The sequence below is a fragment of the Pelophylax lessonae genome (genome assembly GCF_965119305.1).
Source record: "Pelophylax lessonae genome assembly, chromosome: 8".
Lineage (NCBI taxonomy): Eukaryota > Metazoa > Chordata > Amphibia > Anura > Ranidae > Pelophylax > Pelophylax lessonae.
Genome location: NC_138775.1, coordinates 93,966,918 through 94,039,006, shown reverse-complemented (window position 1 = coordinate 94,039,006; position 72,089 = coordinate 93,966,918). Strand labels below are relative to the sequence as shown.

Here is a 72,089-nt window from a genome sequence, read left to right as displayed (position 1 = left end):
TTACATAATCAAGCGTGAGGGGGACACACTCCTGATGACGCCAAAGAGACATTTGGACATTTTTCCTTTGGAGGACAGCACATAAATGGATTGTTCTGACACCCAGCGGGTGACAGGCAGTGACAGGCGGTCACTCAGACGTGTATGTACTTCAGTTGAATACTCGGAATGCCGAGAGTATTAAAGGGTCACTGTCACATAGGATGCAAGTGAACTGAGGACAAGTGGATTGAACCCTTGTAATCCACATTTAATACACTACATGTATCTGATTAACACTTTCAAATCTATAAACATATTTTCTGTTTAATTATTTATGTGTCCGTTGTATTTAGGTGTTAGGATGGCAAAGCACAAGCTCAACAGTAAATACAAATCCTGGTCATTATGGTTTGAAGTACTTTAACTTTTTCTTTTATGCATCTCTTTAGGTCATACTATCAATCATGAAAGCAATCATTGTAATGGTACTGACTAAAGTAGCTCTACCTGGAATAATTCTTCTTATTGCAGCAACAATCAGGCTATATATATATATATATATATATATATATATATATAGTACAGACCAAAAGTTTGGACACACCTTCTCATTCAAAGAGTTTTCTTTATTTTCATGACTATGAAAATTGTAGATTCACACTGAAGGCATCAAAACTATGAATTAACACGTGTGGAATTATATACATACAAAAAAGTGTGAAACAACTGAAAATATGTCATATTCTAGGCTCTTCAAAGTAGCCACCTTTTGCTTTGATTACTGCTTTGCACACTCTTGGCATTCTCTTGATGAGCTTCAAGAGGTAGTCACCTGAAATGGTCTTCCAACAGTCTTGAAGGAGTTCCCAGAGATGCTTAGCACTTGTTGGCCCTTTTGCCTTCACTCTGCGGTCCAGCTCACCCCAAACCATATCGATTGGGTTCAGGTCCGGTGACTGTGGAGGCCAGGTCATCTGGCGCAGCACCCCATCATTCTCCTTCTTGGTCAAATAGCCCTTACACAGCCTGGAGGTGTGTTTGGGGTCATTGTCCTGTTGAAAAATAAATGATGGTCCAACTAAACGCAAACCGGATGGAATAGCATGCCGCTGCAAGATGCTGTGGTAGCCATGCTGGTTCAGTATGCCTTCAATTTTGAATAAATCCCCAACAGTGTCACCAGCAAAGCTCCCCCACACCATCACACCTCCTCCTCCATGCTTCACTGTGGGAACCAGGCATGTAGAGTCCATCCGTTCACCTTTTCTGGTGGTTGGAACCAAAGATCTCAAATTTGGACTCATCAGACCAAAGCACAGATTTCCACTGGTCTAATGTCCATTCCTTGTGTTCTTTAGCCCAAACAAGTCTCTTCTGCTTGTTGCCTTTCTTTAGCAGTGGTTTCCTAGCAGATATTCTACCACGAAGGCCTGATTCACACAGTCTCCTCTTAACAGTTGTTCTAGAGATGTGTCTGCTGCTAGAACTCCGTGTGCCATTGACCTGGTCTTTAATCTGAGCTGCTGTTAACCTGCAATTTCTGAGGCTGGTGACTCAGATTAATTTATCCTCTGCAGCAGAGGTGACTCTTGGTCTTCCTTTCCTGGGGCGGTCCGCATGTGAGCCAGTTTCTTTTTAGCGCTTGATGGTTTTTGTGACTGCACTTGGGGACACTTTCAAAGTTTTCCCAATTTTTGACTGACCTTCATTTCTTAAAGTAATGATGGCCACTCGTTTTCCTGTACTTAGCTGCTTTTTTCTTGCCATAATGCAAATTCTAACAGTCTGTTCAGTAGGATTATCAGCTGTGTATCCACCTGACTTCTGCACAACACAACTGATGGTCCCAACCCCATTTATAAGGCAAGAAATCACACTTATTAAACCTGACAGGGCACACCTGTGAAGTGAAAACCATTTCAGGTGACTACCTCTTGAAGTGTGACTCTACAATTTTCATAGTCATGAAAATAAAGAAAACTCTTTGAATGAGAAGGTGTCCAAACTTTTGGTCTGTACTATATATATATATATATATATATATATATATCATAATTTAGTGAGTATTGATAAACAAAATAACAGTATAGGAATAAAAAAACATTTTGCATTTCTTGGATTTCAGAAAGATAAATTATAACTAGTGTATGAAATAATCAGAATAGAAAATCTAAATGCATAGAAAAAAATAAATAAATTGAGCTAAATAAATGTTGCACTCACAAGAGAAGCAAATAGCCTATCATGTATGGAATTCACAATGTCCACCTTGCTCATGATCTCCCTTACTCAGCAGTGGATTTCCAGACATGAGCCACAAAATGATAGGCCAGACTTTCTTGCAGACTTACAATATGCTCATTTAATTCTGCTTTTGTGAGGGCTATACTTCTATTTCACTCAATGTTTTTTCTTAAAACTTACTATATTATCCCTTTGTGCTTTTTTCTTTACTTTTGTTATTGCAGCACAACAGAATGGCCTTTGTGTTGTTTAAAGCAGAAAGGCATAGTTGTCCTATATAGAATTGCTGAACCTTAGCATCAGTAGCACCCCATATAAATTGATGATTGGCCGTTTAATTTTTCATAGTTGTACGCATGGTGTTGGCATTGTAATCACAGATTTTTATACTGCATTTATTTGCATTGTATGTTGGTTTAGTTTAGGACCTGCAATAAGAATTCCAGTAGAAGACTACGTATTTGTAAGGGTTTGAAACCCTAACCCCCCTCCCTTAACCACTAAAAAACAGGGCACTTATACCCCCTTCCCCTTCCATGGATTTTAAAATTGCAGGTAGTTATCCCAGGCTATATATATGAGGATTTTACATATTGATCATCATTGGATTTGGCGCCTAATAGTATGTGAGGTGTGTTCCTGTGGAATCTATTTGATCCTTTCCCATGATACAAGCAATCTGTGGTTTACCTATAAGCTCTGAAGACCTTAAGGGTCTGGTAAGCAGTTTACCATACATTCCTTCTCACGGGTGATGCACATGGATCTCTAAATTGGATTTTTATTGGGACTATTGTTTTTTCCTACTAGTTTTTCATAATTTCTATTGAGCACATTTTTTCACTCTTTTACCCACGGATGTTATATTGTTTAAGTTTATACCAGAGGACTTTTTTCATAATTCGTTCTGCTGGGACTGTTTGTTCTTCATTATTGTAATTTACACCTAGAGTGTTCATCATCATTTATTATTCAGAGTGTTTATTTTTCACTATTTTATTGATCATTTTATTCACCATTTATGTATTAGCGCTACACAATTTCTGTTATATATTATGTGGACTTTTTTCTATGGGTCTGTGTAAGCAGCTTTTTTTCACATCATAATTTTTATTCACAATTTGATATAGCGCAGAAATATTTTTGATTTAGATTATACCCCCTTCCTGCCCAGGCCAATTTTCAGCTTTCAGTGCTGTTGCATTTTAAATGAAAATTGCGCGGTCATGCAACACTGTACCCAAACAAAATCGTTATCATTTTTCCCACAATTAGAGCTTTCATTTGGTAGTATTTGATCACCAATGGGTTTTTATTTATTGCTAAACAAATTTTGAAAAAAAAAAAAAAAAAGGTTTTTCTTTGTTTCTGTTATAAAATTTTGTAAATACAGTCAGGTCCATTAATATTGGGACATCAACACAATTCTAATCTTTTTGGCTCTATACACTACCACACTGGATTTGAAATGAAACAAACAAGATGTGCTTAAACTGCAGACTTTAATTTGAGGGTATTTACATCCAAATCAGGTGAACGGTGTAGGAATTACAACAGTTTGTATATGTGCCTCCCACTTTTTAAGGGACCAAAAGTAATGGGACAGATTAACAATCATAAATCAAACTTTCACTTTTTAATACTTGGTTGCAAATCCTTTGCAGTCAATTACAGCCTGAAGTCTGGAACTCATAGACATCACCAGACGCTGGGTTTCATCCTTGGTGATGCTCTGCCAGGCCTCTACTGCAACTGTCTTCAGTTCCTGCATTTTCTTGGGGCATTTTCCCTTCAGTTTTGCCTTCAGCAAGTAAATGCATGCTCAAATCGGATTCAGGTCAGGTGATTGACTTGGCCATTGCCTAACATTCCACTTCTTTCCCTTAAAAAACTCTTTGGTTGCTTTCGCATTGTGCTTCGGGTCATTGTCCATCTGCACTGTGAAGAGCCGTCCAATGAGTTCTGAAGCATTTGGCTGAATATGAGCAGATAATATTGCCCCAAAACACTTCAGAATTCATCCTGCTGTTTTTGTCAGCAGTCACATCAATAAATACAAGAGAACCAGTTCCATTGGCAGCCATACATATCCACGCCATGACACTACCACCACCATGCTTCACTGATGAGGTGGTATGCTTTGGATCATGAGCAGTTCCTTTCCTTCTTCATACTCTTCCCATCACTCTGGTTCAAGTCGATCTTGGTCTCATCTGTCCATAGGATGTTGTTCCAGAACTGTGAAGGCTTTTTTAGATGTTGTTTGGCAAACTCTAATCTGGCCTTCCTGTTTTTGAGGCTCACTAATGGTTTACATCTTGTGGTGAACCCTCTGTATTCACTCTGGTGAAGTCTTCTCTTGATTGTTGACTTTGACACACATACACCTACCTCCTGGAGAGTGTTCTTGATCTGGCCAACTGTTGTGAAGGGTGTTTTCTTCACCAGGGAAAGAATTCTTCGGTCATCCACCACAGTTGTTTTCCATGGTCTTCCGGGTCTTTTGGTGTTGCTGAGCTCACCGGTGCGTTCTTTCTTTTTAAGGATGTTCCAAACAGTTAGTTTGGCCACACCTAATGTTTTTGCAATCTCTCTGATGGGTTTGTTTTGTTTTTTTCAGCCTAATGATGGCTTGCTTCACTGATAGTGACAGCTCTTTGGATCTCATATTCTCATATTGAGAGTTGACAGCAATAGATTCCAAATCCAAACAGCACACTTGAAATGAACTCTGGACCTTTTATCTGTTCCTTGGAAATGGGATAATGAGGGAATAACACACACCTGGCCATGGAACAGTTGAGCATCCAATTGTCCCATTACTTTTGGTCCCTTAAAAAGTGGGAGGCACATATGCAAAATGTTGTAATTCCTACACCTTTGCCCTTTGCATATAAATACCCTCAAATTAAAGCTGAAAGTCTGCAGTTAAAGCACATCTTGTTTGTTTCATTTGAAATCCATTGTGGTGGTGTATAGAGCCAAAAAAATTAGAATTGTGTCGATGTCCCAATATTTATGGACCTGACTGTTAGTTAGTTTTCTCCTTCACTGACGGGCACTGATGAGGCGGCACTGATATGCAGCACTAATAAGTGGCACTGATAGGCAGCACTGATAGATGGCACTGATTGGCACTGATAGGCCACACTGATGGGCACTGATTGGCATCCCTGTGGGCACAGGTGGGCATCCCTGGTATGTCTGCACTGATAATCAATGCTGTCAGGAGAGCAACTGATCGACTCTACACTACCCATGCCTTGTCAGCACGAATAGAGGAAAAGCCGATCAACGGCACTTTCTGGTTACGATGTGACACAGCTGATCACATGGTAATGAGCTTACGTTGTAGGTAAGTGCGGTGTGTCAGAGCAACACACTGCACCACCACATGCCCATGCGGCACATCCTGCTGGATGTCATTTGATGCCCAGTCAGGATAACTTAACCACTTTGCGGCCGTCAATTTGTTATATGGCGGGTAGGAAGTGGTTAACAAATCCTGAAAAGTCGATATTGGGTTGACACTGGTCAAAGCATAATTTGCTTACATTTCTAGGCAGGTACATTAAAATGAATAAATAACTAAATGTGTGACCTAAAGTGGAGATGGATTGTGCAGTCTAAATAGCAAGGCTTATTACATTAAGTGCCAGTTGCTGGCATCACGAAAACATGCCAACCTTTGGTGTCAATGAAATCAAGTGGTGCTGGGCTGCTATTATACTGTACTGTACAGTATATATATATATATATATATATATATATATATTCAAGAAAACTATTGTGAACAGAAATTCTTTGTGTGTCTTTATTCCCAACACAATAACAAATATGGCATATCAATATACAAGTATGAACATAAAAACCCTAAATTGTCAATACAGTGCACCCTGTGATTGTGCATATATCCTCACATGTTTCAAAAACTGTGAAATCCATGTTATTAATTAATTATCCAGTCTCTCAGGAAATTAATTTACAACATATGTTTATCTCCATGATGTGTCCCCCACCCCAATAAATCGTATCCCTCTGTGCTTCAACAAAACTCTTCTGGGTCATCACTGTACTCTCATTTCAGGTTGCTTGTAAGTAAGCATATAGACATACTGTATATCTGCCACAGGTTTCTTCAATTGCTGGCCCTCCAACTCTTCCTGCCCACTAGGGACTCACTAAATGTATTTTCTGGTGCTCCGGCGGTAATCAGGGTGGGGTGCCTTCAAGGTTCTCTCATATTCATGCTAGGAGATTTGCCTTACTCAGCGATGTTCGTGTATGATCTGTTGAATTTTAATTTTCCATTCAAAGCTTTTATAGATGGTGTTTATTGGTGGGAAACCAACTAAATGTTAATCATCAACAGAGGGGATTCAGCCAAGCATGACACTCCTTCAGACAGAGCTTTTTTTTTTTTCAGCCAAAACATGGCAGAACTCTGTTGCGCCACCTCCGTCAGCTATGTCCTCAACAACCTGTCACTTAACAGAGAAGGTCGTAGAGGAAGCTTGTTGCAGTACTTACTTCTTCTACTGGCTCCTGTGTGCTAGCTGGTGCCCTGGGTCCCAAAGATGCAACAGCCTGTAATGTTTTTAAATGTGGGGATTCAGGAGACAGCTTCTTTCCCTGTCTGCCAGACCTGTGTAGCACAGAAAAAAGTGAAGTTCTCCGAAACTCCTCCTTTCCAGTGATTTAGTTCTGATAGGCGGAGCTGCCCATATCTGGGTGGTGCTGTACATTTTTGAAAAGATGAGAGAAGATGGGGGGGATTGGTGAGGAGGAGAGAGGGTTGTGGGGGGAAAAGGAGGGAAGTTGTGCAGAGAGGCAGCTGTGGGAAGGTTGAGTGTTTGGTGCAAAAGTAAAAGTTGGGGCAGTAGGGATGTTCAGAGGTGAGCTGAGGATGGGGGGGGGAAGAGCTGAGCTGTGGACGGGGGTGCAGAAATGAGTTGTGGATGGGGAGACAGAGGTAAGCAAAGAGGTGTGCAGAGGTGAGCAATCGATGGGTACTTTTGGGGGGGGGGGGGATACTTTAAATTTAAACTAGCACAAGGGGTGGGAGCTGGCCGCAGAGGGGTAGGATGAGTTCTGGCACCTATTATGCCCTGATTTCAGATAAAATCTGCAGACAACTAAAAAGTTGTTTTTGTGATGGCGCCAATGTCCTATCAGCTGCTAAAAAGTGGCCAAACCAGCAATATGTGTGATAGTTTAAAAAAAAAAAAAAAAGTAAAAAAAAATATTTATATACACACACAAAAATAGTGAACGGTAGGCATCATCAAGGTATTTAAAATCACTTTTACAGCAGCTTTTTAGGTTGCATATAATTTTTATTTAAGTTTTCAGGTTTTAAGACAAAAACAAGGTAAAACAATCAGAGTCAACAGACAACGATATACCTTAATGAGTACCCATAATACCATCAATAGAAAGGAAATAGGAACACAAGGATATTATGGCGAGAATGTTAAGTCAATATCGCAGTACATGCAATAACCAAGTAAGAGACTGAGAATAAATCTAAAGTGTTAAGATATGGGGAAGAGAGAGGGAGCTGGGGGAAGAAGAAGAATAAAGGGAAGGGTACAGACATTCTGAGAAATGCTTAAAGCGGAACTTCACTCTCTCAATTAACATGGACTATTTTTAGTCCTTATGCTGCTAGCATTAGTAAATAGATAGGAAAGTATATCATATTTACTGATTTTAAACTTTTTTTTATATATTTCTTCAGTTACTTCCTGGTTTCTATGCCTAGGCAAATGATGGTACAACATCCCAGCAGTCTTCAGGAGAGGAGGGTGGATTCTAAGCTCAGCCTATCCCTAAGCTAAGGGCAAATGGATTCCAGGAAGTAAATGATACAGGAATCATCTGACCCTACTCAAGATGGCCACGGCCAGAAATGCCAGGGGGGGGTTTTCAAAATGATTTCTAAGCAAAACAAGCATGGAGACATGGATGGATGGGGGAGTTATCTTTAAATGTTAAAAATATTGATAATTAAATAGAATTTTTGGTTTTGGTGTAGTTCCACTTTAAAGATCCACAAAGATTTAAGGAACAAAAAAAAACTATTGAGAGATTAGGTCTTGGAAGGCAGAAGAGTTACAGGAGGCCCACCAACAGGTCCACGTGGTAAGAACTTTCTTGGGATCGAGACGGTCTTCCGCTGCGAAGGTCTCCATTACCATTATGCCATTGAGTTTCTGGGCCCATTCCAACAAATCAGAAGGAGGGGTGGTTTTCCAAAGACGGAGATAGAAGCTTAGGCTGCCAATAAACAGTGCCACAAGATGCCCTTTTTAGCCCTTGAAATGTACCCTGGTATCATCGACTGGAAGGCAACTGCTGGGGATGCCTGTATGTTTGTCATACACATCGAGTTATAGGATGTGAAGGTTATATGCCAAAATGGAGAGATTAGGCAGCAGTGCATCTCCAGCATTGGTTAGAAAAGGGATTTGATATAGGTCCACTGGGGTGCAGTACCATAGGGACAAAATCTTATAGCTCTTTTCTTGAAAATAGGAGGAGATTGACTTATGAGTGAGAATGAAACAATAGTTTTTTGTTCAATATAAATGGAGGTATTGTCTGGGAAGTCCTGTCTCAATATCTTCTACAATTGAGAGACAGTGTTCAGGTGTATTATCTTGGGGGAGGGACCAATCAAAGGGAGTGATGTCAGGGGCCAAGTGACCTTCTTTCTTGAGCCTATAGAGAAAGCCAGCCAGTTAGGCCAATGAAAACCAATGTCGGTTGTAAAGGCTGGACATGGGGAAGGAAGACAAGTCCTGCTAGACTGTGTAGTTGGGAGAGAAGTGATGCATTTGAGGCCAGTATTTCCAATAACTGGGAAAAGACACATTAACAGGGAAATGATAAGGATTGCATTAAAATTTTAAAAAGAGAGCAGGGGTGGATACCCATTTTTAACCTTTTACCCACTTAAGCCCCGGAAGATTTTACCCCCTTCCTGACCAGGGCCTATTTTGCGATTCGGCACTGGGTGACTTTAACGAATTTGACGTCCTTTTTTTCCCACAAACAGAGCTTTCTTTTGGTGGTATTTGATCACCTGTGCGACTTTTTGATCATGCGCTATAACCAAAAAAAGAGCGTCAATTTTGCAAAAATAACAATATTTTTAACATTTTTTTAATATGAAATTCCCAAAACAAAAAATGTAAAAATCTAATTTTTTTTTAACATTTTAGGCCAATTTGTTTTCTGCTACATATGTTTGGTAAAAAAAAATCGCAAAAAGTGTATTTTGATTGGTTTGCGCAAAAGTTATTGCGTTTACTAACTAAGATTTAGATTTTTGTAATTTTTGTTGTTTTTTTTTTAACGAGTAATGGCGGCGATCTGCGTTTTTTTTTGCGGGACTGTGACATTGCGGCGGACAGATTGGACCCTTGACTGACATTTTTGACACTTTTGGGGGTACCAGTGACATTACTACAGTAATCAGTGCTATACATGTGCACTGTTACTGTAAAAATGACACTGGCAGGGAATGGGTTAACTTTATTGGCGAAGGAGGGGTTAAGTGTGTCCCTAGGGGCGTGCTTCTAACTGTGAAGGGATGTGGCTAGTGGTGTAACAACAGAGAAATACGATCCTACATAGCAGGACCGTATGATCTCTGTTCTTACAAAGGGGAGAATGACAGGCGGCTTTGTTTACATTAGCCGCCTGCCTTTCTCCCTCTGCAACGGACGATCACGAGTGACCGGCGGACATCGGGTCCGCCGGTCACATGCGCGGGGGTGTCTGTGAGCGAGCGGGGCGTGCGCTCGCCCCCTAGAGCCTCACAGGCAAGCGACGTAGACGTACGTCGCTTTGCCTGTGAGGGGCTGACTGCCGCAGTAAATATACTGACGACAGTCGGCAAGTGGTTAATATGTCCAAACCACAAAAAGTGAACGAATCTTCGCCGCTTCAGAACCTTGGAGACTTTAGAAAGCAGTCTTTGATAGTTTAGTTGATATAATGGTCTGATACATTTCCAAATAAGAGATTGAATCATTCCAGAACTTAAAAAGAGTTACTAAAGGCTCGTATTTGTTTTAAATTAAATTAACAAACATGTCTATACTTACCTGCTCTGTGCAATGGTTTTGCACGGAGCAGCCCTATCCTCTTTTTCTGGGTCCCCCGTTGGTGCTTCAGGCCCCTCCTCCTTGGCAGGTGCCCCATGGAAAGCTGCTTTCTATTGGGGCACCCTGCTGATGCCTCCATTGACACAGACAGCAGGACTCGGCCCTGCCCCCCACTCCCATGTCACAGCTTTTGTTTGACAGCAGCGGGAGCCAATGCTATCCGCAGCTATAAATCTGTCCAATAAAGAAGACAATAGCGACTGGAGCCACCGCTATCGTGCACCTTACTAAATCGGATTGGACTAAGAAAAAGGGGGTCTGGGGGAGCTGCAGGTTTTTCACCTTATTGCATAGAGTGCAATAAAATGAAAACCCTTAAGGCTTTAGTACCACTTTTAAGGGATACTCTTGTTGAATTTGTGCCACCAAGATAGGGGGGGTGCCCTGCTCCCGACACCACAAATGCCCTTTTTTTTTTGTTGTTGTTCCTGTTGTGCTTCGGGAGGCCTGCTCCTGTCTCTACCCCTGCCTGTCTGACCTGTGTAGCGCAGAGCAGAGTGAAGTGTTATGGAACTCCTCACCATGGTGTTACAGTTCTGATGTGTTGGTGAAAAAAAAAAATGGCGCACATCTACCAGAACATTGCTGGCTGCACCCCTGTGAGGCTCTTTTGAAGCGTTCTGCAGACAGGCAGCTGTGGGAGGTTGGAGGTGTAGTGTAGAAGGGACAGCTGGTGGAAGGGGGAAATATGTGAAAAGGTAACAGCTGTGAGAAGGGGGGGGGGGCAATTTGAGAAGAGTGGATGGGGAAATTTGTGAAGGAGGGGGGGCTCTGTGCCTCTTGCGCCTTGTACAAGGTGCGGATTATTTGATGTTGCTTAACTCTTCTCCTCAAGAATTAGTGTGGTTGGGGTGGGAAGTTTGCTGGGGAGGGTGAGTTCCTGCACCTTTTCTCTGAGAAAAGGGAAAGGTGTCAAGAGAATGCCATTTGAACGTATTTTCACTGATGGTGGTATAGGGCCATAATCTTTTAGAATAAAGAATCCCCCAGACCAAATTGTCAAAGAAAGGTTTACGCCTACTATGCATCAATGGCCAGGCGGCATAGAGGGTATACAGCAGCTCTTTTATAGAGATGATGTCAGATAAAAAAACTAATTTTAAAAGCTTACATATTTAATCTACTGAGTTAATAAATGGCATTGCATGGGACACATGAACATTACGGTCACTCTCTCCTTATCCAATCATCCCAAGCCTTATATTATTTTAAAATAATACATTTCATGAATGGAAAAGCTGCAGATAGAGCAACTCACTGTGATTGCTGTGCTCCAGCCCTGACTGTCAGTTTCAGTGGTAGAAGTTCAGTACTTACTTCACTATTCAGACAGAAAAAACAAAGATTCAAATAGATATTGCCTTTTGGAGGGAAAAGAATAAATATGCAGAATGTATATTCTTGGATAAATAAATCCTTGCAGTGTGTCCAGTAAATGTGTGCATCAGGTGGGTAGGTGTTAGGGGGTTATTTACCAACACTGAAGAGTGCAAAATCGGGTGAAACTCTGCATACCAGCCAATCGGTTTCCAGGTTTCATTGCCAAAGCTTAACCCCTTGCTTAGCGCCTGCTGGACCTTTAAGGGTTTAGAACGCCGGGAGCTAGGGCGGGGCTTATGGTCATGTGACCATCGTTATTTGATCAGGAGCTTTCTGTTAGCCGCTGGTAATTGTGCCAGGAGCACACGGGCGCGCTCTTTAGACACAGCTCTATTGGCGCTATTGCATGCAAATATGTGCCCCCCCCCCCCGGTGCCAAGGCCCACCCACAGAGAAGCTACTTATTTGATTGCGCTCTGCCCCAAAAGGTTAATTGAAGAAGTTGAAGTTAGAAGCTAATTGGCTACAATGCACAGCGGCATCAGATTCTGAGTGCACCCATTTTGGTTTATCTCCCTCTAAGTGTTGCAGGTCCTCCTTAGGGAACATTGAGCAACTGACCAAAATTGACTCAGCTTGTTTAGGAAAAAGCAAAATGGCTAGGACTAAGGCCATTTAGTCTAAAACGTGTATGCATGATTGCAACTTGCGACCTTTTAAGATAATTTTGTGTGCTGGCTTCTATTTTATCTGGTCTCAGAGAATGTCTCATAAAGCATAGGATAGGACTGTATAATAAATAGGCAAATATTATAATCCTGTACAGTAATCCCCCGCTCCATCGCGGTTCAGTTTTTGCGGTCCCGGTAATTTGCGTTTTTTTTTGTAATGTTATTTTACTATATAAATCATTAAAAATTAAATATTTTTGTGTTTTTCATAGCTCTTGCTATGTCTCTTAGTATCTTTTATGTGTTTAAATGAGTTTCTATTGTTTTAAAAGTGTGTTTAAAGACCTTAAATTGCTTTTACACGTATAGTGACAATAAAAAAATCATGCCTACAATGCATTTTAATAGGGTTTTTCTATTTCGCGGAATTTCACTTTTCGCGGCTGGGTCCGGAACGTAACCCCCGCAATGGAGGGGGGTTTACTGTATTGCCTATTAAAAAAATGGGAGATCTGGAGGTGGGGCATATGGATGCTTTTGTGGTCCAATCTGGCACACATCATTTATAACTGAGGACATTTACTTTGTTATTTGCAGAGTCATAAGCCACCTGCATGGCAAGACTTCTTGTGGCACTGTAGCCATCAGCTGGTATGCCCTGTTGTCTTTTTGGACAGCTGTCCTGTCCCCTAAAGACCTTCTTGGTGATTACTCAACAAATCAAAGGAAAATAATCTTTAGATTGGTTAAATGATTTGGTTTATTTCTTTCACGCCATTTTGCTTTTCCTGTACTGTGCATCACTTTTCTCTACTCTGATCTTTTACAATATATTTTGCTGAGAGAAAAAAAAGTCATGTACTTGATATGATGGCTGTTGGGAACAAGGGTCTGTAATCTCTCGTATTCTAATGTCCAGTTTCTGATTATGTCCAGTTGCATGTCCGCACTCTCCAACTTACTGTAGCTATACATATACTGAAAATTTTGTGCAGCCCTTAGGTGACATCATGATCCACACTTAAGTCCCCTATATCAGGTAAATTAACAAACACTGCTTTAAAAGTTCAGAACTTTGGTAGCAAGGGTAGAAACAGCTTAAGGCTCCATGCACGGTAGCGTTTTTCATAAGCTCAAAAAAAGCTAGAAGAAATGCTGGAGGAAAAATTCTGATAATAGCATTTTTGTGCCAGCTTTTAGTAGCATTTAGGACCATTAGTATTTTATTAGCGTTTTTGCAATACATGAAGGAAAAAAAAAAAAAAAACTCAAAAAAGCAGTTAGTAGCAATTAGCTTTTTTTCTGCTGGAAAAACGCTCCAAGAAGCTCTCCAAAAACATTTTTTTATGCTCCTAGAAGCTGAAGCTCAAAAAATGCTAATAGCCTAAAGAAGTGTGCATGGACACATAGGATAACACTATTTAGCTTCTAGGAGAAGAAGAAAAATGCCAATAACAGCTTCTAGGAGCTTAAAAAAACACTAGTGTGCATGGAACCTAACAGACACAGACTAGATGAAATAAAAGCTACAGGAGTTCACCTAGGGTCCTAGGGAAAGCATAAAAGGTGTTTTTATACACATATTGCGCTACTTTGTTTAAAGCTGGACACCAGTCAATTTTTTTTTCTTTACATTTTTATAGAATATATAAAGGTTGTTATTTTTGCCCAATACCTCACTGGTGATATTTCCTTCAATTCCTGACCCTGCGACACCTGTAGAAAGAAATTTGGGCAGGTTAGCATGGACAGCAATACAACCAATGCCACACTGCCATAAACAGGCTTTAACCACTTAAGCCCCGGAAGGTTTTACCCCCTTCCTGACCAGGGACTATTATGCGATTCGGCACTGCGTGACTTTAACGGACAATTGCGCGGTCGTGCGACACTGTACCCAAATTAAATTGACCTTTTTTTCCCACAAACAGAGCTTTCTTTTGGTGGTGTTTGATCACCTGTGCGATGTTTACTTTTTGCGCTATAAACAAAAAAAGAGCGTAAATTTTTAAAAAATAACAATATTTTTCACTTTTTTTATATGAAATTCCCCCAAAAAAATGTAAAAATCTAAATTTTTTAACATTTTTGGCCAATTTGTTTTCTGCTACCTATGTTTGGTAAGAAAAATCACAATAAGCGTATTTTGACTGGTTTGCGCAAAAGTTATTGCGTTTACTAACTAAGGGGAAGATTTCTGTCATTTTTGGTGTTTTTTTTTAACGAGTAATGGTGGCGATCTGTGATTTTTTTTTGGGACTGCGACATTGCGGCGGACAGATCGGACCCTTGACTGACATTTTTGACACTTTTGGGGTACCAGTGACATTACCACAGTAATCAGTGCTATCCATTTGTACTGTTACTGTAAAAATGACACTGGCAGGGAAGGGGTTAACTTTATTGAAGATGCAGGGGTTAAGCGTGTCCCCAGGGGCGTGCTTCTAACTGTAAAGGGGTGTGGCTAGTGATGTAACCACAGACACATACGATCCTACATAGCAGGATTGTATAATTTCTGCAGTTAGATCAGGGAGAATGACAGGCGGCTTTGTTTACATTAGCCGTCTGCCTTTCTCCCTCTCCACGGGGAGATCGCGAGTGACCGGTGGACATCGGGTCGTCCGGTCACACACGCTGACTTGTTAGGGAACAAGCGCCCCCTAGAGGCTCACAGGCTAGCAACGTAGTCCTCCGACACTTTGCCTGTAAGGGGCTGACCGCCGCAGTAAATAGTCGTGCGTGGGTCGGAAAGCGGTTAAAGCAGAAGTCTACCCACCAAATATTTTCTGTTGCAGGGGACATCTTTTTTTTATTTTTTTTAATTTATACAAACTAGAAACCGTGTGTATTTAAAAAGTAACACACACATGTAGCTCAGAGCATCCAAACTGTGGGTTGGGACCCACTTGTAGGTCGCGAGCTGTGTTTGAGTGGGTCGCGCTGAGCAGGAAATCACGAGAGCGGGCCCGCTTAAATTGTGCTGTGCGAGCCCGTGCAAATTACAGAGAGCCAGAGCAGTCAAATGACGATGGATTCAGGACCCAGTCCATGCAGTTTACGGAGGCTGGTCTACATTCCCCGCGAGGAGGATACTTGTGTCAGTGAGTACGTATGTGGGCTATTATGTAGGATATGTGCATAGGGTGCAGAGCCAGATCCTCTGTCTTGCTGGCGGCAGGATTCTCTCAGCTATAGCGTGCAGAGACGGCAGCCTCTGTGTCATAGGAGGACCAGGTGGCCCGGCGGTGTCAGGAGTTCATGGCAGCTTCTTTGACCCCAGTAGAGGATCTGAAGGAGAAGAGCCAGGACACCAAGACCAGCGGAGAGCTCCTCATCATTAAGACTCTGGGTGAGGTGTGCTGGGCTCTGGAGAGGGCAAATAGGGGCTTCACCTTTACTGTTGACAGCCAGGAGAGGAAGGAGGGTTAGTGCCATATAGCCTGCTGATCACTGTCCTGAGGAGGTTGATTTCTGTCCACTGCCTGCCTTGTACTGTCTATGAGGGTGCTGATTACTTACAACTCCACTTATATGCCACACAAGCCACAGGTTTCTGACCCCCTCACTTAGAATATCTGGCAAGTTTATTAAATAATAAATTGAAAAGTAGTAAATTGATATTTTTAATTTAACACCCCCTTCCCTTTAAAATATGCATTATTATTATTTGCATTTATTTAGCGCAAATTCTATATTATAATATATTTAACAAATTCTGTAGCACTTTACAATATTCGATTACAAGCAAGTAGGTCCCAAAAATAACTGTATTCAGAAGTGGGTCTCGGCCTAAAAAAGTTTGGGAAGCCCTGGCTTAGAGTTTATCATGACAAATTCATTCCTAAGATGTAAGAATGCACATAAGCAATAATGCAAGTTGCTGTGCTACCTACTTATCAGGACATTTGGCAATCTAGTAGAACAAATGTGTTTAGTTCATAAATCAGTATAATTGTGCCCCAAAATTCAGGCATCCCTGTTATCCTTAGGGACAAGAGTACTGCAGTACATAATTCTGGAAATATTCATTCATTTGCATATAAAAGAAAAAGTAAAGCAATACATGCAGCCAATGAACTGCAAGCATCAGCTTTTAGTATATGAATTGCTAAAGAGACAAGAACATTTAAATGTCCTGAATGAGACTGCCAGTTCCACGCTTTTATTAAATAATATGTTAACCAGGCATTTCATATTCCTGATAATTGCCTGTAGTACCATGTACTTGTGTATCCTGTTCTGTTTGTATTGTTTCCTTTGTGTGAAATACCTGGTGATCCTGCCAGTCCCCCTGCTTTCCTATTTCAAACTGACCTTTGTAGGCATGTGAGCACATACATCCCAGCATGGTCAATTTTTGGGCTGTGCAAGTAGAACAGCCTCTCTTTCCTCCAATCAGTGTTGACATACCACCCCCTGCATGGCCATTCACTGAGAAGATCAGTGTACTGCTGTTTCTCCACCCCTAGCTTTCTAAGTTCCTTACGCAGCTGAGAACAGAGATTATGTGATCACCTATTTTCTTTTTTTTAAGTATTTATAACGATACATTATATTATACACACAAACAAATGTTTTGCTTTTTATTTCTATTTTAACTGCATCGCACCTGGCCAATGTACATAAACAGCTGTACGGGTGCTCTGTTATCCTGGGAGGACGTATAGGTACGTCCCTCCCACGGATCACACACCTGGGGCACACAGAGGCATGATCTTGTGACCACTGTCTCTGGCCAACCACAGTGGCCCTGTACCATGTGATAGCTGTAGCTAAACACAGCAATCACAATAGTAAGCAATGAGTCATGAATGGAAGCCATTCATAACAGTTAAAATAAATGGTATTACAGTGATCATCACTGTAAAACCAAAAGTGAACAAAAAAAATCCTGGTCACCTTCCCAGAGTAGTACAGTGTCACCATAGTGCACTACTCTGGTGACAGTATGTAAAAATAAATAGTAAAATACACTATACTTTTTTTTTTTTTAATACATGCTGTCACCTGTTAGTTTCCCTGATCACCGCCACACTAGCCATATTGTCCCTAATCCCCATCCCAGTTACAGGATGGCTAATCATCGTCATACCATGTCCCTGATCACCATCACAGCAGTCATTGTGTCACCATAAGGATTTCATACATTCAATGCTCTCAGAGACCATCCATGTTCGGATCGGAGAGAATTTTTAACAGGCAGTGAGAAGACATTGTATCGCCTACTCAGCACCTGCGTTGACCCCTGCACAAGCAACCTCATGCAGTCTTTTCTGCAGTTAAAGGGGGGGGGGGGGTAGTGGGTGGGAAAAGCAGAGCTCAACTGTAAAGGTCCCCCCCCTAACCTCACATATGAATGAGCCCCAAGAGTGTAGCCAGGCATAATTCTCTGATCACCACCACACCAGCTAGAGTCACCAGACCAGTGTAGCTAGAATCGATGTTTCCTGGTTTGCCTGTTTATTGACCATGTTTATGCCTGTTGTCTGGACTGATGTCTCTGCCTCCTCCTGAAATAACCCATCTGCACTGATGGTTTCTGCAAGCACCAGTCCCAACCATCCACTGTGGACATCTGCATTGCTGGAACTACAAGAACTCTTTTGTCCTTCCTTTCTTTAGCCTCCTGTACCCCCCACCCAATGAACATTGCATTCCTGAGGGCAGCCACATACTAATAGGATGGACTTGCTTGCCTTATAGGAATTAGGAGTGCTATAGGTGACGCTACACTAAGCTATATTCCCTGACTGCCAATATAGAGATGACCATTACAGTACACTGGCTTTTGATACAATTGATTAATTTGTGTGATACACAAGATACAGTGTGATACAATCATTCCAGGCACTGAAATAGTCTGACACATGTGGTATCAACATACTCAGAAGGCCGCATAGCAGAATGTGTTTTGGGTTGCAATTCTAAGTATGCCTATGCTATATGTGAGGAATATCTTATTAAATTGACAACTGAACTTTTCAAAAATGCGTGGCAAAAAAATAAAATAAAAATGAAGTCTTCAAAAGACTCACCATGCCTCTTGGCAAATACTGTGGGATGTTTCCACAGTTCTGGAGCTCAAGAGCCTCTATGAATGTAATAGGTAGTCAGGAATATAGATGTAATTTATGCCCCTAGAAAGCCTGAAAGTGCTCCTTGGATTCTGGGTCCCTCTGCATGGCTAAGCTGTGAAAAATTGTCACGTGTGATATTCCCATACCCTGGAGGAGTAGCAGATTGTGTTTTGGGGTGTATTTCAAAGTATGCCCACCATGTGTTAGATCTTCTTATTTTGGCAACTTTTCTGCATTTTCCAAAAACCGTCTCTTACCTTGGAGTGTTTGCTTTCCAAAATAGGGTCATTTTGTAGGCGTTTCCACTGTCCTGGTTCTTCAGAAATGTGGAAATTTCTCACACATGTGATATCCCCATACTCAGAAGGCATAGGAGAAAGTGTTTTGGGGTGTTATTTAGAAGTATGCCTATGCTGTGTGCAATGAAAACTTTATGGAAAAAACTAAATATTAATTTCTTCATTTTCCAAAAAAAAAAGTGACAAAAAATTACAACTTAAAAAAAACCTAGTACTGTCGAGTTTGCAAAAAAAAAAAAAAAAAGTGCCATTTGGAAGGGGGTATTTTTAATATCCTGGCATTTTAGGGCTCAAGAAATGAGATATACGGCTTCGTAATTGGACGTCTGCCCGGGACAGATGCCCAATGACGAAACATGCATAGGGTGGATGTTGGAGGTGTCGCCATCACGCTGGATCGGGTTCTGCTCGTGGTATCGGAGGAGTCGGAGCCGATCTCTATAGCAGGGTACTCAAATGTAAACTTGAAAAGGTCCACTAACCAATTTTCCATTCAGTCCAAGGTCCAGAAAAGTGACCGTCAAATTCCAAATACAGAACGCCAACAACAAAAAAAGGCATTCCCCAAAACTTGCCCCATCCAATGCAGAGTGACCAGTGTGCCCCCATTAATGCAGAGTGACCAGTGTGTGTGCCCCCTTATTAATGCAGAGTGACCAGTGTGTGTGCCCCCATTAATGCAGAGTGACCAGTGTGCCCCCATTAATGCAGAGTGACCAGTGCGGATAAGAGCGCCGCATGATTCCAAAAAATCAAGTCATCGGGGGGGGGGGGCAGATTGGAGAGGATCGGATTGGCTGTGTCCTACACTGGCAGTGCCGCATGATTACAAAAAGTCAAGTTCTTCTGCTTACATGGCGGAGAGGCTGTCATACAAAGTCCCGCCTACTGGACCGGCTCCTATGATAGACGTCACCAGTGTTCTGTCTATCATATGTAGGAGCCGGTCCAGGAGGCGGGACTTTGTATGACAGCCTCTCCGCCGGGTAAGTAGAAGAACTTGACTTTTTGTAATCATGCAGCGCTGCCAGTGTAAAGGTCCATAGACACAATAAGAAAATCTGTAGGGAAAATTCGTCCGACGACCGATCTGTCGATTTTCGGATTGTTAGTATGGTGCTTTCGACAGCCGACTCCGACTTTACGGCTGACAAAATCCTGATGTGCAGGCTATATAATTTTTGTCATCCGTCAAAACAATGTCCGATTTTCATCTCATTAGTACAGATTTAGATGGAAAAAAATCTTAAGAGCAAGACTAGGCATGCTCAGAGAGGAAAGAACACATACAAAACAATCCAGCACATGACATCACTTCTGAAGTAGAATTCTGTTGTACGGGAAAATTCGTATGAAAATAACCTCTTCACTTTCCACATCAGACTAGCATCCCACAAAAAATGGACGACAGATCATTCGATAATCTGATCGTGTGTACGGGGCTTTAGACACAGCCACTCCGATCCTCTCCATTCTGGCCCCCGCTGATGACAGAAGGAAGGAGACCGCTTCGGCGGTCCAGATTTAAGCGCGTGTGGGTCCGGACGTGGCCCGGAGTCCGCCTATTGAGGACCCCGGCTCTATAGGATTACATGTCATTTTAACTTGTGTCAGTGGAGACACTTGCAAATGTGAGTGGATTGTCTTTTTAATCAAGTGGAAAAGTTTTATGCTAAGCTGAGTTTTCTCTCTTATGCAAAGACTTTCCTCGTCCTTTTAATCTCAAACGATATTTCGAACATTGCACAGATGGTCTACTAGGAAGCTTGCAGATGATTACTCCCTGTAAGGGAAAAAGCCTGGTTTGTAATATTATCAGCCATTTGATCTGCTGAGTGATGAGGATCATAAGTAGTAACTCACTTAGTGTGGTGATAGTACGTAAAGATAAGAGGAATATACATTTTTTTTTTTTTGCATGCATTTTTTTGGATCACATATTGGAGTTGGATTTAATTTTGAACTTTTGATATATGACATATTGGATTGTGAAAAAAAAAAAAGTGTTTGTGGGAAGATTTTGGAGCACTTTTATGAAAGTAACTTTTATTTAGTATATCTGTTGGATCACATTTGTTTGATTTTTTTTTTTTTTTTTTTTTTTAAACGATACCAAATTTGTTTTCTTAGATCATTAGCACTTTACTATGATACAATTATGTTTTGTATTACAGCATTAGCACTATAACTATTTCATTGTTTCAGAAGGTTTTATTAGACACTATATTCAATTTAGCAAAGATTGTCTGAACACTTGTGGACAGCGCTGTCACTTTTATAGCATTAATTTATGATTAAGAATTCCTCAATAGGATAGCAGCAGTACTAGATTAATATTGATTATCACCTAGGCATAGTCACCCCCCATTGTTTTTTTTTTTGTTTTTTAAATCTTGCACCCAAAGGCTCAGCGGCATTAGATCTTTCCAAGAAAAACTCCTAAAGCTGCCACCTGAACTTTAAGACTATTGATTGCAAGCCCTTTTTCTGTGCCAGGCTGCAGAAATTCTAGAATTGAAGACAAGTCTTCCAAGGGTTGACCTTCCAAATGACACCAGGAATTGAAAACCTTCCAGGCTTTTGCATAAATAACCCTAGTGACCTTTTAAATGCTGAAAAGGAGGGTGGCTATCAAGGATTTTGAAAGCCCCCCCATTTCTTTGCAGCTGCTCCTCAGATACCAAGCGGTCAGTGTTAGCCTTGCTACATCCGGGAAATTCACTGGGCCCTGAGACAGAAGATCCTTCCGCAGAGGAAGATGCCAAAATGGTATGACTGATAAGCGAAGAATCATGAAGAACCAGGTCTGGCCCTTTTTGGCCAAAAGAGGGGAATTAGAATCACCTCAACTTTCTCTTTTACCTTCCTGAACACACTCAGAATTATCTGAAACAGGGGGAAGGCATACCCTAGTTGAAACTAGGGGATGTGGCAGGGCATCTGACCCAAGGGATCTGACAGGTAAGCGAAGAACATAGGAAGTTTCCTTTTTTTCTCTGGAAGCAAAAAAAGATCCACCTGGGGATTCCCCAATTTCTCTGTAAATAGGGCAAATAGCTCCAGATTTAGGGCTCAGTCTGCTCCCTGTATTACGCGGCAGGACAGGAAATCTGCTACCTCATTAAGCATGCTTTTGAGGTGGACTGCTGATATGGATAGTAAATGGAGCTCTGCCCATTCCAGAATTGCCATGGCTAGTAGCTGCAGGACTCTGCTTCTCGTTCAGCCCTGCTTGTTTGACAATGCCACAAGCGTGGCACTCTTAGACAAAACCTGGATATGGTGTCCCTGGCTGTCTCATGAGAAGGAATTCAGAGCCATTGCTACAGCCCTTAGTTAACTCCAGGTGGAAAACCTTACAGCCTCCTTCTGTGACCACGTTCCACGAGCCAGATTCTTTTCCCAAAGGGCACCCCCAACCCCAGGCACTGGCATCCGTCGTAATTACCCTTTTGACTTGAGATGACCACAGACAGCCCTATATAGATAGGACTGGCTGTTCTTCCACCACCAGAGTGTTTTTTTCACTTTGGTTGGAATCTTTACTACTTTGTCCAAATATTCCGTATTGTAAACTCAGGCTTGTAAGAGAAAAGTTTGAAGAGGGCAGAAATGCATCCTAACCCCCTGCATGGCTGGAATGGTAGATGTCCGGTTTCCCAGGGCCGACATAACATTTCTGATTGATACAGGTTGATTGGTCTGTACCGTAGTAATTACTGTTTTGACCTAATTTTTCATTTCTTCTGGTAAGTACCACTGAACAAATTCTGTAGTCCAAAAATTGTGCCACTTGAGCTGGCTCCAAGTTTGACTTCTGGATGTTTTTAGGATCCAACCTAAAAACTCCAAATGGCTGCAAGCCCCTGCCAGGTCCTTAAGCAGTTTCTCCCTCAAAGAAGCAAATAGAAGGAGGTTGGCTAAGTACAGGATCACTGCAATCCCTGGAAGACAAAGTGGAGCCAGAGCCACCATTATCATGAAAATCCGCGGCACGGAAGGCGGGCCTAAAAGAAGGGGCTCGAAATTGCAAAGGAAGAATCTGATTTTCCAGTTTCAAACTCTAGTCTCAGATATTTCTGAGACTGATTGCTGATGGATAAGTGAAGGTAAGCATCTCAGAGATCTTGTAAGTTATATCACTCGTGCCACTGGAGTAGATAGAGGAAATTTGTGTGCTAGGGTAAGCTGCTAGTTCAACAATGGATATGTAGTCATGAATGGGGAGAAAAAACTGCGCTAAACCCTATTTGTGGAGGGTGTTGGGATCCTACCACAAAATTTAATTGGTGACAATGAAATATACAAAATGAAACGCATCAAGTTGCAACGCAGACTGCCTCGTTCTGGGCCCTTGGTGAACCGCACACCACTTCTGGGTAAGGCGGACACGGCGCGGCTCTCACTAGCAGACATCTAACATAGCCACGAGGCTTGGAGTCTACAAAGGACATTCTAATAAGGGCACCAGTATATTTTGCTTTCTGTTTTCATTGTGATCGCGGCTTTTAAAATTTGAATAAAGAGGAAACCTTTTACGTCTGCACTATGAGGAGCCTTCTTTCTCTTCCCATACTCCGAGTGCACACAGGAGCAAGTCGTGGACCCCCGAGTATTCCCAGCACCCCCAGGAAATCGGTATCCACCTGAGAGATACACCCAAGCCTTTACTGATTTCTGTTGGCATACGCCCACAGGAATCCACAGGATCGGGTAAGTGGGTCTTCCTACCATTTACCACCGGGAGGTGAAGTGGAGGGTCACACCACTATTGTATAATAGTGGTGTGACTGGACAAGTGCTCTGGACAAATTGGAAGGAAAGAACGTTGCTGGGGGGGGGGGGGGGGGGAGAGCAAAACTTGATCTTGTAGCCAGACTGTATGACTAAGTAGACGCACTTGTCTTGTACCAGGGAAGTCCACAGGGATGGGAACCAGCAAAGATGTCCCCGCCACCCCTGACACGGGTGAGGGTACACCTTTATGCAGAAGGAGCCTTGTCTGAGAGTCTGGATAAGCCCGCTCTAAACTTGCCAGACCAAGTTTGTTTGGATCCACCAACGGAGGCCCTGAATGGCTTTGGCCCCTTGTCAGTCGACCCTGAGGGATGGAAAAACTTCTTATGAGCTGAGGATGGCCCATGTCTGCGAACAGGGTACCTTGCCCTTAGTAGGCTGCAGAAGAAAGGTACTCTATCTCTAGCCCGCATAAGACCCTTAATAAGGTTATCCAAGGTAGCTTGAAAAAGGCAATCTCCTTGAAAAGTAATAAATGGCAAAAAAAAAAACAAAGCACTGCACTAAAGTGGAGAAAGCTGCTGGCACCAAGAGCAAAAAGAAAAAAGAAATAACACTCCATCTGTATATCTTTTAGAAGAGTGCAGCGCTAGATATAAAAATGAACACATTTATGTAATAGGTATTTGAAAAGTTCAAAACAACGGAGTCACAGAAATAGTCACAGCAGGGAAAGAACCACCGGTGATAACAGATTGCAGAAGTAAAAGGGTGACTGAAAAGTGGTTACTTCACGCCCAAAGCGAGAATTTAAATCTGCTTACCAGATAAACAGAGCACTAGATTATAGGTGCTCTAATTGAGCATGAAAAGATAAACCCCCAAGATGATAAAATCAAATCCCCAAAAATAAAACACACCAAGCACTTCCATAGTGTATTAAAAAAAGGATAAACACTTATGTTATGTAATTATTACACTTACAAGATCCAGGATGTGAATCAGCAAATAAACAAATGTTGCTGCATTCCTGTGGGCTTCTCCTCGTGCATTCAGCTCCAACAAGAAACCATACCAGCGGGCTTCTCCTCGTGCATCGAGCCAGATGCACGACAAGAAGCCCGCAGGAATGCTGCAATCTTTTTTTTTTTTATATGCGGATTCGTATCCTGGATCTTGTAAGTGCAATAATTTACATAATTACATAAATAAAATAATAAAAGCCACAGCCCCGCCTTCCTATCAGCCAGTTCCTTAAAGGCCGGGACTCTTCAACCGGAATAACGGTTGCTTTATTCAATCGGGAAACCAGGGGGTCCACCTCCGGTGGAACAGTCCACTTTTTAAGAAGGGATTCCGAATAGGGGTACCGCATAGCAAATCGCTTAAGGACCACAAGGGGATGTTTTGGCACTTCCCACTCTTTAGCGACAATTTTTGTCAAAATAGGCAGGGAAAGGAAACCCCTTTGCTGCTCTGGATGGCTTGTGAGTGCCAAAGGAAACCGACTCCTCCGTTGCAGCTTCGGCTGCGTCCTCCATTTTTAAGGTCTCACTCACAGATACAATCAATGCATCCACCAGTGCCTTTTCGTGCGCGGTTGCAGAAGTGGAGGTATCATTCTGAGAACTCAGGGCGCAAGGTCACAGACCCAGCAGTGTCTCACGTCCGCGGCGGCCGATCAGATTCAGGATCTGAGAAGACCGATGAAGCAGGGGAAGGCTAGCCCGTCACCCAAAAACCACCTCCACCCAGGACACAAAGGACTCCAGGACTACCATCAGTGCATCGATGGATGGTTGGAACCCTGCAGCCTCAGAGGGGAATCAGGTGGGGAATGGTCTCCAAAGACTCAATAGGGAAATCCCACATGAAAAGGTGTAAAACACACTTGCTAAAGGGACACCACCACCGCACCAGCAGCACCACACAGTCGCCAGTAACAGCACCTAATCGTTCCTCAGCAGAGAGAGGGAGAAGACCCCACCAGACTCACCATCCAGCAGAAACAGGCACCTGCAGCCACCAGGATAATCTTCACTCCACGTGCAGCGATCAGGAAGTGAAAAGATCCAGGAGTACGCACCAGGGGATGAGGAGGGACTCCCACTGCCAAAATCGCTACCTACAGGGCTCCATGGTCATGGCCGCCGCTATTTTCAGGGCCAACCACAGCAAAATGGCCACCGGACTACACAAACATGGCCACCGTGCATTGAGCATGGCAGCACCACCAGACTCCCAGGAGAGATCCCTAGGGGAAAAAAAAAAAAAAACTACCACGCCCATGGGGGCTGTCACATAACCCCACGCACTACTTCAGATTGCAATTTCGTTGCAAGCAATGTTTAAAAGACAAAAAAAACCCATACACTCAAAGTAGAGGTAGCGGATGCTGCATCTGTCAATGAACTTCAGAGAAAAGGATTTTACGGTAAGTTTACAAAAATCCAGTTGTCTAACGTTCATTGACAGATGCAGCTCCATATTTTCATTGGCATGTCCAAAAGCAGTAGGGGGTGGGAGAACAACGCAAATAAGAACGTAACTCCCCAAGGGCTAAACTTAGCCAACCAGGTAAAAGGGAGCTCCCCCAGGAAAAACTGAAGCTCATACAGAAAAAAACAAAAAACAAAACAAAAAACATACACCCTCAAAAGAGAACAAAAAAAAAAAAAAAGATTCCTTTAAAAACAGCCGCCTGCAAAACCTTGCGGCCAAAAAGAGGCAGCCGAAGACGACAACACATCTACATTGTAGAACTTTGTGAGACAAGGTTGCAACTTGGTTGTCCATGCGTACTTTTACAGACGCTTGATGGCGAAAAGCCCAAAAAAAAGGCACTCCGTGCCCTAGTAGAATGCGCCTTCACAGGGAAAGGAGGAACCTGACCGTTCAGTGAATAAGCTTGAACCACCGTCTGCCTGATCCATCTGGATATGGTTGCAGCCAATCCTTACGAGGTCCCTCGGTAAGAACAAAAAGAGCTTCTGATTTTCTAAAAGACTCAGTGGCCTCCAGGTAAACCCTGATCACCCGAACCACATCCAAAGAATGCAAAGCAATTTCCTTAGAATGCTTAGGCTTGGGACAGAGTGAAGACAACACAACGTCTTCATTCAAATGAAAATCAGAAACCACGATAGGAAGAAAAGACTGATTAGGTCGAAGTATCACTTTAGCTATGTGGACCACCAGATAAGGTGAATGGCAAGACAACGCCGCCATTTGAGATACTCTGCAAGCACAAGTGATAGCCACCAAAAAGGCAACCTTCTGAGACAACGAAAACAGAGAAATCTCCAGAATGTTCTCAAAGGGAGGCTTTTGAAGAATAGATAATACCAAATTGAGATTCCCATGGAGGTAGCGGGGACAGTCTCAAAGGAGCCACATGGCATACTCTCTGAAGAAAAGTATTAATCAAGGTATGCGTGGCTAACGGGCGTTGGAAATATATAGCCAAAGCCGACACCTGGCCTTGGATAGTGCCCAAAGCCAACCGCTGTTCAGCCCCTTTCTGTAGAAAGGCCAAAACCCTAGCAATGGAAAACAAGCGAGGGTGCACCTTCAGCGTTTCACACCATAAAATGTACAATTTCCAAGTACAATGATCTATCCTTCCTGGAAGTCGACTTCATAGCCTTCAAAAGCGTAGGAATCACAGGGTCAGAAAGACCTCCATCTTCTAAACGCTTTCAACAGCCATGCCATTAAAGCCAGCGACTGTAAAGCAGGATGGAAGATCGGGCCTTGAGACAGCAGATCTTCTCTGAGAGGAAGTCTCCAAGGAGCATCGGCAACAACCTTGCATACCTAAACCGGCAAGGCCAGTCTGGGGCCACCAGAATGACCAGAATTCTTTCCACCTCTACCCTGTGTAGAAGCCTTGGCAGAAGTGTCAACGGGGGGAGGCATAAATCAGCCGATACTGATCCCAAGGAGCCACCAGTGACTCGGTCAGAGGGTCTTGAGACCTGGCTACAAACCTCTGCTCCTTTTTGATACGAGAAGCAAACAAATCGACCTCAGGCATCCCCCACCGAACACACAGGAGATGAATCACCTCCGGGTGTAGGGACACAACTGACGACTCCGGTAAGCCGCTTGCCAGTTTTCCACACCTGGGATGTGCACCGCACAAAGAGCTGGAACAAACAGTTCGGCCCAGGCCAGAATCTTGGCCACCCCCTTGGCTGCAAAGACACACTTGGTGCCCCACTGGTGATTGATGTAAGCCACGGCTGTGGCATTGTCCGATTGAATCTGAACCGGACAATCTTGCAGACAAGTTGTCCATCGTCACAGACAAATCTTTATCACTCTGAGCTCCAAAGCATTTAGCGACAGTTTGGACTCCTCTGCTGTCCAGGTTCCCTGGGCACAGAGCTTCCCCAGCACCTTGCCCTAGCCTGACTGACTAGTGTCCGTGGTTACCACCGTCCAAAACAATGGGAGGAAGGACTTGCCCTAGCATAGTGCTGGTGACTGAAGCCACCACAACAGAGCAGACTGTGTTGTGGCTCAACCGAATCACAGTGACCAAGGACTTTGGATCCTTGTTCCAATTGACAGGAATCTCCTTTCGCAAAGGTCTTGTATGGAACTGAGCAAACTGAACCGCCTCAAAAGGATGATACCATCAGACCCAATAACCGGATGTAGGTTCTCAGAGGGTAGATCTGTTCCCAACAGCAACCGAATTGCTTCAGGCAATTTTGCAGCTTGTCGGGGGGGGGGGGGGGGGAGAAAGACCCTCGCCAAGGAAGAGTCCAGAGTCAGGCCCAGACAGTCCAGTCTCGAGGAAGCTATCACGGCGGATTTCTTGAAATTGATGGTCCACCTGAACTCCTGCAGGGTTTGGACAGTGATCGTAGGTCCCCCAGCAGGGCTGAAAGAGTCCGCTCTCAATAGGAGATCGTCTAAGTACTTACCCTAGTACTGCAATCCTCCGTTGGCACAGCAATACCAACACTGGGGCTAGTACCTTGGTAAAAACCCTGGGGCAGAGATGAGACCAAGGGGTAGGCGCCACAAATTGATAATGCTCTTCTGCTACTGCAAATTGAAGAAACTGCTGGTGTCCAGCATAGATACGGATGTGTAGATATGCGTCCTTGATATCTATAGAGGCCAAAAAAAATCTCCCTGGTGTAGTGACACCACTACTGAGCGGATGGATTCCATCCAAAACTTCTGTACCTGCACAAAGCAGTTCAGGGCCTTAAGGTCCAGGATGGGATGCACCTTGCCCTCCTATCTGGGCACAGTGAACAGGTTTGAAAAAAACCCTTAAAAGTGTTCCTGAGAGGGAACTGGCACAATTACTCCTTGTGATAGCAAATCATGTACCACCCCTTGTGCAAGTCCCTTAACCGGTCTGGATATAGGTGAAGATTGGACGGGAAAAACCTGTCTGATAGTCGAGATCGGAATTCGATCTTGTACCCTGACCGAATCAGTTCTCGACCATTGCTTCTTTGAACCCCCAGAAGACATGAACGGTTTACTTTTCTTGTGACCCAGAGGTATGAAAAAGCCACTTATGAGCAGAGAAGGAAGGCCCCCGCCTAGAACGTAGCACCTTACCCTTAGAGAATTGAGGAAGAAGAGTACTCTTTCCCCCAATGAGACCTTTGATCAACTCATCCAGAGAGGATCCAAAACAACCTTTCCCCTGTAAAGGGGAGGTCAGTCAAGGCCTTTTTGGAAGCCTGGTCAACAGACCAGCTTTTTAACCACTCCATGTGTCCAATAGCCATCCCCACTGCCGACACCCTGGCCACTAGCGGAGCCGCATCCAGGGAGGTATCACACATGAACACCAGGGCTGAGCCTACTGGTCCATTAGTTCAAGCACCGCAGGGGGGAGCCATTCAGCTTCCAAGTTTGCTTTTAGTAGTTTCACCTATTCAGCAACCGTCTGACACCAGAAGGTTCACAAAAGTCTTTTTCAAAAAGGAACCCGCTATCACGTGTATATGGCGGGATAGGGACTACACCCGTCTATCCACAAGGTCCGCAAAAGTTGGCGATTCCTACACCGGAACCACAGTAGACTTGTTTAGCCTGGAAATTGGGTGATCCACCTAGAGGACACTGCATCTGCAAAAGGGTAACGCCGTTTAAAACGCTTAGGCACCACCAGCATGTGCCACTATTCATCCACAATGGCATGAAACATATCAGGACAAGGGAACACCTTGCCCGATTTCTGGGATTTGCGGGAGCCAAAAAAAGACATCTGCGTAACCGACGCTGTAGGTTCATCAGCCAATTTTACAGTTTCCCACACTGAAACTATAAGGGCTTCCAACAAGACGCATTACCATGCTGCGGCTGATGAGGACAGGTCCTCTTCACAGACAGAATGCGAAGACACTGACTCTGCAGGGTGTGGTGCGCCTGCAGCGGCCATATCTGCCTCAGTCTGAAGACCTTGCCGATGGAGGCGAAGGCAGAGGGCATTTTGAACTGGCAACACTTGCAATTACAAAATCTACTTTGGACATTAGGCTTAGTAAAAATGCTGGGATATTGGGCTGTTACTGTGACCCAGAAGGGTCCGCAGCAGCACCTAAGGGGTCTGTAGGTGACATTTTATCTTGGGACTCCATTTTACACTGGTAAGAAAAAAGTGCACTGTCCCTTCAAGAGTCGCCAAATAGCGATCTCACCACCATCTTAGCGGGCTACCAAACCCCAGGTTTGTACAATCTAACAGCAGAGTACAAAGAAACCACACAGGGAACCCCAGAAAAACGACATTACCTCAGGAGCTGCCAGCATGCCCGGTGAAAACGAAAGTGAAACTAATCTGCTCAGGAAAAGGAAAGAACAGCCTATGTCTTTGCTAGAATTAAAGTGCCATGCCGCTCGCCTGTCCAGCAATCATGGACCACAGGAAAATGGCATTCCTATGGGGAACAGAAAATGGCTGCCCGTGTAATACAATGGGGAAAAAGAACACATTTATCCACAGCAAAATGGCGGCCCCCACGGCAAGCGTGTGGGGTTATGCCTGCAGGGACAGCCCCCATGGGCGTGGTAACGATTTCCTGTCGTACCTATTCCTGATTGGAGGAGCATAACCCAATGGTAATGAAGATATGGAGCTGCGTCTGTCGAACGATAAAAAAAAGGTTTAATCTCTGGGTCCGACCATTCTTTTTTGATGGAATAGGAGATTACAGAATGTAACGGGAAGGTACGCCCCTTTGTCTCACTGAGGCCTGCATACATGCGGTCATGAAGTGTAAGCTCCTTCTTCTCTTCCCCTAATCCAAGTGTAGCATAAACTGCCTTAAGCAATCCAGCCACCTGATCCAAAGACAAATTATATTTACTAGCAGCATTTTCAAGTCCCTCTCCCTCCTCTTCCTCTGAATCGTCTTGGAATGAGCAACAGAGCAGCCCTCCTGTGTAGCCAAATCTGTATCCAGCAGAGGGGGTTAACAATGGGCCTTATGAGGACTCTGAGGTAGATGCCTGACTCAGTGGGGGGGGGGGGATTTGTTAAAAATTAATAGAAAGACTGAATGGTGGCATCAAGCTCTTTTTTCACCAAGGCAATCATGTTGCTGCATGCCGACATTAATTCCTCAACAAGAGCAGCAATGCATTCCTGACATAGCAGTCTCTTCCACCCTTCTGGCAACTTAGCTTTGCATGATGGGCATGTTTTTCAAGTCAGAGCTTTTTGACTGCCAATCCCCCCCCCCCCCAAAAAAGACAGAACACCCATTAGTTCCAGACTCCATTTGCAGTGCTCTAGAACCAGAACTAAGCACCAGCCTACCTCCTCCAGGTGTGTTTGTGGCCGGAAAGGACACCGCGCACCAGCATTGCGGGTGCCACCCCTTCCGGATGCCTCGCTTTCTGCTAGAGCTCCCTGAGCCACCAGCAAGATGGCAGTCTTATCCGACCATAAGCGCCACGCCAGACCCACGCAGACCAGGGCTTCCTATGTTAGATCACCGCGTTCCAGAAGCAGCACCCCACATACAGTACTGGCCCTCCCTGGGCACTGAAGGGGGAGAAGGAGCCTGCACACTACATGCCTCAGGTAGACTCAGGAGGATCGGTAAGATCTCACAAAAAAAAAAAAAAAAAAAACCCCACAAAAGACACAGATGAAAGGCAGGAACCAAGTCTCCCAGGACGACTCTTAAGAGATCCCAGCTCCCACCTCCCTGGCCAGAGGAAACAAAAAGATTGACGTAGTGGGGAGAAGCCTCCTTTTAAAACTATGGTGGAAGAGGTGTTTCCTGTAACGGTGGGAGGAGCCATGATCGCTCAGGTGCTGTCCTAAAAGAGGTTTAGGGAAAGTAAAGTTGTGCCTAGAGCAGGGGTGGGCAAACTTTTTGACTCGAGGGCCGCAATGGGTTCATATATTGGACCCGGGGGCCGGACCAAGAGTAGATGGCAAAAAATGCTGTAAAATATTGCGTTACAGTGTGAAAGGGGCCTTCAGTAATTAAGGTATAGTGTGCCCCCTTTCAATGCAGAGTAACCAGCGTGCCCCCTTTCAATGCAGAGACCAGCGTGCGTGCCCCCTTTCAATGCACAGACCAGCGTGCGTGCCCCCCTTCAATGCAGAGACCAGCGTGCGTGCCCCCCTTCAATGCAGAGACCAGCGTGCGTGCCCCCCTTCAATGCAGAGACCAGCGTGCGTGCCCCCCTTCAATGCAGCGTGGCGCCCCCCCCCACCTGCAGCAGCAGCGGTTTCTCGGTCCCCCGGCGTCTCGAGTCCTCCCGCCTTCTCCTCGGCCAATGGCATGGGGGTTCGCCTTGCGGACCCGCTTCCTGATTGGCCAGGAGGAGGATCCGTGTGACAATAGCGAATTTTCATTCACTATTGTCACACAATGGGTGGGCTCGGGGCGCACTGCTCTGCGCCCCCCGGGTCCACCCTTTGCTGAAGCCTAGGACTGGCCGCTACAGTAAATGAATAAATTAGCTAGCGCTCCACGGGCCGGATTAAAAGGTCCGCCCGGCCGTAGTTTGCCCATTCCTGGCCTAGAGATATACCAACTATATAGGCATCTAAGGATTTATGCTCATCCCTACCCCAATGGCACTAGATACACTGACATAATGTGCACTAGACTTAGATATTTGCATTGTAACTGGACTTTTCACCTTTGGCCTACACTGCCCTAGCTTGGGCCAACCATTGTACAGCACATCATCCAAATTACACAATGTTATCCTAGTACACATTGCTTCACTCATGAAGTTACTAAAATCTTTAATGTCCTAGCCTTCCATAACGCGTCAGCACACCCAAGCAAAAATATCTTAACAGTATTTAAATCAGCAAACTAGGGCAGGGACCTAACAATGTAACTTTAGGGCTATTACAAAATATGACAATACAATATGTACCTCTGCCAAGACTGTAGGTTTTTCTCATTTATCAAAGCCAGCCATAGATGCATTCTGATCATATCTACCCAAAGAAAAAACACAAACACACACACACACACAACAAATGCAGCAAATCGTGCAGTTAAAAATACAAGATTAGCCGATTAATGCTTATTTTGCAATAGTAAATTAGGAGGCTTTTAAACTAGACCAGAACAGATTTAGTTACTCTATACAAGATTAGGAAGGTCAGACTAAATTTAGAAGCTGGGATCAAAATGCAGAAAGAGTATCCTACCATGTACAAACTGAGTCATTCGCAACAGAGACCCAATTCTAGAAACTGGCTAAATCTTGTTTATGGTACCATACATATCAATTTCAGTTTCTTGTTGAACTCATCCCCACCACCATTTGCCCTACCGGCCCATTAAATGTCAAAATAAATTGATATTAAAAGAGGTGGGTGGGGGGGGAAGATGACAGGCATAGAAGGTTTTCCTATGCAGACAGGCTAGACTACGTCCCCAAGTTGAATAAATTGATCCTGCTAATTGGGTGATTTTTTTCAGAGCAGTTTCTTCTAACCAGTGTCTTACATGTAAAAAATATGCTAAAGAAGTGTTTCTGAAGCTTTCACCATCAAAACACCAGTAGGGTATAGTATATGTTGGGAGTGGAGTAAAGCCTAAATACACACTATTCATTTTTTCATTCAACCCAGCAGGCAGAAGGAAAAAATAAAAATAAACCACACACAACCTGAAGAGCTCAGGAGGAAATCCTGTACTAACAATTGGATGTGAGATCCTGTATTAACAATTTGATGTTAGTACAGCAATCTTCCCTACTGAGTTAGTGTGTTATGATATGGGGAGGGCTCTCTCGCCAGAACACACCGATCAGCAGACCATTTTGCGGCCATGCCCGTTCGAAAGAAACCGTACGTTCGCCCAGCTTCTGTCGCACTGGCTACCCTACACACAGGCTGAATGTCAGCCGGTTTCCATTAAACCGCCTAATATGCAGTCTGTTTATACAGGATTAAGGTGTACGTTAACATACAGAATACACGCACATTGCAAATCCGGTGGGGACAACTTCCATTTATAATCAATGCATTTGTCAAAGTGCTCTAAGCCTTTTGTACATCAGTGAAACCTGTGGAAGATAGAAGCCAGGAAGCATCTCAATGTGGAAACCACACCACTGATGTAATCATTTTCCGAAAGCAGATACATTCAAGTCAGCCCACTAGTGGTGTGGCATGTCGTAGTTGCCATTATGGTTCATGTCAGCTCTCAACTGAACTTTCAAATCCTCAATTGGCTGGTTTCTAAAGCTGATCACATGTGCAGCACTATGGCAACTGCAGATCCTAAGACTGCATTGTCTGGTTGTTCCTGGTCCAAATACTAGAGTCAGGGACCTTGAAGAATATGCAGCTTATTAAATCAAAACTTGAAAGAAGAGTTAAGCTGGCCATACACAGAGCTGTTAGGAACCAGCTATTTAACTGCTAGCATGCAAAACTCTCAATGTATATTTGCACTACAAACTGGGAAGAACCAGCTTTGGTGTATTTTGCCTACAGCTTTTCAATACACATCAAGTAGCAGATGTGCATTGTGTTAAGCCCCGTACACACGTACCAATTGTCAGCCGAACGATCGGCCGTCTTTTGTCCAGGGTTGTCGTGTCTGTTGAAAACTGCAAAAGACTGCACACCAATTTTGTCGGCCAACAACAGCCGACTGCAGAAGTGATGTCATGTGATGGGTAACTTTCCTTGTCTTTTTTTCTTTTCTGAGCATGCCCAGTCTTGCTAATCTGCTGTCTGTCGGCCGAAATCTGTACTGACTGGCGAACAATCGGCCGTTCTGGTGTTGGCCAACAAAAATTTTAATGCCTGCACAACAGATTCTGTTCGGCCGAAAATGCGCTGTCGGAAGCATCATACTAACAAGCCTACAATCGGCCGATCGGTCGGCGGCCGACAATCGCTACGTGTGTACGGGGCTTAAGAAAGACCAGTTCAGTGTTCTAGTTACCAATTGCAACTCTGCTGTAGGTCCTGTGTGTGTTGGTAAACGGTGTGAATTATCGCTGCAAACAAAGTTGAAGCAATAATTCTAGGGCCATGAGTTATGGTTAATGCTAAAGTGATAAGTTGCCTCTTAAATCATTACCTATGAAAGTTTAGGTATCATTTTGCCACAAAAAAAAACCAAAAAAAACACATACTATATATATATATATATATATATATATATATATATATATATATATATATATATACATACACACACACACACACACACACACACACACACACACACACACACACACACACACACACACACACACACACACACTTAAATGTTCTGCTTGCGTGCACTAAATGTAATTTTATTGCATTTTGTCCTGAAAATATGCATTTGATAAACAGCTGAGCTAATATGGTACTATAAAAAAAAAAAAATTGCAACAGCCACCATTTTATTCTCTAGGACAGGGATATGCAAACCGTGGCCCTCCAGCTGTTGCCAAACTACAAGTCTCATCATGCCTCTGGGTGTCATTGCTTGTGGCCATCAAGTCTCATGCTATGCCTCATGAGACGCCTCATGAGACTTGTAGTTCTGCAACATCTGGAGGGCCACAGTTTGCATACCCCTGCTCTAGGATCTCTGCTTTTATAAAATACTTTAGGGGATTATAATCACTTCAGGCAGAAAAAAAAAAAAAAAAAAATGTATGCAGAAATAAAACGTGAGAAAGTTTTTTTTTAAATTGCTCTGGTAGCGGTTAAAAGGAAACCTGTATGGAGAAAATGATGGGCCTGACACAACTAACCTCTTTCTACACACCTGTAAATGAGGTCAGAACTTCTGATGTTCATACTAGTTTTGGGGCAGAGACCTTGCCAAGCAGCTGCATTTTCTGGGGAGGTCAACAGCAGCTCTTTTTTTTTTCCCTCTTAAGCCTCGTACAAACGCATCGAAAATCGTCAGGGAATTTTCGTCTGCCGATTTTCGGCTTGTTAGTATGATGCTTCCGAAAACAGACTACAAATTTTCGGCCAAAAAAAATCTGGTGTGCAGGCTATAAAATTTTTGTCCGCCGTCAAAACACGGCCGATTTTCGTGCAGTCAGTAAAGATTGACAGGGAAAAATCTAATGAGCAAGACTGGGCATGCTCAGAGAAGAAAGAACACAAAGAAAGCAAACCAACACGACATCACTTCTGAAGTAGAATTTTGTCGGGTGAGAAAATTCGTGTGCAGTCTAGGCACATTCCAACCAAAAAAACACCACTCTGGACAAAAAAAGGTTGATCGGTCGGCCGATAATCGTTGCGTGTGTACTAGGCTTTAGTAAGTTTCGATTTAGTCCAACCCCTAAACAGTATCCGAACACAAGACCAATCTAGGTTTCACAGCACTTGCAATAAATCTTAAGAGAATTCATCACAAGAGGATAACCTGATTTTTTTGGTAAACCGCTATAAGAAAGGATTTTCGGCATAAAAGATAAATAACTTCCATTTGAACAGCCAGCAAAGAAAAAAAAAACAAAAAAAAAAAAAAAACAAACTGTAATCTTAATATCATGCTTTTAATACAAACTTAAAAAAAACTTTGGAACAATATAAACTGTACATCTGAAACTTAACACTCCATTAGGCCATCGAATATTGCACAATGTTCCAAAAGAAATTACACAAAGAAAAAAAAAAAAAAATCAAGTTACTTTAGATTTTTTCAGTAAATAAAACTAAAAATATTCCCCCTTCCCACCCATCGACCTGCGTTAAACAAAAAAAGTAAAACAAAACCTGTTATAGTGTAACATTTACAAGTCAATATTTTAATTTTTATTATAAAGATTATTTTCTTAATTCGCAGTTCTGTACAAGATTAGACACTGTATCCGCTTTGAGAAGAGGCAGTTTCTGGGATTTTTTTTTTATTTTTATTTTTTTTGAAAAAATATTTTAAATTCCTTTTTTTTTTTTATTTCTATTTTCCTTAAGAAAAAACCTGAACAGAAGTGTAGCTTAAATGTACGTTAGAAATATATATTTATAATATATTCCTCACATTTTACAAATGTAGCAAACTTTATATATATTTTTTATTTTATTTTCTTATAAATGCAAATAAAAACTAGGAAACACATAGGAGCTAGTGTCATTTCTTGGAAAAAATATAATATATACCATGGGAGAAAATGTGGTGTAGCATATTGAAAACATAGTAGTTTGAAACTTGTGAAGTATCAACACCTAATTAACTTCAGGAGAGCAGCATTCATTTTGGTAGCTGAAGAGCATTTCTGCTAATTATTCAATTTTAATACCATTGGGACTATCCTGTAGCTCCCCCTCCACAGAATTATATATTGAGAGCCTTGAACCATGATGAAATGCAGTTTAAATGATTTTTTTCTTCAACTGAGGAAAGATCACCAAGCTTATATATTTTAGAAGCAAGCTTAGAATGCAGAAAAGATGCCAAGCGCTTTTCATAATAAATGTGTACCTCATTTAAATAACGAATTTCCTAAAAATAAAAATCATATAATACAAAAGGTTCATTCACCCAGGAATTTAACAATGCGTACAGGCTACCTAATAAGACTCAAAGGCTAGTGAAACCGTCTTGGGTGCAAATTGATTAAACTAATAGCATAGCAAAGCTACATTTTTGAGGAATGTGAATGCATTCAAAAGATTTAGAAAATTACAATTGCTGCAGCAAAATACTTTGTTCACATTCCAGTATTTTCCCCATTTTAACAGTGAGCACTATGTAATATTTTTTTATTTTCTCCCTTACTTGTAACCTTTTATGTTTTTAATTATCCAACTGGTGCAAGGCAAGTACTGAAAACCTTTCTAGGGTCACATTACCGGAAAAATAATTTAAGAATTGACAAAAGCACAAAGGAGAACATTAGGACTACTGTTTTTTCAGCTTTTACCATTACTAGTAACTAATGGCACTTTTCCACTGCAAGCACCGGCTCCGCTCTACTCGGCCCTGCTTCGCCCGGTTTGGTTTTCCACTTCATGGTACGGTGTTGGAACGGTTTGCTTTTCCACTAAAGTAGTACTAAAGTGGGTGGGATAACGATTCTTTGACCAATCAGTGGCTAGTAGTAACTGCATGCAAAGGATTGTGGGATATGGTACCGGTATGGTACCTCTTGGAACCACAATCGAGGTGGTACCGTTTTAGAGAGCCGTACCGTTCGGTTCCATGCAGTGGAAAAGCGCCGCCGTACCGTACCTACACCATACCATGCGGTACCAGCAGTGGAAAAGCATAAAAGCGACCCGAACCGTTAGGTTCCATGCAGTGGAAAAGCCCCATAGTTCTACATAAAACAAATTTAGACCCCCCCCCTTATGAATCCTTCCTATGAGCTAGACCTCTGAAGAGCGTGAAAAATCTATAAAATTTGTTAATTTTATATCCAAGCAATTCAAAATACAGTAGAAGTCAAATTCTCAGCAAATGTTGCCAAATAGTTAGATAAAATATATTATAGATCATTCAAGAGTAGGAGGAAAGAAAAAATCCATTCTGTAACTGCACTGTGATTTTCAGGTCTTTCCTCTTAGAAAAAAAAAAAAAAAGTTATATTAGATTGTGCTTTACTAGGTTTTGCAAAAATACTGTTTACTAAACAATTTAGCAATCCATGAGAAAACTAATATCCTAGAAAGGGATTGAGGGGAAAAAAGCCCACACCCAAGTATGGTTGATTTTGTGTGTTGGCAGCTAGCTAAAAAGGAAGGGGAAAGAAAATGGTCTCAAATATTAATCCATAAATCTGAGGCATGTTTTTACAACTTGGTTTTGATACACTTAGGTCTTTAACATCCATATTATTTTTAACCGATGCTGCAAAAAATGCAAGACACTACGCTTCTCTGAAATTTCACAGAAATCACTTTTACCATTCTAGCCCATAAATTAAAAGCCATTTTCATCAAATGATGTTGTACTTTCTAGATTTAATATAGAACACCATCCGTAACACTTGAGATTAAAAAAAAAAAAAAAAAACTGTTGGAAAAAAGGAGGTGCTCTTCAGTGTTCATTTTTTATGCAGAAACTAGTATTTGGATGCATTTTTTTTTAGATTATCGGATGGTCCATAAAAAAATAAATAAAAAGGGGGTAGGGGTAGAGGACGAGCTCCCTGCAATATAGCCTAATTCAGCGGAAATATGTCTATTCTAAACAGGTGAACGGCAGGGATCCCTTAAAGTAATAAAAAATAAATAGAATAGACAACCACCCATCGCATATGTATTAGTTACTGTAGATCTCAAGAGAACTGGACAAAATGTGTTTGATGCCCCACATGGTCTGACTGTTGCATTAGGTCAAATTAATGAAGTGACTGTTCAAACTAAGGCCCCTTTCACACACTCCGTCCGCCAATCCGCCGCTGAGCAGGAGGATGACAGCTGTGTCTCCGCGCTGTGTGCGGAGACACAGCTGTCAGTTCCCTATGCATCTCTCTGGGGGAAATCGAAAGGGAACGGACCGTCCGTCCGATCCGCTGGACGGATGGAAAATAGAATTTCCATCTGTTCAGATTTGACGGATCGGATGTCAGAAGACATGTCTCCGCTGACATCCGATGCCCCATAGGGATGCATGGGGGGACCGTTGAGATCCGCCAAAAAAACGGACAGGCGGATCTGAACGGTCCGCCTGTGTGAAAGAGCCCTAAGAGATAAGGGAAAGGAGGATTGCTACACACAGTTTACAACTGGAAAATGAAGTGCACATTTGTGATGTACCTAATATAAAGGCGGCTTGTAGAAAGTATGCAGAAAAAAAAAAAAAAGGACACTGCCATAGTGATAGAATGGGGATTTATGTGCAGTGACCAGAATCTGCATCAAGCTCCACAAAGACTGCTGCTTATGGCTCTGGCTGCCTTCTAGAACAGCTTACATAAAAAATATACAGAGGTGAAAATAGATCTCAAACACAAAAATATGTAAACTGGGCTTAGGAGCTGCCCAAGAACAGGTATAGTCCAATTGAATGCTAATTAAAAAAACCCATGACATATTTAGATTTCACAACCTCCCCTCGCAGTTTTTGCAGCTCCTGCGCAAAATTATTCTATGCTACCAGTTGCGCTTTCCTGGTGACAATCAATTGTAAAAGCATTGGAGAGGTTAGGTTTCTCCCTGCATTTAAGCAAAAGTGCATTTCAGAGTGACAAAGCTGAAAAAGAAAAGGACCTTTAGTCTTAAGTACTAAGCAATAATTATTTTTATTTATGAAATCCAACATGGACATTGGCCATCTACCTCAGAAGAAAACAGTTACCCTTCACGGTTGGTCTTAAGGACACCTTTAAAAATAATAGATTTTGCATTCATGGAGAGGCTGGGCTATAGTTTTTTTTTTTTCTTTTTTCGTTTTTTTTTTCTTTTTTTTTTTTGTTAAATATATAATTTTCATTACTGATCCTTACAATGCATATCCCAAAGTCGTCTTAGAAAATAAAATAAATAAAAAAATGGATTTATAAACAGCTTTAAAAATATAGATATAATATAAAACATTTGTTAATATATTATATTTATCCAATGCCATTATTTCAGCCACGCTGGCCTATTTTTGACAAGGAATAGAATATGTTTGCTATACCTAAATATGCCTTCTGTATCAAGAGGTCAGAAAGTAGAAGGAAAAAAAAAATAAAAAAATACCACCACAATGTGATCTTACAACAAAAAGACACAGTCAAACTTGTTGTAAGGGGCTCAGGCAATTTCTTATAATACTGCTAGAAGAGCAAAGAAAAGTTCTACTTTAATTTTCACCTTAAAAGTGCAGATAAGTGGAACTCCCAATTCTTCATTGGTGCCCATTAGGCATCCATAGTGGGAGACGGAAAATGTTTGCTTTGTATTGAATTGTCTTTCATGTAGATTTAGCACAATTTTACCAGGCCCTCTATCAGTAAAAAACAGAATACAATTCTACATATAATCTGCAACGTCTCACAATGCCCCGACAAGCCAAATATCAAACTCATAATTATTCAGGCCATAGTGCATTATATACGGATCTATCATTCAAATTCTAGGTCATCTTTAGAACACTGGTGGCCAAATATAGTCCAGTCATTTTTGCTGAAATTAAACACTTGCTTTTGGGCATACTGGAAATTTTTGATAAAACATGGATCAGATTCCTCTACAGCTTGACCATCCTTGTTACAGAATGATCAAACTCATGGAGACAATGCAGAGTACAGTACTGACTGAAGACCCTATTTTACTTGTTTTGCAAAAGACTTGCTAGAATTGATCATGCAGTGCTTTTAAATAAAACTCTAAAAAAGGAATACAAGGATAGAAGACAGAAGTTTTGAAGAGGCAAGAAATAATAGTGTAGACAGTGGAGAATTGCAGGAAAAAAAAAAAAAGTCTTTAACTGTTAGATTTCAGTTGTTCTTCCTGGCTAGCAGAAGAGGATCTTAAAAAGACTAGCTGCAAAATGTACCAGTCATTTTTTGTGTGACAATCCTGCTGCAGAGACACACTTGTTGATATGGTGGTGCAGACAGTCAAGAGCCTTCCATCTATTTTCCTTCCTCCTTAGGGCACATAAGGGGGGAAAAAAAATTCCCAAAACATTTCTTCTTCTTCTGATGCATCCAATGACGAAGGTAAAAAAATAAAGAAACTGACTAGTTATCCATAAACTCTCCATATATTTTATATATATATATATATATATATATATATATATATATATAATTTTTTTTATATTTTAATATATATGCATTTTATATTTTAATATATATGCATTTTCTTGTAAAAAGATGAGAACTTCACGAGCATCCAGTAGCAATGCAGTCTAAGTACATTGTCTCCCAGTAAATAGCTATGTCACCATTGTTTTAATTTTATAAATCAAAATCAATTTTCATTTTTTTTCAAAAGAAAAAAAAAAAATTGGGAGGAGGTTAAAGAAATTCTTCAATAAATTTAATTAGCCAAGACAACGGGCTGGAAAGGCTGGCTTGGATAAGGAAGGCTGAAGTTCAATCCATCCACAAAAGGGGATTTATCATTGAATAGACTGCTCCCAGTGTTGAATGGAGTAGCAAACTGGCCTGGGCTTGGTAGATTCTGGCTATCACCATCAAAGAATAGCCCTGGTGGTCCACTGAAGACAAACTCCTTGGCATTTGGAGAAAGCTGGGATGGAGCTCCCTGGGCTGGGCTGAAGTTTAACGAATGCATTGACAGAGACAGACCCTTGTGCTTTGCCAAGTTATTGGTGGGCGATCGTGCCATGCGCTGACCTCCCTTCTTCATCTTGGTTGAGCCAAATTTGGTAGCTGCAAAGGTGGCAGTAGTGAAGGTAATGGGCTGGGTGGCACGAGGAATAAAAGTTGGACTCGGCGACTGACCAAAGGATGGAGATGGCGAGTTGGACAGTGAGGTTTCTTGGTTAGTGATTGGGATAAATGCTTGTGCTTCAGGATTGAAGCTACTCTTTATTTCTTTGTCCAGCTCAGTGCTGCTTTCTACATCTTCCAAGTACAATACTTTAACGGTTCCTTTCTCCCCAATTTGGTAAGACACTTCAAATGGATCAATCCACACACTAAGCTCTTCTGGTACATTTGCTCTTACATCATCTATGTCAAGCCCACTCCTGCGTGCTGCTTGCTCAACTACCGGATCCACAGTTTCACCAATGTGAACACAGCGATAGCCAGAGCCTTTTAGAGGTTTTTCCGGGTACCAGTGCCCTTCGTATTTGCCTTTTAAAAGCCTCTCCAACTCTTCTCCAAACAGATCAGCTCTTCTTCTTGGAAGCTTATTATACAGATATGAAATAATAAAATTCAGGGCGACCTTAATCTCCAGATGCATATTCTCTGAGGACAGGAAAAAAAAAAAAAAATTAGTATATTACACAAAATGGATTTGTCAATTTATATATTTAAAACATCACAAGACAGATTTAAAAAACAATACCTATGCAACTTTTTGGTTTAATTGGATCAAAAAGGAAGTCCTAAAAAAAAAAAAAAAAAAAAAAAAAAAGTTAAGATACTAAGCAAAGTTCACAAATTCTTAAAATTCATCTCCAGGGAAAGAAAAGAACAAAAAAGATCATTAAAAAACAACAACCCTTCAATGGGGTGTTGGAGGGGGGGGGGGGGTGGCGCGGCCCGGGCTGGCCAGTACACTTACAGTCAGTATTGAATGGCCCTACCCACTACAGACCAAAATGCTGAAATATTGTGAATGTATGGACCATGATACATGTTCTAAAAGACATTGACTTTAAAATTTGTTTGTACCTTTATCTACCTTTTTCTAAAACCAATAAAAATATTGAAACATAAAAAAACTACCCTTGCAGTGGAGCTACCCTCGCAAAACAGGGGTTCAATGGCCATTTATGTTTGGTGTAGGGTTTAACCACTTCCCGCCCGCACTATAGGCGATTGACGGCAGAAAAGTGGTTGCATTATACTGACCGGACGTCATATGACGGCGGCAGGATAATGCGCTCTGAGCGCCCCTGGGGGGGGGGGGGGGTGAACGCAGAGCGGCGATCGGTGATGCGGCATGTCACTCTGACACACTGCATCTCCGATCCCGGTAAACAGCCTACTGACGTAGGCTCTTTACCATGCGACCAGCTGTGTCCAATCACAGTTGGTCATAGTACACTACACAGGAAGAGTCGTTAATCGGCTTTCCTTAGTTCGTGCCTGACAGGCACGAGAAGAGGAGAGCAGATCTGCGGCTCTCCGGACAGGTGGGGGGTCTGCACTAGTAATCAGATCATTGATTACCAGTGCAGACCCTGGGGGGGGGGGGTGCCATAGAACCACCAGGGATGCCCACCCATGACCCGAGGGATGTCCACCCATGACCCCAGGGATGCCCACCATGGCCACCAGGGATGGCAATCAGGGCTCAGGGAGCCCGCCAGTATCCTCCCAATCAGTGCCCATCATTGCCGCCCCATCAGTGCCGCAAAACTTACATAATCCATACTGCAGCTGTTCCATACCTGCTCTAAGCCCAAGGACCAGGCAATCACATGACCGCTGATTGCTTTCGAGTCTTCTCAGAGTTGAGTGTGGTGACTGTCAGTCACTGCTCTCCACTCTGCACCTCCAGCACTCACTGGAACACTGGGCTGGAGAGGGTGCGGGCACACCTGGCTTTGGCGCTCTGGAGCACGTTGAGGCAGAGCTAGCTGTAAATCAGGCAGCTGAGAGGATCCCGAAAATATGGTTGGGATCCCTCCAGAGCCTGAAGCAGCTCTGAGGTCAGCTGATTCCAGATCACAGGAGAGCAAATGTAAGTGCACTTGTTACCCAGAAAAGGCAAAAAAAAAAAAAAACAAACATTCAAAGAACAATGTGTTCTGCTTTCAGGAAGATGAATATCTGTTGGCAGAACCCTACGGGAAAGAGGAAAATTATAGTGTGCAGTAGTGCCAGGTTTAATCCCATCATAACACAACATAGACAGTAATATTGTGTTTTATTTTGCCAGTTTTAGTTAGGAATAAGTATGCAAGTCGAGATAAAAAACTGAAATTGTTAAGTCAGAAGGTTTTTTTCCATCTTAATGCATTCTTTGAATTAAGATAAAAAAAAAAAAACCTTCATGGTGTAGCAGCCTCCCTACCACCAGCTAATACTTATCTGAGGTCCTTCTCTATCCAGCGACATCTACGAGTCCCTCGGCCGCTGGGGACTCTACCTCCTGATTGGCTAACTGACTGACAGCCGCAGATGCCGAGAAAGAGAGAGACAAACTGCAGCTCTGTGCCTGAATGGCCACACAGAGCTGCAGCTCGGCTCAGGTGCCCCATAGCAAGCTGCTTTCTGTGGGGGCACTCAATAGGAGGGAGAGGCCAGGAGCAGCCAGGGGGGACCCGAGAAGAAGAGAATCTGGGCTGCTCTGTGTAAAACCAACTGCACAGAGGAAGTAAGTAGAACATGTTTGTAAAAAAAATAAAACACAAAGAGACTTTACAATCACTTTACCCGCTTGCCGACCGGGCCATAGGCAAATGATGGCTACAGCACGGGCGGCTTATTCTAGGGGGGGGGTATAATGACGTCCTCCCAGAATCGTGCTTCCCTCGGACCCAGGGCATCACGGATCGTGGTAAAGGCCCAATGACAGCGGCCCTTTACCACGTGATCGATCCATACAATGACCGAGCGATCACTTTGTCAACAAACCGGCGTATGTCTGGTTTAGTTCTCGCCTCTCCTCGCACTCTGTACACAGTGATAGGTACAGAATGCGAGGAGAGGAGAGAGATTGCAGCAGCAGCGCTCATCCCCCGCCTCCTCTAGGCCACATCAGTGCCCCGTATATGCCACGTCAGTGCTCATCCGTGCCACATCCATTCCACTTTAGTGCTCATCCCTGCCACATCCACGCCTCCCAAAAGTGTAATGGGTAGTCAGGAAATGGTGCTCCCTGCATGTTGGGCCTCTGTATGTGGCTAGGCTGTGTAAAAGTCTCGCATGTGGTTTTGCCATACTCAGGAGGAGAATCAGAATATATTTTGGGGTGATGTTGCAAGTATGCCTATACAGTGTGTGAGAAATAACTTGGTAATATGACAATTTTCTTCATTTTGCAAAGAATTGTAGGAAAAAAAATTACAACTTCAAAAAAACTCACCATGCCTCTTACTAAATATCTTGGAATGGCTACCTTCCAAAAAAGGGGTCATTTGGGGGGTATTTGTACTTTCCTGGCTCTGCGTCATGCCATCATACTACGGGTCAACTCCGCCCCTCTGACCCCCATAGGACATCCCTGAAATAGCATAAAAGGCAGGCAGTACTTGGTGGAGGTGTTCTTTTTTTCGTCCTCGCTCCGGACACCTTGAAAAATAGGTTATCCTTCCTTGTGGCCTTCCCAGGTTCAGCCTCTCTCCTGGGTAAGAAGACCCCCTCTTATGGGCTGTAAATCTCCCTCGATGGTGGGTTCCCCTTGGTGCTGGGGGTAAGTTACATTGCAGTATAAATTGCTGCATTTTCATACTGATACCATTAATTGACAGTCAAAACTGACACAGATGCCGTATTACAGTGGAGGTTCGTTCCTCGCTGTTACAGTATGAATGATGATATGGAGCTGGCTGGCAATTTTTTTGCTGTATTTTTCTCCCCTTAAACATGCCTGCTGGCTCTTGTAGTTCACTAGAGATGGTGGTTTTGCATGCTCCAGTGTGGGAGGAGGGGGCCAGCCCAGGCTTCCTCTGATCACCTTGGAGCTTTTGGTTAATCAATGGAGGCAGTCTGCAGGTGCAGCTGGCTTCCTTTTCCTCTGTGGCCAATACACTGTGTGTAACTGGGTCTCTGCTGCCCTCACTGTGAGTACATGCACATCCTGGTCTACTTTGCCTGTGTTGAAGCTTGGGGTATTTTTGTCTAAAGCTGCCGCCAGCCTCAAAGCACTGAAGATTTTTTTTGGGAAGGAATGCGTTTTTTTTTTTTTTTCAAAAAAAGATAAGAGAGAGCAATGTATGTGGCCAGGACGGAATACATTTTCGTCAGTTGGTCACTCTGAATGGACCTGATCGAGTGTGGAGCCACAGGGTTGTGGGGATGAATGTGAACGAAGCACCCTGCAACTTTGATTTTAATTCCACAGGAGATCACATACTGAAATATTCACACGGCTGTGAATGCTTCACATCATCTTATCACTAATTTGGAGGATATGTCAGCAATACCTTAAGGAGGTAGTCCAAGGATCTTCCTCTCACTATGCTTAGCACATGAGGTGCTGGGAGGATACGTTGCCAGGAAGGAGAATGTGTCTATGCCTTAATGGGGTAATAAGAGGTTCTCCTGTCCACTATTTGTAGCCACAAAGTTATTGTGAACACCGGATGCAGTTACCATTCCCAAGTGTTTGCGCATAGCTTGCGCTGCTTTACAATACTGTTGCTACCTGCTGCAGAGACAACAACAAGGTTACTTCTGTTTGTGGGCGACAGACAACAGCATAAGCTGGCACTTTGTGCAGCCTATGGCTATCCTATTAGTCCTTATTGCTTAGAGCAGATAAGGTTCTCCATGTGGAGGAGAAAGGGCTCTGGTTGGGAAGCTAGTGTAAAGTTTTCTCAGTTCAGGTAAAGGCTTGTTTGCCTGGCTCTTGGGGATGGCCCAGGACTACAGCATCAGAGTTGCCTTAGTGGGATAGCCTACGGCCACACCACACCACCCTGTATGTGCTTGATCTCAGAAGCTAAGCAGGTCTAGACCTGGTTAGTGGATGAATGGGGGACCACCTGGGAACACTAGGTTCTGTACAGCAGCGCATATACCTCTTAACCAGCAGAGGGCAGTAATACTGATAATTGTGCACTTAGCTTCTCTAGGGTTCTGAGTCAAGCTGCACCAGTGCTGTGGGGGACAGTTCACCACTCTAAGTCCATGGGGGGCCCTTGCATGTTCTGCTTTCTGAGGCTTTGCAGAGTCTAACAGCCATAGGCATGCTTCCTCAAAGCAGAGGCAACAGGGGGCTTGTAGTTTCAGAAGCCTTGGCGCCCCGGATGTTTTGGGGCTGCATTTCCCATGATGCTCATACACTCTGAGGTATATTTGGGCATTGTGGGAGGTGTGGTTCTGGGGTGCCGAGGTTCGTTATCACTGCTCTAGCGCTATGGTCAGATGCAAGTTTTAAAAAGAAAGCAGTGTACAATGTTTGCATTACCTCCCATACCCTGGAAGACATTTTTAAATGTTTGAGGATCAATGATCGCTAATGTTCTCATCCCTGCAGCAGTTTCCTGCTTCCTTACCATAGCTCCCATGCTCCACCAATCTGTCAACAGTTTTAAGGAGTGACTTTTGGCTCAGGGCATTCTTTCGATGCGGACGCAGAGGTGGAGCATGAATATTCATTCCCTCTCTTGGGTCACAAATGTCAGATGGCCTTTGGATGATTCTTAGTGCTAAGCACATGCAGGTATTTATGAAGGTTCCTGTCTTTATGACAGAATCCTGGAAAACCATTCTGGTGGTAAGGAAGGGCTGGTGCCCTTTTCTGGACTTCGCAAACGCTAGTCTACAGATTCCTATAGTCTGGGTTCGTCAGTACTCAGTTTTTTTCCGGCAGACAATGACTTGACCTAGGTCATGGTATGTTTTTTGGTTGGCATTCTCCCCAGAACCCTCTTGAGGGTACTATCAATCTTTATGGCATTTATTTCCTCAAGTGACATTTTGCGGATAGCGAAGTAGGGGTGCTGCTGCTAAGTAACAATTTTGCCTGCAGGACCCTCTAGATCTTGGAGTATCTTGTCAATTTTTAGTAGATTCAAATCCAGTCTACTTAAGTCCTGGATCGCTGTTCATTGCAAGCAAAGGTCATGTCCATCCTCCTGGGTCCGGGTATGTTTTTGGTCACGGCCCATGCCCCAGAACCCTTCTGGGAGGTACTATCTATCCTTGGGGCATTCGTTTCCTCAGTGATATCCTGCTTAGAGCGACGTAGGAGCACTGCTGCTAGTTAACGCCTTAGCCTGAAGACCCTCAAAAGCTTTCATCTTGTCAAGTTTTAGTAGAATTGAATTGAGTTTACTTACTCCTAGATAGCTGTTCAGTGCTGGTTAGGGTCATGCCCATCTTTCTGGGGCCTGGGATCCAGAGCATTATTTGGACTATATCCTGGTGTTGGTTCACTCCAGGGATTATCTCATAGACCACCAGGATCAAGTCTTGCAGACCCAATCAGAATTTGGGTGGATGGTGAATGTGCAGAAGAGCCAACTTGTTCCGTCCAATGCCTAACCTACCTGGGCAGGGGGTTTCAGTACAGTCGAATACAAGATTTTCTTGTGAAGAGAGAAGATTGATCGAGTCTGTGTGGGGACCAAGGGGATTAGGTCCTCAAAGGAAATCACGGTTCGTCGATGCATGAGTTTTTTTAGGTCTCCTAACGGCCTGTATCCCGGCAGTGCCTTGGCACAGGAGAAGGTTTCAGTTCTGCCTTCTAAGCCAGTGGTGCCGCGGTTCTCTCAGCCAGAGGTTCCAGGTTCCTTGCTTAGTTTCCAACAACCTTCTGTGGTGGACCAAGAGGAGCAACCTCTCCCTGGGCGGGCCCGTCAGCCCTGGAGACTGGATCACGATTACTGCGGATGCCAGTCTCCAGAGTTGGGGGGCACATTGCCTACAACTGAAAGTGCAGGGAGTGTGGAACCAGAGTTTGCCATGTTCCTCGAATCTCCTAGAACTAACAGCGGCCAGGGAGGCGCTGAAGACGTTTTTGCCCGTAATCCAAGGCAGGAGAGTCAGACTTCTCATGGACAATACAACGGCAGTATCGTACATTGTGAAACAAGGGGGGACAGGAAGTCTGCAACTTCTCCAGGTAACTGCGGAGATCTTCTTGGCCGAAGCCCATTTGTTGGACTGTTCAGCATCGTGTCTCCTGGACCCCCAGAATACCCTAGTAGACCAGCTGAGCAGGAACTTTGCCAACTACACAGGATGGATGCAAAATCCAAAATATTTGTCGAGCAATGGGGGTTCCCGAGATAGACTTAATGGCGACACATTTCAACTGTCAAGTTTTTTTCACACTTCTTCTGCCCTCAAGCTCTGGCCCAGGATGCTCTCTATCAGAAGTGGGGCTTCAAGCAGATCTACCTATTTCCACCAATTACACTGATCCTCAAATCATTGGTGAAGATCATGGAGGAGGGAGTACCCGCTATTGTGATAGCTCTATTCGGGCCGAGGAGGCCATGGTTTCCCCTTCTTTGTCTGGCGGTGTGTCCTCCAATAAGGCTCCCTCAGGTCAGGGACCTTCTCATCTGCAACGGCCACACTCACCCCAACTCGGCCTGTCTGGCCTTGACTGCATGGAATTTGAGGGGAGCAAGCTCCAGAATCTAAATCTCTCTGACTCAGTAATGTCCACCATTCTGTCATCCAGGAAAGAATCTACTAAAGGCCACTTATTATAGAGTGTGGCAGAGGTTTCAGGATTTCTCAGTCCAACAGGGATTTTCTTTCCGTTTCCCCTCAGTGGCGAATATATTGGATTTTCTGCAGTACGGCCTCGACTCGGGACTAAGCTTCAACATGCTTAAAGTACAAATTTCAGCACTTTTGGCCCTTACCAATATCTCATGGTCAAAGGAGCCTCTAGTAGTTGGATTTCTCCGTGTGGCAATCAAGATATACCCGCCTATTCGTCCTTTTCTTTCCAAAGTGGGATTTACTGTTAGTATTAATGGGTTGCTAAAAAGCCCCTTTTTCCCCAGATTCGGACAGTCCTTTATGGTACCTGACATTAAAGATGGTTTTCTTGACAGTTTTGGTCTCAGCCAGATGAGGCTCAGACACTGCAGCCTTCTCCTACAAAGAGCCGTTCTGCACCTTCCTTCAGGACAGCGTAGTGTTACAACCTTCTCCGAAGTCCTTTCCTAAAGTCTCGTCGGAATTTCATTTTAATTGGGAATCGGTTCTCCCGGCCTTTTCACCTTCTCAATCAGACTTGGAGGAGCCTAGATGGTATGATCTGGATATGAAGTCTCTCCCACAGACATAGCTGCCCAGAACAGTCTCGTTCCGGAAAACAGATGCTCTTTTTTTTTGTATTCCCAAAGGGTCCCAGGATGGGTATGCCGGGCCCTCCAAGAGTCCTCTCGACAGGGATAGTTAAAGCAATCCAAACAGCTTACTCCCTGGAAGGCCTCCCCCCCTCAGGAGATCAGAACACATTCCATAAGAGCGGAGTCATCCTCCTGGGCAGCTTGGTCCAAAGTATCGGCAGACGTGGTCTGTAAGGCAGCAGGTTGGAGATCTCCTAATACCTGCATAAAACACTAAGCTGGATGTGATGTCATCCCAGTATGCTCAGATGGGAGCTTCAGTAGTGTCTTCTGCTGTATCAAGATATTACAATTAGTTTCTTGCAGCGGTACCTGGTGTTTGTAATTTATTCTTCCCACCCTGTGTTTTGGCTAGTTAAGTCCCGTAGTATGATGGCATGACGCAGAGCCAGGAAAATGGAAAATTGTTACCAATACTTACCGTAATTTACCTTTCCTGGCTCTGCGTCATGCCAGCACAAAACCCTCCCTGGTCCGTCACAAGCTCATACAGAACACCTCCACCAGGTACTGCCTGCCTTTTATGCTATTTCAGGGATGTCCTATGGGGGTCAGAGGGACGGAGTTGACCCGTAGTATGATGGCATGACGCAGAGCCAGGAAAGGAAAATTACGGTAAGTATTGGTAACAATTTTCCATTTTCCTGCTTGTCCGTGTCTCAAGAAATGAGATAGGCCGTCAGTACATCAGGTGTGATCAATGATTGGAACCATAGCTTGTAGATTCTATAGCCTTCACAAAGACCAAATATATACATATTTGGGTTATTTTTTTACCAAAGATATGCAGCAGTTTATATAACACTTTTAGCCAAAATTTATGAAAAAATAAAAATAAAATAAAAAAAAAAAAATTTTGCAAAGTTTTAACCACTTGCCGACCGCCGCACGACTATCTACGTCGGCGGTCAGCCCCTCACAGGCAAAGTGACGTAGGTCTACGTCACTAGCTTGTGAGGGTCTAGGGAGCGAGCGCGCGCTCCCGCTCCCGAGTGGTCACGGACCCCCCCGCGCGTGTGACCGGCGGACCCGATGTCCGCCGGCCACTCTGCGATCGCCGGGGGAGAGGGAGAAAGTCAGGCAGCTTGTGTAAACAAGCTGCCTGTCATTCTCCTCGCTGTATGAGAGCTGATCATCTGGATCTACTATGTAGATCCGTTGATCACTCTGCATACAGCTGAAGCCCCAGCCAATCACAGTTAGAATCACGCCCCTAGGGACACACACAGCCCCTCCCTCTCAAATAAAGTTAACCCCTTCACTACCAGTGTATTTTTACAGTAACAGTGCATATGTATAGCACTGATTACTGTAGAAATGTCACTGGTAACCCCAAAAGTGTCAAAAATGTCAGTCAAGGGTCCGATCTGTCCGCCGCAATGTCGCAGTACCGCAAAAAAAAAAAAAAAAAAAAAAAAAACGCAGATCGCCGCCATTACGCGTTAAAAAAAAACAACAAAAATGACAAAAATCTTTCCCTTAGTTAGTAAACGCAATAACTTTTGCGCAAACCAATCAAAATACGCTTTTTGCGATTTTTTTTACCAAACATAGGTAGCATAAAACAAATTGGCCGAAAATTTTAAAAAATTTTGATTTTTACATTTTTTTTGGGGGGGAATTTCATATAAAAAAAAGGGAAAAATATTGCTATTTTTGCAAAATGGACGCTCTTTTTTTGTTTATAGCGCGTGATCAAAAAATCGCACAGGTGATCAAATACCGCCAAAAGAAAGCTCTGTTTGTGGGAAAAAAAGGACGCCAAATTCGTTTAGGTACAGCGTCGCACGACCGCGCAATTCTCCGTTAAAGTCACGCAGTGCCGAATCGCAAAATACCCCCTGGTCGGAATGGGGGTAAAATCTTCCGGGGCTTAAGTGGTTAAACTGAAAGAAAAAAACAATTTTTTTTTTTACAAAAGAAAAATTTGTTTTTTCTTTGTTTCAGTTTAAAACTTTGCAAAATTTTTATTTATTTTTTTACAAAATTTGCGGTCTTTTTTTATTTATAGAGCAAAAAAAAAATAAAAAGCCCAATGATAATACCACCAAAAGAAAGCTTTATTTGTGTGAAAAAAAAAAAAAAAGACGACGAAAATTTCATATGGGTATAGTGTTGCATAACCGAGTAATTGTCATTCAGAATGTGAAAGCTGAAAATTTGTCTGGTTGGGGAGGGGGTTTAAGTGCCCAGTGGGTAAGTGGTTAAGCAGTAAAGGGGGTAGAGGTAACAGTCTAAATGACTAAAGTTAAAAGAAAATAGTAGTATTTGAATAATGTATTTTTAAACCTCAATTTAGGGATGTTCTGGTGTTCAGCAGAACCCCAAAAGCAGCTGTCAGTTATGGACCAATAAGCTGTGGGTTGGAGGATAGGATTCTCTGCCCCACAACCACATGTACATAAAGGGGCAGGAATGCTGAACACAAATTCAGCACCAATGGTAAAGCAAGTTTTACTTTTTTCCCCTCAGACTTCCAACATCATGGCTGTGAGTTTCTATAGCACTGGCATCATAGGTAGCAGAAGCAAAACGCAGTCTAAAGTTTTACTAAACCCAGGAGCTTACATTGAGGATATCTGGTCCCCCCACAGTACACAGAACATGGAAAAGCAATAGTTTTAGTAAATATAAACTGGCTAAATACCTTTTCTCATCAGCAGTTAGAGCAGTCTTGTGACTTCCATCAGTGTCTGATTAAAGCTTGTAGGAGGAGTTTTCATTCTCCCTTGATTGTCCTATGAGGCTGCAGGACCCCTGACCCTCTGTCTGGACAGTGCTGATTAGCCCTGTGCTGATCATATGCACTCTCCCAAGGAAAAAAAAAAAAAAAACAACTCTAGCAATACACATTAACTGAGCATGTGCAGCTTGTACCCAAGCCACTGAAGCGGCACGACTTAGGGGGCGACCTGTGAAGTCGCGTGCACCGCGACTTGCACGGACTTCATATAATGAATGTCTATGCAAGTCGCTCCAGGTCGCCCCGAAGTAGTACAGGACCCTGTTTCTAAGTCGGAGTGACTTGTGTCGCTCCCATTTGAACGGCTCCTGTAGCACTGCATGGACCGCGACTGTCAGGCTGACAAGTCGCGGTAGTGTGAATGGAGACTTAGGGTAAAGCCTGCCAATCATGCACACTGAATACAGTAAACAATAATTGATAGAGACACCGAGGCATGTACTGTTGCCATTTCTAAAAATAGGTAAAGAGTAGCTGGCCCTGGAACACGTCAATAGCCTGCCCCCTGGCTTCTAAGCTGGAACTGAAGTTGCGGTCACCCAGACCAATTCTAAGCCCAGCATCGTCAGGCCTGCACTGCTCCCTTTCTGCATACAACCCACAGAGATTTTGTTTTCTGGCAACTAATGCACACCACAGTGGCTTGCACATGGAAAGGAACCCTCACACTTAAAACTGGGGCACTCTTTACGTCTAGAGGAAAAGAGATTATCTCAAATACAGAAAGGTTTCTTTGCAGTAAGAGCTGTGAAAATGTGGAACAGCCTCCCTCCAGAGTTGGTTCTGGCCACCTCAGTAGATTGCTTTAAAAAGGCCTGGATTCTTTCCTAAATGTACATAATAAAAAACTCTGGGTATTAATATTTATAGGTAAAGTTGATCCAGGGAATATCCAATTGCCTCTAAGGGGATCGGGAAGGATTTTTTTTCTCCTGTTGGAGAAAATTGAATCATGCCTTGCTGGTGTTTTTCGCCTCTCTGGATCAAATGTGGGTATAGGATTTTGTATATGGGATTGTAGTTTTTTTTTTTATTTTTTTAATTGTCTGAACTAGATTGACTCGGGTCTTTCTTGCAACCTAACTATGGAACACACACACACATATATATATATTATATACATACATACATACACACACACACACACACACACACACACACATACATACATACATACATACATACATACACTTTATTTTACGGTTAGGTCTTCATGCATGGGGGGGGGGGGGGGGGGGAGAAATCATAATGTAATATATATTTTACCTGTATTAGAATATTATTCAGGATAGTGGTCTTTAAAAGCATGAAAGTTCTAAGTCTTACTGGCTGATATTGGACAAGAAACCATTGTCATAAAAGCCATCTAGATAATGAACGCCCATTATTTCCTCTGTCAGGTTCTAGAAATACTACCCATTGATACAGTGCCAGGTCTAGGCCTAAGCAGAGTGTCACAAGCCCATCCAAAGCTGAATACAAATAATGACTACTGTGTACACAATGAAACACAAACTAGACAAGGCAACAGCCCCACATACATAAGCAAAAGCTTTAAAAGGAGAGCAGGAGTTTACACAAATCAACATTACCATTCAATAATCTGAAAGGTGAGATTTGTAAAAAGACAGACCCAATAAGTGAATGCTCCAAGATGACATTTTACAACTAGGGCAATTTCCAAACGTCTAAATACATTTGCAATACCCTGAGCATTTTACCAGATGGTTACATTTTAAGTTTTTTTTTTTTTTGGGTGAAAAAAGGGGATGCCTTTCAAAATTCCAATTATACAGATAATATAATCTTTTGGGCAGGCCAACAAAGCTGTAAAAACCACCCAGTATAACTCACCTCTGAGCCTTCAGTTTTGTAGCAAAGCAATACCAGCAATAGAGGGACATGTGTGCTTTCGGCTACGTTCACTTCATGGCGTTGCTATTTATAGGCGTTTTACTAGTTTGACTAGTAACCAATGGAAAAAAAAATAAAAACGCCTGTAATCTGCCCAAAAAGAAGCTCATGTACTTTTTTGAGCGTTGGGCATCTTGTTTAAAACGTCAAAACGCTCAGATGTGAACAGGGGCCATTGAAATGAATAGGATTCGTCTTGTTGGGCGTTTTTTGAGCAGAAAAACTCCCCAAAAATGCCTGCATGTGAACTAAAGCCTCGTACACACGCACCGATTGTTGGCCGACCGATCGGCCGTCTTTTGTCCAGTGTTGTTGTGTTGGTTGAAATGTGCTCTAGACTGCACACTAATTTTGTCGGCCAACAACAACCAACTGCAGAAGTGATGTCATGTTCTGGTCTACTTTCCGTGTGTTTTTTCTTCTCTGAGCATGCCCAGTCTTGCTCATCTGACTTTTGTCGGCCGAAATCTGTACTGACGAACAATCGGCCGTTCTGGCGACGGCCAACAAAAACTTTATAGCATGCACACCAGATTTTGTTCGGCCGAAAAGTCGCAGTCGGTTGTCGGAAGCATCATACTAACAAGCCGACAATCGGCCGATCGGACGTTGGCCGAAAATTTACGGCCAACAATCGGTGCGTGTGTACGAGGCTTTAGCCTTCATGTATGCAAAGAAGAAAATTTCATGGAAAAGTGACATTTTCCTAATTATGATAAAAAACCACAAGAACAACAAACAAATGAGAATTCAGGAAAATAGAGACATCCAAAATGCAGTCCAGAGGGCTAGGTAAAGCCTGGCACACTGGCTGGAGCAGCTGTACTAATAATCAGCTATTGGCTGAGAGCGCTGATCAGGAGCCGGTCAGCTGCTGGCTTTCCAACATGCTCGTCCGACAGAAGCCAGCCAGCCGCCATACACACAGTCCAAATGTCGGCCGGTTTTTATTGAACTAGCCGATGTCACCCGGCATTCAGCCTGTGTGTACAGGCTTTACTGCAGGTAGCAGTAAGGAACTAAAATTCTCAATAGAGCTTAAGAGAGCCACCTGAAGAACCTTCCAAACATTAGGCCAACATCAGATGAAGCCTGAGCTTCCACCTGGTAAATTTGACAAACAGTAGATCAGGTGGCAGCCTTGCAGATACAGATGCCCAATGCTAAAACCTACGAACCCCTAAGAGTCGGTTCACACTAGCGCGACTTGTCAGGCGACTTGTCAGCCTGACAAGTCACGCTCCCTCGCGGTCCATTGACCGCTACAGGACCCGTTCTAATAGGAGCGACACAAGTCGCTCCGACTTAGAAAAAGGGTCCAGTACTACTTCGGGGCGACCTCGGAGCGACTTGCATAGACTTCCATTATATGAAGTCCCTGCAAGTCGCTCCAAAGTCGTGGTGCATGGTAATGCACAGTCGCCCCCGAAGTAGTAAGGAGTCGTGTCGCCCCAGTGTGAACCGACTCTAAATGACCTAGTAGAGTGCTTTGAAAGGGAAAATTGAATCTCATCTTTAGGTCTATATAGACTTGAATGACGAGCGGTCAAATCCCCCTGGAGAAAGTGGTCCTCCTATGAGTACACTGAGGAATGACAAAAAGCCCAGACAGCGGAGAGAAAAAACTCTTTAGGATGTTGTGGAGCATGATATAAATGTGGGAGAACAAGGTAAAGTTTAGAAAGATAACCACTTTGGTGAGAAAAGAGACCTTAGGCCTCAAGACAGCCTGGTCTCTGAAACAAAGGTTTTTTTTACAGAAGGTGGCAGCCAAATTTAGAAACTCGCCTCACTGAAATAATGAGTATGGCAACCTTGTGAGTAAGAGTAGAAAATGGAACGTCCCTTTAGAAGCTCAAAGGGCAGTTTTTTTAAGAACAGATAGAAAAAACAAAAAAAACAAAAAACAAAAAAAACAAAAAAAAAAAACCATCTGGAGACCCTCCCAAATACCCACGATGCAACAGAAATATATGTTTTTCAGCCATTTTCATTTGAATGAAATAAAATATAATATATATATATATATATACACACACACCCCTAACCCAAAATCTGCATAGTTGGGTCACCCTGGCATGGCAAGAGTCAGGTCACCCTGACATGGCAGAGTGGGGCTATGCAGCTGCCATGCCAGGGTGACCTGACTCTTGCCATGCCAGGGTGACCCGACTATGCAGATTTTGGATATATATATATATATATATATATATATATATATATATATATATAAAAATCAAAGGCTTCCTGAAAATGCAAGCGCTAAACGCAGGTGAACGTGTTCGGTCGCGTTTTTGCATTTGAAACGCCGGTAAACACAAGTTCTGAACATCCTGAATGCAAATAATTACTTTCCAAAAAACGACACTGAACTCAACTGCCTGTAAACGACCCAGTGTACATGGACAGATAAGATAACAGAGGTGGGTTCAGGGGCTTCTGAAAGCTTGTCTGCATGGTGTTCCAGAAAACACAGCATACCTAGACGGGATGCATGGGCAGTGAGCACCAATTTAAAAAAATAGTGTTGTGTTCCCTCTGGCACTTAGTTTGCCTCCAAATGTATTGCAGCTGGCACTCCGAGTTGATGCCTTTTTGAGACTTGAGCAGTGAGGCACCCTACTTATGGTAGCCCCCATCAAGTAGATTGAATATATTAGACGGGATCCAAAGAACGTGCCCTAAACTACTTCCCTCCCGATGAGCATAGGAGTATTCCGGGACAGAGTTCCACCAAACTCTTCAGCAGAGCCGAGGGCTCTATGGACACAGGCCACCAGACCCTTTACTCCCTCCCTCTGGGTACAGCCTCCAAAGCTATGCCCTGGTGGCTCCGCAGCAACTGGAGAATTTTGCAAAAAAGGACACTAGCAAAGAAAAAAGAACCCACAATGGAGCATGATCGGATTGGAAGGGCTTCTACTAGGCTGCACTTACAGCTTTGTTTTCCCAGTGTCTAATCTTCTGAAGGCAGCAGCAAACCTCTAATTAAAAAATAACCTATTAAGAACAGTCTGCACAATAGAAAAGTGGTCTAAAATAAACCAAGCATGTGATTTCAATTCCTCAGGTAGGTTTCATGGTAGTACACAACAGACCTGTTTTAAAAGGTATGTCTGGGAAGGCCCATTCAATTGTAGCTAGACTGGCAATATCCCTATTTGACAAGGCTGTGTCTTGACAATCAATAACAGATATGAAGTTAATGATCCCTGTGATTGCTAAAACTCATGCACATCAACAGCTGTTCAACCACAGTAACCAAACTGCTTCAGTGCTGTGAACAAAACTAGTTCTTAATTGCATAATAGTTTCCCCAAGTGTATCTATGGTAGAAATATACAAATCATATTCATTTCCACATTGTATTTCAATGTTTTCTAGGCCACCCCTATTAATCTGAATGATTTTGAAGTTTGTAAACATTTCTACATATTTACTCTTGAATTCCGTGACACGTATTCACCATTTCCTGTGAGTAGGCATTGCTGTGTCACATTTCACAGAGTCTGCCTTCTGAACTACAGAGGACCCGAGAAGAGGAGTTTTCAGAGGCAGAATCAGTACAGAAATCACTGCTTGCAGGCAGCACGGTACCATGGGATGTGTAGTCCTAAGAAACTGAAAGTAAACCGAAGAAGCTGCAAAGAATGCAGAGAGTCCAGGAAATTGTGGAAAATTGTGCCAGCAGACAAGCAGCACTAACAACATGGAAGGAGATATTTTTTTAAGTAAGCCTATATTGGATTGTGAAAATTATAGTTTGTATTAGAGCCCATTCACATTAGTGCGACTTGTCAGGCGACTTGTCAGCCTGACAAGTCGCGGTCCATTGAGTAGTACAGGACCCGTTTTAATAGGAGCGACAAGTCGCTCCAACTTAGAAAGAGAGTCCTGTACTACTTCGGGGCGACCTCAGAGTGACTTGCATAGACTTCCATTATGTGAAGTCTCTGCAAGTCGCGCCGAAGTGGCGGTGCAAGCGAATTCACAGGTTGCCCCCCCGAAGTCGTGTCGCCTCAATGTGAATGGGCTCTTACTGACACAATGTTGATGTTATAAAAAGAAAGTGTATGCAGTTGCTAAAGAACCCCTTTAGTCCCAGTTCACACTGGTGTGATGTGGGAAACCCTGCATTTCAGTGCCGGTTCACACTGACATCTGTAAACCACTGGGGTGTCCATGTAGAGTTAATGACATCCCAGATCAGTTCGCAGTGCGAACTATCAAATGGTGCAGGACATGGATCGCATAGGTGTGAACACCCATGCGATCCGGTTCCACTGCAGACCAAAAAAAGGGTTCTGCACCATGTTGCTACGAATGTGACTTTAGCCAGTTTGTATGGCCGACTTCTCATCGCACAGACACATGTGATCTACATAGCAATGCGTGCGAACCACATGCGATGTCTGGGATTGTACAAGTGTGAACCCAGCTTTAATGTGAAAATAGGTAGGTATATACATATTCCCACACAAGTTAGTCAACATAGGTGGGGGGGGGGGGGGGGGGTTCATTTTAGATTTTGCCTGACATTCTACGTTTAGTGCAAAACAAAAAAAAGTTATGTTTATGATTAGCTATACAGTTTTACAATAAGCTTCACTTTTTTGTTCATCCCAAAAACACATGCTAGGAAACAAACCCTTTCAGTCAATAAGAGGGACTGTAAAGTCTCAAAGTTTTTCACCTCAATGCATTCTATCCATTAACCGCTTCCGGACCGCCCACCCCCAAATTACTGCGGCAGGGCAGCCCTCCTGCGCGAACTAGATAGGGGGCGAGCGCGCGCCGCCGCGCTCCCGCCCCCACTCAGCAGCGGGGACTCCGATGCAGAGGGTTGGCGGCTACGATTGCCGCCTGACACCCGCGATCCCTCCCCGCTGAGAGAGAAGAACGGTCAGCTGTTGTAAACACAGCTGACTGTTCTCTCTGAAATCATCACAGGGCGCCTGTGATCCATCTATATAGGATCACAGGTCTCTGATCATTTCACAAGCCCAACCCCCATACAGTTAGAAATACGCCCCTAGCTAAACATTTAACCCTTTGATCACCCACAGTGTTAGCCCCTTCCCTGCCAGTGTCATTATTACAGTAACAGTGCATATTTTTAGCACTGATTACTGTAGTAACGTCACTGGTACCCCCCAAAAGTGTAAAAAATGTCAGTTAGGGGTCCGATCTGCCTGTCGCAATCCCGCTAAAAATCGCAGATTGCCGCCATTCCTAGTTAAAAAAATATATAAATAAAAAGACAAATCTTTCCCGTAGTTATTAGACGCAGTAACTTTTGCGCAAACCAATCAAAATCCGCTTATTGCAATTTTGTTTACCAAAAATATGTAGCACAAAACAAAATTGGCCTAAAATGTTAAAGTTTGATTTTAAATTTTTTTTTTTTTCAGAATTGTCGCACTTTTTTGTTTATAGCGCAAAAAATTAAAAATTTGCAGAGGTGATCAAATACCACCAAAAGAAAGCTCTATATGTGGTAAAAAAAAAATACATCAATTAAATTTGGGTACAGCGTCGCACGACTGCACAACTGTCCGTTAAAATAACGCAGTGCCGGATCGCAAAATATGGCCTGATCATTAAGGGGGAAAATCTTCCGGTCCAGAAGTGGTTAAAGGAGTGGTCAAGTCAGGAAGGTTTATTATCTTAATGAATTCTATGCATTAGGATAAAAAGCCTTCTGTGTGTAGCAGCCCCCCTCAGCTCCCCTAATACTTACCTGTGCCCCATCTCAATCCAGCGATGTCCACGAGTCTCTCAGATGTCCTGGGACTCTCCCTCCTGATTGGCTGAGATACAGCCACGGCGCCCGTGGCTGTCAAAGTCAGTGAGCCAATCAGAAAAGAGAGGGTGGGGGCGAATGGCAGCTCTGTATCTGAATGGACACACGGAGCTGCAGCAGGAACGAGGGACCCGAGAAGAGAAGAATCGGGGCTGCTCTGTGCAAAACAAACTGCACAGAGATATGTATAACATGTTTGTTATTAAACAAAAGACACACCCGCAAGACTTTACAATCACTTTAAGGTGAAAAACTTTTGCTGCAGCACCCCCCCCCCCTTTTCTTACCTAAACCCATTGGCTCCAGCTGCTGTCACCTAAAACCAGTGACACGGAAGCAGGGCCAATCCTGCTGTCTGTGGTAATGGACGCAGCAGCAGGATTCGGGAATGCACCTGCACGGGTGCCTCCATGGAGAGCGGCTTTCCTTGGGGGCACCCAATAAAGAGGAGGAGGAGCCAGAAGCACCGCCGGGGCACCCCAGAAGAGGAGGCTAGGGGCTGCTCTGTGCAAAATCCTTCCATAGGAGCAGGTAAATAGAACAGGTTTGTTTTTATTTTTTTATTTTAAAAGAAAACCTTTTTATAAGATAAATTAAACAATTTTACTGATCACACCAGTATCTCTGAATAAACTGCAAAGTGAGGTTTGCATTTTGTTCAGTATTATAATACAGAAAAAGAAAAAAAGAAAGAAAGAAGGGGGATTATGACATTTATAGTAATACTTAAAATAAACAGCATACTAGAAAAAAAATATTCTGCACTCTAAAAAAATTCCTAGAGCACTATTTACCGGTTGAAAAAGGTTAAAGAAAAGATCAGATTTTATTTGCACTGCCAACGTCTCATAAAAAGGTCACATTCATGATGTGTTACAGCATTTGGAGGAAGGGCTGAAGCCTTCACTGGCATACTAAAAAGAGCACAGAGAGCAAAGAGTTAAAACAACAAGGAAAACATTCTAGATGGAGCTGTCAGGCGGGGTGTGGAAGAGCCCAACCAATCAGCAGCCGCCTCTTCTACATGTTTAAAGGGCTGGTGCAGCTGACATTAAATGGCTGTTTACACATTAAACAAGGTGAGAGGGAGGGGGCCAATAACCTTGTACTCTGGGATCTCTTTTCCAAGCAAATGCCCTTTTTGTTCGATGTCCACCCACACAAAGCTGGGCAGCTAAAAAGATTTGTAACAGGCGATACGTTTAAAATTTCCCATATGGATGTGCTCCTCCATTTCTGTGATGGACAGCGAAGAGGTTAGAATTTTCCATTAACAAGTAATCACTTGTGAAAAATAGTATTATATGCAGATGGAACAGCAACAGATTCTTGCTCATCTCATTGGGAAGAGCAGCTTTTTTAGAATAAAGATTTTTTTATAAAAAATAAAAGGTTCCTTGATGTGCGGTTAAAAATTCTAAAGAAAAAAAAACAAATCCCAGTTGTGTAGTGGTTGATCCATGATGTAAAGCAGTAAAGATGTCTGCCTCTTTCTGACACCCCCCCCCCCCCCCCCCCCCCCATCATCATCATGATGGGTTACACCAAAGACATACATTTGAGATCTGAGCAGCTGTTAAATGTAAAAGATGGTAGCCAAAAACTATATTTCTCCTTCTCTTGACTACATCATGTACAAAATGCCACGTCTATAATTCATTATTACACCTTTGGGGTTACTTAAAGGGGATATTTTTATAGTATTCCATGAATCCTCTTCAGATAGGAATACAGTGAGAATGTCATCCTAGGGAAGGCTATGCTGTATAGGGGGGAAAAAAATACCAAAACAAAATCTAAGAGCAGATAAGTATAGAATATAGAGAGGATAAAACACTTCTTGTGCCAGGAGCTGAGGCCTTGGGTAGGATTGTGAGAGTCAGCTGCTTCCCTATGGGCAGCCATATTAGATTCCAAACATGGAGCAAAACACACACTGAATCAACACATTGATGGAGGATCAGGTCATTATTTAGGAATGTCACATTGAAAAACAAAGGATCCAAACAAAAAACCCCAAACCAATCCCAAACTATAAACATATGGCAGTAGGGATCCCCAGCACAGAGCTCCATGGAGCCTTATGGAGGGGTTCTATAGGTCTAGAATGGAGATTACATATATCAAACATGATTTTTTTTCTATATAATCACTACCAATAACCTGAAGTTGATGTGCTCACCGATTAGGAGCGATCAATCATCAATAATAATCACTACCAATAACCTGAAGTTGATGTGCTCACCGATTAGGAGCGATCACTCATCAATAACACAATAAAAGGTGATCTGCCATCTCCAATGGTGAAAATGAACAGATTTTGCTGTATTTTTCCCTGTGATGTGTACACTTTAGGTAAGTGTGGATGTCCAGCTACTTCAGTGGAGGAGTGACAGTGTGTGTGACAGATGGAGGCTGGGAGTACACCATGACAGCTGTAAGCTACTACAGTACTAAACATTGGTAAAAATTTAGCCTCCCGCACCTCTCCTGGACACCTTTCACTCCAACAACCAGAAAAAACAAACGCTTCTAGCTCGGACAAGTGAAGAGTCCATCCCCACGGATTGCCTGGAGACACAAATATGGCCGAATATAGAGGCAAACAACATACGAACAGCTTGTGTCACGTCCCCGGCCGCACCGAAACTAGAGTCCCCCTTTCCCCAGAACCCCCTCAATCCCCCAACAATGCCCTCCGCTCCGGTAAACAAGCCTTACTTGGTCGGTAGTTGTGTCAGATTCCTGGTGCTGGGTTTGGCTGTGCTTTGGGACAAACAGGAGGAGGAGGTGTACAAAGTGCTTGAACGTATCGCCGTGAGCTTCCCCCGATATTGTTTGGGTGCTACTTAGGGGTTCGAGTGTCCGCTGGGATCCCGCTACCTCCCTCCTCCTGGCCCAAAGTGAGGGAAGTCAGGAGAAAAGTTTCACCCTTAGCAACCCTGCGGAGGGATCCCACATTCACACACCCAAGGTGCTGCGGCTCGGAAAGGAGTGCCGGATCTACAGCCAGCCGCTTCCCCTGCAAGCTTAACTGTTTCATTGCTGCACTGTAGGGCCTGTAAACAGAACACTGGAGAAATGCACTAACAGTCATCACTGTGATCACCTACCGTACCATTCCAGTCTGGAGGAACTGTGATCCCAGTCAGAACATTGTTAGCTTCAGTGTTGGTGCATATACATTGGATTTATGCAAAGTTTAACTTTTTCTTTTGCCAAAGGGTAAAAAAAAAAAAGAGCACCACATCCCCTATGAGTAGATATAGGAAGTATCGATAGGGATTTTTAATAAATAATATACATCGGATTTATATTGCCATATCAAAAGCATTGTTTATTTCGGAATACAAATAAATGTGCTTCCCATAATGTGACATAATACACAGAAACCACCATAACAGCTAATAAAGTACAACTGAAGGGAATCCCATGACAACCCCTTACTATCTGTGTCCCATTTAGGGGAATTCCCTTCACTTCCTGTTCCATGACAACAACAGGAAGTTCCTGAGCGGAGCACAGTGTGGCGCTGTACACTCATACAGTGTATTAAACGTTATTATAAATGGCAGTGTAGACAGTCCGTATATAAAGCCCTAACGTGAATTTAGCTTACCAGAACATATGGACTTGGATACCATAGTACTGAGTCAATAAAAACGTGTGTAGTCCAGATATTGCTTCTGTAACCGGGATCTGAATTACATGTTTTGTTGGTACTGTGTCAGTACTGTGGTACTGTCTGTGTCAACAAAATGTGTAATCCAGATCCTGGTTACAGAAGTAATATCTGGACTACACACGGTTTTGTTGACTCAGTACCACGGTATCCGAGTCCATGCGTTCTGGCAAGTGCAATACCTGTCTTTGGTGGAGGATATTACTTATATAGCGCCATCAATTTATTCACCGCTTTACATATATAGTACATCCACATCAGTCCCTGCACTCAAGGAGCTTACAATCTTATGGCCCCTTTCACACGGGCGATCCGATCTGCCTGTCAGTTTTTCAGGTGGAGCTGATCGGATGCTCCATGCATCCTTATGGGGCAGTGGGTGTCAGCGGAGACATCTCCACTGACACCCGCTGCTATCCGATTCCGATCCTGTCCGTGAAATCCGGACAGATGGAAACCCTATTTTCCATCCGTCTGAAGGATCGGATGAGAACAGACAGGCGGTCCGTTATCACCCGATCTCCCCATAGAGGACAGTGGGAATCTGATAGCTCCACACAGAGTGGAGACGGAGCTGTCATCCACCTGCCCAGCAGGGATCAGTGGATCGATCCCCCGCTGAGCAGAATGGACATCGTCGGACGGTGAGCCTGTGTGAAAGGGGCCAAAGTCCCTAACTCACATTCATACATATCAGGGCTAATTTAGACAGGAGCCAATTACCTACCAGAAAGTCTTTGGAGTGTGGGAGGAAACCCCCGCAGGCACAGAGAGAACATGCAACCTCCAAGCAGGTAGTGTCATGGTTGCGATTCGAACCAGGGATCCTTTTGCTGCTAGGGGAAAGTGCTATTAAGTACACCACTCTACCCCCGCATTCATGTTTGGGTGTTACAGTATCTCACAAAAGTGAGTACACCCCTCACATTTTTGTAAATATTTTATTATATCTTTTCATGTGACAACACTGAAGAAATGACACTTTGCTACAATGTAAAATAGTGAGTGTACAGCTTGTATAACAGTGTAAAATTGCTGTCTCCTCAAAATAATAACACACAGCCATTAATGTCTAAACATCTGGCAACAAAAGTGAGTGACAATGTCCAAATTGGGCCCAAAGTGTCAATATTTTGTGTGGACACCATTATTTTCCAGCTCTGCCTTAACCCTCTTGGGCATGGAGTTCACCAGAGCTTCACAGGTTGCCACTGGAGTCCTCTTCCACTCCTCCAGGATGACATCACGGAGCTGGTGGATGTTAGAGACCTTGCGCTCCTCCACCTTCCATTTGAGAATGCCCCACAGATGCTCAATAGGGTTTAGGTCTGGAGACATGCTTGGCCAGTCCATCACCTTTACCCTCAGCTTCTTTAGAAAGGCAGTGGTCATCATGGAGGTGTGTTTGGGGTTGTTATCATGTTGGAATACTGCCCTGCGGCCCAGTCTCCGAAGGGAGGGGATCATGCTCTGCTTCAGTATGTCACAGTACATGTTGGCATTCATGGTTCCCTCAATGAATTGTAGCTCCCAGTGCCAGCAGCACTCATACAGCCCCAGACCATGACACTCCCAACACCATGCTTGACTGTAGGCAAGACACACTTGTCTTTGTACTCCTCGTCTGGTTGCCGCCACACACGCTTGACACCATCTGAACCAAATAAGTTTATCTTGGTCTCATCAGACCACATGACATGGTTCCAGTTATCCTTTCACTTTGAGACTTTATGTTCATATATATGAACTGATTTTTTTTCTTTTTTTGACAATGGAAACAATAACATACAGGTACGTTATTTTGCACATAAGGGCCATCCTGCCACAGTAAATGTATGTGGGGCAGTCCTTAACCACTTAAGCCCCAGGAGATTTTACCCCCTTCCTGACCAGGCCCTATTTTGTGATTCGGCACTGCATGATTTTAACGGACAATTGCGCGGCCGTGCGACGCTGTACCCAAATTAAATTGATGTCCTTTTTTTCCCCACAAACAGAGTTTTCTTTTGGTGGTATTTGATCACCTGTGCGATTTTTACTTTTTGCGCTATAAACAAAAAAAGAGCAACAATTTTGAAAAAATAACAATATTTTTCACATTTTTTTATATGAAATTCCCCCAAAAAATGTAAAAAATCTAATTTTTTTAATATTTTAGGCCAATTTGTTTTCTGCTACATATGTTTGGTAAAAAAATTGCAAAAAGCGTATTTTGATTGCTTTGTGCAAAAGTTATTGCGTTTACTAAGGGAAAGATTTTTGTCATTTTTATTTTTTTAACGAGTAATGGCGGCGATCTGCGTTTTTTTTTGCGGGACTGCGACATTGGGGCGGACAGATCGGACCCTTGACTGACAGTTTTGACACTTTTGGGGGTACCAGTGACATTACTACAGTAATCAGTGCTATACATATGCACTGTTACTGTAAAAATGACACTGGCAGGGAAGGGGTTAACTTTATTGGAGAGGCAGGGGTTAAAAGTGTCCCTAGGGGCATGCTTCTAACTGTGCAGGGATGTGGCTTTTGATGTAACCACAGAGACATACGATCCTACATAGCAGGATCGTATGATCTCTGCAGTTACATCAGGGAGAATGACAGGCGGCTTTGTTTACATTAACCGCCTGCCTTTCTCCCTCTGCAGTGGACGATCGTGGGTGGCTGGTGGACATCCGAGCCGCCGGTCACTCGCGCGGGGAACACAGTGAATGAGCGGGGATGGGAGCGCGCCTCCGGCGGTGTGCGCTTGCCCCCTATTGGCTCACGAGCAAGTGACGTACCCCTGCGTCACTTTGCCCAGGAGGGGCATACCGCCGCCGTAAATAGTCGTGCGGCGGTCGGCAAGTGGTTAAAGTGATTGATTGTAATGTCTTGTTTTTCTTATTTAATAATAACAAACATGTCATACCTGCTCTGTGAAATGGTTTTGCACAGAGCAGCTCTGATCCTTATCTTCGGTTCTCCTGGCCCCTCCCTCTGGTTGAGTGCCCCCACAGCAAGCAGCTTGCTATGGGGGGCATTAGAGCCAAGCCGCAGCTCCATTCAGACACTGACCTGCAGTTTGGCCCCGCGCCCTCTCTCTCCTCATTAGCCAACTGACTTTGATTGACAGCAACTGGATAGAGACAACATCGCTGGATAGTGATGGGGCTCAGGTAAGTATGGGGGGGGGGGGTGAGGCTGAACACTAAAGTTTTTTTTTTTTTGTGAATAGAATGCATTAAGATAAAACAAAAAAAAAACCTCCTGACCTTACAGCCACTTTAATGGCATCCCAGTTTTAGTCCGTAGGGTTCAGTATTGAGTTGGCCCACCCTTTGCAGCTATAACAACTTCCACTCTTCTGAGAAGGCTGTCCACAAGGTTTAGGAGTGTGTCTATGGGAATGTTTGACTATATTTCCAGAAGCGCATTTGTGAGGTCCACTGATGTGAACGAGAAGGCCTGGCTCGCAGTCTCTGTTCTAATTCATCCCAAAGATGTTCTATCGGGTTGCGGTCAGGACTCTGTGCAGGTCAGTCAAGTTCCCCCACCCCAAACTCGCTCATCCATGTCTTTAAGGACCTTGCTTTGTGCACTGTTCCAGACATGTCCATGATAGCCTCGGCTGTCCCGGGACTCACAGCAGGGGGATCCTAATGAGGAGAGAAAGGGGGGGGGGGACGCCACAGCTCTATGTGTCTTATGGACGCATAAAGCAGCGGCTTGGGAGCAAGCATACAGCAGTGCCCCTAGGGCAAGCGGCTTTCTCTGGGGACACTGCTTGAGGGGTAGGAGCCAGGAATGCTGGTTGGGGACCCAAAAAGAAGGGGATAGGAGCTGCTCTGTGCAAAACCAATGCACAGAGCAGGCAAGTATTACATGTTTGTTAACAACAAAAAAACATAACACAAAGCTTTGAGATACATGCGCCTGATGTAAAACAACGGCTCGGATATTGCTGGATCCCTGGACAGATAGGTGTCCTTATATTAAAAGTCAGCAGCTACAGTATTTTTAGCTGCTGACTTTTAATTTTTCTTTTCATTATTGTGTTTTTCTGCCCCCTTGTATCATCATCTGCAAGCTCCCAAATCTCTCCTCCCCCCCCTCACTTTCATTTGTTTGGAAAGAGCAGTGCATGTTAGTTGTGGTCATGTGTACTGCTCTATGCACACTACAATTCTTAGGGTCCAGGGTTCCTCAAACTTTTTATTATGAGAGCCAGATCCTATAGATTATAAAAATGTTTTAATGATCAGTCCACGCTTGCATCAGGGACCCCAGTAGAATCCCCCTTACATCAAAATCCAACCTTATATCAAGGTCCTCATCAGAGTACCCCCTTATATTAGGGTTCCCATCAGAGTCCCCCTTTCATCAGGGTCTCCAGCAGAGTTCCCCCTTACATCAGGGTCCCAGCAGAGTCCCTCTTACATCAAAGTCTCCAGCAGAGTCCCCCTTTCATCAGGGTCCCAGCAGAGTCCCCCTTACATCAGGGTCCAACCTTACATCAAGGTCCCCATCAAAGTCACCCTTACATCGGGGTCCTCATCATAGTCCCCCTTACGACAGGGTCTCCAGCAGAGTCCCCCTTACATCAGGGTTCCTATCAGAGTCCCCCTTACATTAAGGTTTTCTTTAGAGTAACCCCTTACATCAGGGTCCCACCAGAGTCCTCCCTTACATTAGTGTCCCAATCAGAGTCCCCATTACCACTGGCTTACAGTGTGGCTGGGGCAGCAGGGTGGGAGCTGGGAGGTGAAGCAAATTTGGATGGAGGCAATTCCATACTCCTGTGAATGCTGGGGCAGGCATGCCATTTGTTGCTAGGATGCTGGCGGGAGAAACGGGGACCATAGAAAACTTCTTCTGACCTGCATCCTCAGTCATTGAACATGAATGAACATAGCCACCCTCTAACAGAAAGTCAGATCACTGCAGAAAAAAAAGACATTTGGAGATGGCTGAGCAATAGAATGGACATTTTTCAGTTAAGAATACATACCTAAATAGATTTTTTTCTTTATATTACAGTTTAATGTCACTGTAGCCTATAGCATTGTCCCAGAATCCAGATGGGGCCATACAGAAGATGTCAGCACTCATGAATTATATCGGGCCATTGAAGAAGAGGTAAGTATCACAGACTTTATTTCTGCCTTAAAGTCTCACTCCATGGTAACCCCACTTACACCCCTCTTCTGTCATATCGCTGGGCTAAAAAAAAAGTTTTCACTTACCTGACGCCTTAGTCACGTGATAATCCAGTTGTCCACCTAACTGCCTGTGTGATGTAGAAATTTCTCCTTGCCTCACCAGCAGTGGTGTCCTCTTAGAAGAGATATGACGTTGGGCCGAGGGGATTAATGTGCAGCACTGACCTATTGGTCCTAGCGGGTGGAAATGGCGTCAGCGAGGGACCCTAATGGGGGGGGCGCAGGTGAGTATAACTGACTTCACCAGGTAAAAAAAAATTAGCAGCTGGCAGAATGGGTGGTAAAAAAATGAATTTTGAGTAGAGTTGCTCTATAAACATTGTTTGGCAGTGCTGAGCTCAGCATCGTCTGTCACCATGAAATCAGACAAGCCTTCCAGAGGATTCAGCTTCCACGGAGAATGTGCTTCACAAATGTGTGCAGTATTTGCTTTCCACACGTCATTACATTTGGTATTTGGTCTGTCTGGCTACCAGTGCTCTGTTTGGTACTTAGTGAGGCCTAGCGGTTACCTTTCTCTTCATCCTGAGGGTCCTTTTCTTACTGGAGACAACATGGCAGCTACAGAATCTACAAAAACAATCCTCACCTCCTTCCACACGCCATTTAATCGCTGGACGAACAAGCGAGGGAATGACACATTGAAACAGGTGAGTATTGTTCTACCCTGTTTAACCATTCTGTCACTGTCACTAAGGGTAATGTCAGACAAATGGCACATTGCAGGGAGTGGAATCACCTAAGGTGAGGGAACTGCTTCCTTAGCTAAAGCGTATTTAAACCCAAAGGTAAGAATTTAACATATTGCAGCTTACCAACCCTTACAACAGAACCAAAGTCCACAATACTCACCTATGCTCCAAAAATCCCAGTGAGGTGCCTGACACCTTCTGCCCACCTTCTTCCAGGTCCTTTTTGGATCACATACCTCCCCCGTATGTGCTGGAGTTCAGTTATCTCGGCACACAGGCACTGTGCCAAAATAGAAAATGAGCTGCACTTCTGCATCTCCACGTACATTTTAAAAAACACTGCAAGCAGGTAGGTAGGTTTATCTTATTGCGGTAAAGACATTGCAAGTCTCTTCTGCAATAAAAGAACCTGCATGCTCATATTTTTTGAAATTCAGAATTTAGTTCCACCTCAGAATTTAGTTCCACCTCAATGTGGTAGATCCACTAGTTTTCTTATTTTCACTTGGTTAAAGCAGACCATCAGAGTCAGAAGTCCTTTTCTGCATGCTTGTTGCGGATCAGTTCCTTAAAGCCCTGAAGAAAGAGGGTCACCGTGGTAGTCAAGCAACTAACATTTTTCAAAGACACCATAAAAAGCAGCCTCCATTTTTGTTCGTGACAACTTTTCAAGTGCTAGTTTTTGGTTCCTTTCACCTAAAGCTGGCCTTACAGCTGGAGAATTTTCACTTTCAGAATATTCAGTTGATTATCTAAGCAGCACAGTAGTTAAGTGGTTAGCCCTTCCACCTAGCAGCACTAGCAGTTGTTGGTTCAAATCCCAACCATAGTGCTCCACACTCCAAAATGTAAGCTGGTAGGTTAAATGACTCCTGTCTAAAACGGCACCAGAATATGTATGAATGTGAGGTAGGGACCTTAGATTGAGGACTGACCATGAGGACTGATGTGAACGTACTATATATTTAAAGTGCTGTGTAAATTGATGGTGCTATATAAGTACCTTTTATAAACAAAGAGGACAATTTGACATTGGTCTTGCTCAGACCAAGCAAAAAAGTTTGAAGGAAAAGGATGGAAATTTTTTGTCCAATCTAACGAGGTCAAACAAATTTCTAATCCTTGAATTGGTTCCCGGACCAAAAAAATCATAACTATTCTTATGTGCATGCACTTGCTAAAGTTAACTGAGGTAGAACGTTCCTGTAATTTGGAGACATTGACATGGTACTCGAACAAAAAAGTTGTTCAAAGTTTGTTGAGTCCATGTAGGCACCATCGAATGACGTGCAGGGGGCATGTGTGCTGCCCTAAACACACCGGGTTTTAGTGCTCTCAAGAGGGACATGTGCAGTGTTTAGCCCCGTCGCAGCTTACCAAAGTCTATGGCGGGCTGTGGTTGGATGGGGCTGAACGCTGTACTGTTCAGCCTGTGTTATGGACCTTCGTTCTTTGAAAGTACAGGGCCTTAAATGCAGGTACTGCTCAGTATAG

The 72,089-nt window shown here is 43.4% G+C and overlaps 1 protein-coding gene across 1 annotated transcript; it reads right to left on the bottom strand.

Moving 5' to 3' along the window:
- Window positions 1-41,718: 41,718 nt before the first annotated feature.
- TOB2 (transducer of ERBB2, 2) lies at window positions 41,719-63,987 on the bottom strand. Its single transcript, XM_082266118.1, has 2 exons — window positions 63,742-63,987; window positions 41,719-42,815 (listed from the first exon to the last, which is right to left on the bottom strand). Exon 2 carries the CDS (start codon window positions 42,808-42,810, stop codon window positions 41,914-41,916), a length of 897 nt encoding a protein of 298 aa, XP_082122244.1. The 5' UTR covers window positions 42,811-42,815; window positions 63,742-63,987; the 3' UTR covers window positions 41,719-41,913.
- Between the last annotated feature and the right edge of the window lie 8,102 nt (window positions 63,988-72,089).

Excerpts from the sequence above, each read along its gene's own strand:
- TOB2 (XM_082266118.1), bottom strand. The coding sequence starts at position 42,810 with ATGCATCTGGAGATTAAGGTCGCCCTGAATTTTATTATTTCATATCTG.